Source organism: Leptosomus discolor, chromosome Z (assembly GCF_034619465.1).
Source record: "Leptosomus discolor isolate bLepDis1 chromosome Z, bLepDis1.hap2, whole genome shotgun sequence".
Taxonomy (NCBI): Eukaryota; Metazoa; Chordata; class Aves; order Leptosomiformes; family Leptosomidae; genus Leptosomus; species Leptosomus discolor.
This window is the reverse complement of record NC_141419.1, coordinates 9101987-9174075: the sequence shown is the minus strand read 5'-3', so window position 1 is coordinate 9174075 and position 72089 is coordinate 9101987. Positions and strand designations below refer to the sequence as shown.

Here is a 72089-nt window from a genome sequence, read left to right as displayed (position 1 = left end):
CTTCTGCACGTCATTTGCATCGTGCTGCCACACCAGTTCATTTTGGAGCTTACATATTGGCGCGGGTTTTGTACCAGCGGAGTTGATGGTCTCTGCTAAAACAGCTGCCAGGTGCAGATATTTTCACTCCCAGGTTGGCTCGATGGAGTTGAAGCACGTATTGCATCCAGCCCATGAAAACCTGACAGGTAGCAGCGAGGAAGCCTGGCTTGTCAGCTTCCTGCAAGGTCACTCAACTCGCCCACCACCTTTTGTGGCTGAGAAGGTGGCTGTTAAGAATTTCCCCCTCCGCAGAGGATTTTGTACATCAGTTCTGCTGCGTCAGTTGATCATTAAGAGCATCTTGGATAGGGTCCAGCTGGCTGTTCAGCAAGGGCTTTATTTAGCGCTTGGTCTGTAGCCGTACACATCTATACAACACGGCAAAATGAGAGCTTTGCTTTCAGAGAGCATGTGAGCTTTGGTGCATGAACTTTGCTCCAGCATCTTCTCCAGCCCCTGTGTCTCAGAGTCCCTTGTACCCAGGGAACTGCAGCCAGGCGCTGGTAGCTAGGTCTGTCCTATGCATTTGCCATGGATCCATTTTTTCATTTAAAACCTTTAGCTTCTGCATACTTGTCAGTGCTGTAGAAGGATGGATTATTTTCTTCTGTAAATAATTTAGTATGGTTCTGCTTAAAGGTTCCATAAAAGAGTTACAAGAATTTTAGCTTGACCGTGCTTTAACAATAGGTACTCACCTTGAGATATTCTCTGTCCAGAGGATTAAATTGCTTTTTTGTTTTTTTTTGTTTTTTTTTTTTTTTCCCAGCACAGAGTTTCTTCTCTGTGGCTGTAATGCCCGCAAGTCAGCATTATTAACCACTAGCTTTGTGTTTCTGTCTTAAACAGCAACTCAGGTATTTACACCTCATTGGAAGATTTCTTGTTTCATGGCACTTCTGTTGTCATGCTTACCACACTTCCTGGTGCAAACAGCACCTAAGTGAGCTCTCTGTGCAAGGGTCTTCCCCTCGTCTTGAGGAGCTCTGCCAACACAAACCTCCTTCTCCGACTCCCGAGACACTTGCAGCAGCGAGCATCCCCAGGAGTCAGTGCTACTTCCCAGCAGCTGCCTGTGTTGCCTGTTGGCAGGGATGTGGGCAGGCAGTGCCAGGGTCTTTCCTAGGATGCGCAGCAGAAGATGCACATTAAGCAGTTTACCTGCTCTGTTTGTCTGACTTTTTCCCCCATACTTACCGATGCATACATACCTGGAGGAGGCTGTTTCACACTCCTTGATGACTTTGTCCTAGTTGTCTCTGAAGCAAATGCTATAGACTACGTGTTACCACACTGTGATGTATATGGTGGGCTGTATTTCATAGTTGCCACATGGACCCTGCAGGTACTAGGCAGCTGAACATGTCTCTTGAAGGACAACATCTTAGCTTGAAGATGACAAATGCTTGCACATTTACTGTTTTAATTAGACAAAGCAATCCTATTTCATGACAGAGCAGAAAGAATTAACAGACAAACCTCCAGGACATGGAGGCAGGTCTATCGGTAACTGCAACGTTGGCATTTCAGGTCGATTCAATAGCACCTGCACCTGCACTGCATTAATCTGTGTTAAAAAGTAATAGTAAAAAGACGACTGAAAAGTGGATCCGTGTCTCTGACAGCCCGGTTTAGCTACAGGTAGAGGTTTAGCGGACCTCAGCATCCCTGGCCAGTGGCCGCTCTGGTGGTCAGCACCCACGAGGTGGAGCTCCGAACGTTGCGATGAGCCCTGGAATGACAATTCGTCGCACACGTTACACTGGTTTGTTAAAATCTTCCCACCTGCAGAACTGTAGAGCTGTGGGTCTGCAACCCGTTTTCTTATTAAACGAGTGCTTATTTCAAAAGTAAGCTTGAGGGTTTTCTTTTTCACCTGTTTCTCTGACTTCACCTCAGACTGATCTGCTCTCTAGTTCAATTGCAGGAACTCCTAGACACAAAATACAAAACCAAGTGTCATCTTAGAAAATGGGACACAGTTGTGAGCAAACAGTGCTGGGTGAGCTTCACTTTCCTCTCACGCTGAAAGCTCCAGAAGGCAGGGATTATCAGTAAATTCAGATGGTAGATAATGACAGTTAAAGGTAGTTGATATAGGCAGAACCATGTTCAAGAATTTCAAGTGTTTTTTCTGAAATTTTTAAAGTGGTTTCACCTAGCCAATTTCTGTAATTGTGGCAGGAATGTGAATGTCTTCCCTGCAGCCCTGGCAAAAACGGGTTATGGTAACTCAACAGGACAAGGGGTAACCGTTTCAAACTGAAAAAGGGCAGATTTAGGTTAGACACAAGGAAGACATTCTTCCCTGTGAGGGTGGTGAGGCACTGGCACAGGCTGCCCAGAGAAGCTGGGGCTGCCCCCTCCCTGGCAGTGCTCAAGGCCAGGCTGGACGGGGCTGGAAGCAACCTGGTCTGGTGGAAGATGTCCCTGCCCATGGCAGGGGAGTTGGGACTGGATGAGCTTTAAGGTCCCTTCCAACCCAAACCGTTCTGTGGTTCTATGAACTTTAGAGGTGGTAGATAGAGTAATCTTACTTACCTTTACAAGGGACGGTTTGTTCAGGAATTTTTTGCTTATTTTTGTCATAAGGTGGAGAATAGCAATGCTGGTGTCTGCTGAGGCAAGCCAGAAAGTTATCTTTCTTACTACAGGTTACAGAAAAGTTCCAGTGTTTCCATGAATGATAATACATGTGCTCTTTCTCCCTGCCTAACCCTTCAGACGCAGCCCTGCGAGCACGAGGCAGATGTGCTCAGTTGGTATTATCGGCGCCTGCAGCCCTTGCGGGTGGGCTCTGAGCACAGTGCCCCAGCCCTCCAGCATCTGTTCAGAGAGGGGATGTGGGTCTGCATCAACACACCGAGCCTGGATCCCGTGGGTTTTGGGTCAGAAGGTGCCAACTCTAGCAGGCTCTACCCTAGATGCCAGCATTTTAGTAGCATTATAGTGCCAGGTCAAATACCGCTGAGGCAAGATCCTCGACTCAGCATACTGCTTTTCCTGGTAACTATAATTAATATCAAGTAAAATAAAATAAGAACTAGTTTGAAATCTGGTGGGTAACCACCATCCTGCTCAGTTCCATCACCACACGCTAAAACCAGATGATTTGAAGGAAGCCCCTTGCAGGCTGCTGGTCTGCGGAGGCAGGGATGCTCAGTGCCAGCCCAGCATCCTGGGGTGCTGGCAGGGACCTGCTCACCCCAGGGACATGGCAGGAGCAAGACCTCTGCTTCTTGCAACAACCCCCTGCACTGGTGCACCAGTTCGCCGGACATGCCTAAATTCCTCTGCTGCTGTTCGGACAGAGTCGATGATTTTCCTATCGCTTTTTGATGAGTGAGTCCTTCAGCTGGAGCAGCCACTGTGTTTCACCTGGCTTTGACCTTCCATTATGGGAGCAGTGACTCACTGAAGGACGGCAATGCGGTAACTCGTGAGGCCACCGCGTAATGTCCCCATCAGGGCTCGTCAATTAAGGTGCTAATTCACTTCCATTTTCAACTACTGGAAAACACAAAAACATATCTCAGCCTGCGCAGGAGGTCAGGTTTTTCCCTCCGGACAAGACCTGCTGCCTCTCACATCCCGGCTTCTCATCCTGCCTAATGACCTCTGCTCCTCACCTGGTGTTTCTGTCTCACCCCAAGTCTTGCCGCATGGTCCAGACCACCTTGCTGGCCACTATTTTGCCCTGACTTCCCTCATCACTCAAGGTAGACTCTTGACATCTCTTGTGCCCAATCCCAGGTGCTTTGCTCTCAGGGTTGGTTTCTGGCCAGGGAATAACAGCTCGCAGCTCAATGGCTCCTGCTGAAGCTCTCTGGCTGAGCTGGTCCTCAGGGATGCAATTCACTCACTGCTGCACCATGGCTTTTGGGGCACCGAGGTCCTGCCGGACCCTGGCTGGATGCACTCGGCAGGAGGTGTTCACACATCTCTGCAGGAGGCATTCAGGCACCTCTACAGTGCAAACTCACCTACCTCAGTGCAGGGCGAGGTGGAGCATTTTGGGAAGCAAAGTGCTGGAGACTTGTGCTTCTGACCTCCCAGAGCTGCTCAGAGCATGACTACAAAACTAAGGAAGAGGTTGAAAAAGCCCACACCAAAACCCGAAATAAAATCAGCTAGATGGGACGTTGGAGACAGAAGGCAAAAAACTAAAAGGGTGGCCTTAAGAGATACTCATGTGTCTCACACCTGTATTTTTATCCTACATCTTGTAAGATACATATCTTGAGATAAAAAGATGCGAAGTATTTTCTAAATGAGGAGTTACACTGTATGTTTACACCTGAAAGAACATTTCTTGAATTTCAGTAGTGATCAGTGACATTTAAGCAATGACACTGAAAAGTTGCCTCTGGCTGCCGTGACCAAATCTGATGGCATCTTCCCCTCCCATACCTGCACCCGTGGCATCAATGAGGGCAGGCTGGCAGGCAGGGCATGTTTCCGCAGTGAAAACTGCTCCTTTCCCCACATGCACCAGGGAGAATGAAGTCGGGGTTAAATGCCCGTAAGACCCACGTCTCCAAAAGAGGGTTGCAGAGTACAATCACAGTGCACTTGGATGGGGGCACACTCCTTAAGGGGGGCAGGACAAAATAAGTGGGTTTTCCCGCATCCCAGGTGCACATCTCTGCTTTGTACCTCAGGCTGGACAGAGCAGATCCTTCCATGGGCCTTTTCAGCTGTAAAATGGCAATATTTGGAGCTGCCCCCTCTCCAGATGAGGTTCTCAGAGGGGACAGAGGGACAATAGTTTGGCAGGTTGAATGGGGACACCTTCCTTTCCCACAACCAAAGCCACACCGCTTCAGAGGAGTCACTTTTGCTGTTGTTGTTGTTGTTTTAATTCAAGTTTCAGTGTCTCAGCCCCAGGGCTGAGAGGAGGAAGGAAGTGCTGACTTGACCCTTCGCTGCCAGAGAGCTGAGCTGCCGAACACACACACCTCCTGCTCGGACCAACCCATGCCACTCACTGCAGCTCGCAGAAGCGGCTTGCTGAGCTACAGGTTTGGGCTGGGCTCGTCCCACTCACCGCATGCAACAGCATCATTTTATGTGCAGGAGCCAGTGCTGGTGCAGCTCTTCCTGCTCCTAAACTTTTCCTCAGGTGACACAAAAAAACATGTCGAGAACAGCAGCAATTCCTGGCTTTGAGCATAAATATGGAGTAGGGTGCTGTCAGGTCTTTGGGGAGTACTGGCTTACTGCCTTGGGTTCACTGGTGTTTTGCGAGGAGGATTCATGCTCTGGTCTGGGAACTTCTCAGTGCCAAGTCCCAGAGTGTCTGACCAGTATCAGGCACCTCCCTCTAGGCCAGGATTAAGTGACTTTCCTCAGAGAAAATCTGGCAGCAGGATTTAAGGCTAAACCCTCTCCAGGACTTTCTGCTTGGTATAACGACCCAAAGACATCTGAACTCTCTGCTCTGATTCTCCTCCCGTCTCTAATTTGACGCTGTGGTTTTTGCCTCAGGCGCCAGCTGACGGAGAGTAAGTTGCTGAGCATTTCAACATGCAAATTCCTAGGATCCAGCCATAATTTGTCCAATTTATAAATGATGTTTTGTTATTCGTTAGCTGGCAGGAGGAGAAATCCTCATGAAAACAAGCTAACTAACTAAGAACAAAGGAAATAATTATTTTTTCCTCCAGAATTCAGAGCAGCACTCTGGAAGACGACGGGTTTTTTCTGGCATGTTTTTTTTGAAGGATATATTCAGTGTAGTAGTCGGGGCATGTCACTGCTGAGATCCAGCATAAAGGTGAGCTGCCACAAACAGAACAATTAACTTTCAAACTCTCAATAACTGGGTCCTGATATGGAAACAAAACCTTGTGTACTTTGTATGCAAGAGCGGCTATCCATTTTCTGTGTGTTTTGTTCCTCGTTGTTTGCGATTATGCTTTATAGCAGCATTTTTTACATAACTCCACATGTAGAAATCTTCCACAAATTTCTCATTCTCCTTACTTACACACCTGGTTTTGATATACCAAGATGAAATTTTGAGAAGATAGATAATCTAACAATGGTTGAAGACATTGCCTGTTTAGAAAGAACAGGTTACAGGGCAGAGATAAAAAGTTATTAGTACTGTCTTCATACCTGCCATATTAGTCAGTAAAACAGAAGTTTTGATCCAATAAAAATATGTTAACACATGTAGGGACAGAGTTTTTTGCACTCAGAAAATCCTGCTCAGAGGATGAGCGCACTTTGTATGTACACACATACACACACAGTAGTTCCTTCGTTCCCCATTATCCAGCCAAAAGTCTCCTCTCTCTCATGCAAATAGGGTTTAATTTTGACTGTGGTCCGATCAGTTAAAGTATTTAAAAGTTTGGCACAAACACAATCAAATAGTTGCAAATAAATATGGACTTACAGTGTTGATTCAAATGTAATTCACTTTCACACTTTCTTACCCAGTAAGGCTAACAAAAAAGGAAAGCCTGCAAGTTTTATATATTTTACTATTATGCGGAGGGAGATCCCTTAGGAGTGGGGCACCAGAGCCCTAGGTAAAGGGGAAGATGCTTCAGCTGGCGGGAGACTTATTGGCTATGGAGAAATATGGAAGTCTTGAATAAATCATGGTATTTATGCACCTAAGGAGGAACACTGCATGCAGACAGTGACAAAGCGGCAGTCATCCTCATTGCAAGGTGACGCTTTAATTTGAAACAAAGCATGTGGTCTCAAAGAGCCAGAGGAAAACATGCAATGCTACAGAGCAATTTCTTCCAAAGGCCACAAGGCGATACAAAAATTTTAAAAAAAATTTTGCAGTTCTTCACAGTAATATTGTTTTTTCTTCCATGTAATTGGTGGCAAAGGTGAGACTACTATTGAACTTGTATGCTGTAATTATTACATCAATAGACAAGATGATTCGGTAAATAAAAAGAGCAAGAGGTTTTCATGCTATTAGTACTTTATCATTGACTATTTCAAGCTTTTATCAAGCAGTAGTAATCAACCTTTATTTGCTTAATAAATTCTTATCCCAAAGTGTTGATTTTATCAAAATTACCTTCTCAGTAAAGGGTGTAATTTTCTGGTGGTAAAATGAAAGATCTTCTCAATAGTGGTAATTGTCCAATTTTGTACGATTTTTGTGTTTTAACAAGCCTGGTGAGTTTCAAGGCAGCCTGAGCTCTCTGCATGGTTTGTAAGCATGCTAAATAGGAAGGCACCTGGCAGCGTTTTAATTATCCATGGTCTTCTTGCTAACTAGGAAAATAAGACCTGAGTGCCTTTTTTCTTGTTGAGTGTGAGAAAGACACAGCTTTTTCACACACCAGAACACAAACCAAACATTATTCAATTCACTTTCCACTCCAAAAACCATGTTATTTATTACTGCCTACCAGAGCTCAAAATGAAACACAGTGAAAAGAGCTCCGCAGAGGTCAGCAGGGACAGTCACTCTCGAAAACACAGCAATACCAGGTGCAAGGTTAAAAGCGGACACATGATGCCCCTTATATACTGTATACGTGTGTATCCACAATGGTATGCTCTGCTGATGGAGACGCCCACCCACCCCTGGGGAGGCTGGTGTTCCCCTGGAGTGGGAGGAAGACTCGTACCTTGCTCGCAGCATGGTCACTCCCACCAGATCAACCGCCGGCTGGTACAGCAGCAAAAGGAGGAGAAGGGAATGGGCTGGTTACGGCGAGCTGCGATGCACAAGGCCACACAGAACAGCAGCAGCACCAGAGAACACTTTACAAAACCTGAGCTGTGAGCACTGGGATGTCCACGTGCATGGACAAAACCTTCCTGCCTTTCTCTGCTCATCCACGGTCACATTTCTACTCTTTCTCCATTCCCGCCCTGGCTTTTTCTGCACCGTCACCTGGAATGGCAAGGAACATGTGTAAGGGTTTGCAGCTGAACATGCTGAAAAATGAACAGCCGCCCAAAACCCGTGTTGTGCTCTACTCCAGTGCTTCTGTGAAAACATTACATCTGCAGTAGGCTGTGCTTAAGAAACAATAACTGTACCACATCATCTTTGTCACTGGAAAGACTATCTGCATCTTAGCATAACTTACGCACAGTGATTCATACCGCCAGTAATTTAGACGGCCAAAACCCCCCCGAGCAGTGAGAAGTAAGTGTTGCCTGGCAATATTACTGATTTTCTTATTTTGAAAGAATCATCAAATAAGCGCTAGAGGACAAGTTTGAAGGAGAGCAAAAAACAACCAGATTTGGACTGCAGTGAAACACTCAACACACTAATGAAATTTTCTTCTGATAAATTAATGTAAATCAGGCTTGGAAGGAACACTCTCATTTTAAGTTGGCTAAAAGACCACAAACAAATGATAAGTGACAATATAGCAAACTGGGGAGGGTTTGTTTAATATGATGGCAAAGGGATAGGTGTCAGGGCTCATTCTATTTAACATCCTCATTAACGATCCAGAAGAAGAAACAAGCAGCATGTAATGAGATTTGATACTTGGGAGGATTAGTTAGCACTGGTGAGAGCTGCAAATTAATGCGAAGCAACAGACACCAAATCATGAGCAGAAAACAACAAAAGGCACAAAGCACATGGGTGAAAAACAAATTTAATCAAGAGCAACCTGAGGAAATTGCAGCCAGAGGAAACATCACTCCAGCAAGAAGAAGCCGAGGAAGCAACGACACGAGAAGCAATTTCAGCAGGAGAGAAGATGAGTTATCATGCACTGGGCTGTGCTGCAAAGGTGCTGTGGCAAAAGCCGGGGCTGTGTCTCCCGGCAGGGAGCTCAGCCGTCTCCATATCTTGATGCCATTTTGGAAAGCACCATTGCGCTCAGCTGCTCCGTCCTGCGCATCTGTGCCGCTGCCAGACTTCAGAAAAGAGCAATACAAGTGGTGGCAAAGAACTCGGGTGGCTCAGTCTCTGGGAAAAGCCTGGAAGTGCTGCAGCTTCACTGCTGCAGCTTCACTGCTGCAGCACAGCTTGGCAAAGCCACGGCTCAGAAAGGATGGGGGGCACGGCCATCCCCTACATCTCAAGAGGCATCAAAAGGCAAAATGCAGCTCAGAGAACTGAAAACAAGCAAGGAATTTGTGCCTCTTTCCAAATTATTTGGGCCGTATACAGAAATTCCCACATCTGAGAATGTAAGAGCAATCTGACTGAATTGTAATGAAGGTGAAAACCTATGAAATCTTATATAGCTAGCAAGGTGGCAATGACACAACATTAATACCTGCTCAAAAAAAAATCATCCTCACACAAGAAAGGCTTCTAATTCATTTGGGCTCAGAAAGGCAGAGTGACATCATGGAAAGAATATTTCTAAGCAGTTATAGGTGGTTTCAGACTCTGGGCATAGAGCTTGAGTAACGCAAGAGGCATAGTAAATGCCTTCAGATGCCTTGAGGGCAGCCTGTAGCCCCCCGCCACGCCAGATGAGCAGCTTTCCACCAGCCAGCACTTGCTGAATCCCCCCGAAAACTTGAATCCTCCAGAAAAACTACAAAGGGAGCAGCCCCCTCTTACACATGTGCCATTCTTCAGCTTGTCTGCCACCACCTTCTGCAGGGTCAGACCTCATTTGCAAATGATGGCACCCCTCAACGCAGTCTTGTGCATCGCATGCTGGTTTTCACAGGCACAAGGCTAGCACAGAGAGCAGCAAGGCTTTAGAGAGCAGTAAAAGGAATGGCATTTGGGATCCAAAACCTCACGGGCAATTTGCTCATTCAGGAACCAAAGCAAGATGTAGGTGTTGTTTTCCCATTTTATTAGCCCTACCCCCTTGTTAAAAACTTTTCCAAAATTTCTGGACAAATGCAGTAACTTCTTCCTGACAGTGCTGTCAAATCATCTAGGTGAATCACAGATTCATCTCCAGTACAGCCACTCTGCTCTGAATCTCAGCAGGGCCACAGCAGTACAGCAGCATGAAGGAACCGTCTCTTCAGGTACCCCATGCATCCATGCAGCTGTGACAAGAGTTTTAAAATTCTTCAAAACTCAGAAAATAAGGCAGAAAGCCCATAGGGTATTTTTTATCTCAACAGAGCCATGTAGAATGGAAATTGAAGCCCTAAGAAGTAATCCACTCAAGTTCACAGGAAAAATTATGTACTGCAAAGGTCTAGGACTCCATGCAAGCCAGGTCCTCATGGTCACCTGGCAAGATCGCTGCTCTGGTGGGCTCTGGGGAAGCAAACACTATGCTACCGTCTTCTCCCTCCCTTGTTTACTCCCTCTGCAGGATAATCACTTTGTCCACACTGGGTGGTGCACAGTGTTGGCAAGAAGTGTTTCCTACAGGTCGCCAGAAACCTTTAGGTGTTTCCATGTGTTCTTCTTCAGATGATCTCTGGACGTCAAGAAAGGACTTGGGCAGACCTGCCAGGGGAGGGAGCTGTCCATCCGAAACTGCAACCCTGCAAGGCAGACACTGCCCTCGCAGAGGAGCAGCAAAGGCAGCAAGGATCTCTGTGTCTGGATGTTGATGGGATATGGGTTTCTCTGCCTGTCCTGAGCAGAACAGAGAGTTGTGTCAAGGAAGGTGCTCTGGAAGCCAGTATCTCCCTGCGAAGCTTGCAGTCTTCCTGTTCACAGCAGAAGAATGCAAGTCATTCTTGCCGAGAAAATTCCTGAGCCTGACTGTGATTCTTCAGGGAAAAAAAACATTTTCTTTGCGTGTGAGGGATCATGAGAAGAGCATCGAACGTGAATGCCATAATCACAGTCATGGTCTTTGCCAACCCAAGCTGTAAAGAACAGCTGTTGAGTAGCGGGACACAGACAAGGAGTTGTGATTATTGTGATTACTGCCGAGCTGGTTGCATCTGTATGCACAAAGAAGTCTCTGCCACAGCATCCTACTGTTGTCTGACACCCATATCCTGCCTTCACCCTTCAGAGAATCCTGCTCCAACTCCAGCCTGCTCGGAGCAGGGACTGTCCTACACTGCCTATCTGCTAGCTGTCTTGTACAGCACGACTTCATCTTCGTCAGGTTGTGTTTATCTTGATGAAGCCAGAGTATTATTAAGCAAAGAAAAGCACTGCTGTGGATTCATACATTACCTAAACCTAAAAATATCAAAAATAAGATTTTAATCTGGCTGAGGCGCTGCCCAGCAACCTACTTGTCAGCAGCAGTAGTTAGGGCATGCCAAGAATAACCCCAAATCGGAAGGTTTTTAACAGCAGTTACACAGACGGCACAGCAAGCTACTAAACATGCGATGTGTCTGAAGATGACTCAGCCTCTCCCTCTTTCAGGGTAAACGAAAGGTGATCTTGCCTCTCCTGCTTCACTTTTCCAGTTAGCTGAAGTGCTAGTGCTCATCTTTCTCCTGCCCATCTGCAGGCTGGAAAAAATTAAAACCTAGGACAGCTGGTGGAACAAGGGAGCTGCGGCACTCCGCTCTCCAGTTGCTGTCTACGAATGAGCATGAAACATCATCACTGAAAAAAAGTTAATGCTACCCAAGAGACGAGTTAGTGATGCTTGTCTTCATAAGGTTTACTTAATTTTACACAGACATATGTGGGTGCTTGTATGTGTATGTTGCCAGTAATTCTAGAGGAGAATGACCATTCTCTTCAGGCAGGGTAGTTCTGTTTCACATCTCACAGCTCTTGGCTAATTCACAGCTCTCCAGTCCTGAGAATTCCCTTATTTTGGGTTGGCTGCAACCTGGAGTCTGCTTTGGTACCTATGAGGGAGCCAATACATTTGCATATATTACAGGACCTGCAAAGCTTGCACACAATGTGTAGATCCTATTGACGGTGATGAGAATTAAATGCATGATATACTGTGTTTTGCTATTAATTTCACCACGCCACAAATGTACTGGAATCCCAAACATAATGTTTCTCTTTAGATGTAAAAGAGACAAGGACTGTTTGGACTGCTAGAATGTCTTGGTGAAAACATATACCAGGAAAATATGTGCTTTTCTGGTATATTTGTCCTGTTTGGAGAATCAGTATGAACTACACTGGCAGCACCAGTGTTTCACTGATAATAAGGACAAGCCATACCAGAAAACACTGCCCAGCACAGACGAAACAGATGATTCTACAGTCAGGTAAGAGAGAAATCAGTGGAGATCAGCAGAGATAAATGATTTTTTATTTGGGCATTTTGGCAGGAGACTTTAGGCTGGGCAGGTGAAATAGCAGCCTGCTTCTGTCAACACTGCGAGAATTAGCCTGGGTTTCACAGGTCATTCAAGCTTTCCTAGGTTAGGGAAAAAGATGCACTTTCTCTAAGTTCTTGTGAGTCGTGTGATCAGATCCACGCAGGTAGCCTCTAATGGAAAATCGCCTTCAACCATTCACTGAGTGTTGAGGGCAATGAGGATGCGTCCCTGAAGTGAAAAGATCATTCTTTTTAAAACGTATAAAGCCTGTGAGGTTGTTAACTCTTCTCGTGATTTGGTTCTTTGAACAGGCTGAATGACAGCAGCACGGCCTGATGAAAACAAAGAGCATGAGCAGATCAGCTCCCTTCGTGACTCAGGAAAGGACGAGCTGTAAGGAGACAGGGTGAGCTAAACATCAGCCTTTTTCATGTGCAAGGTGCAATGCAGTAAATTAAATCTCTTCCTCTTCCACTGTTACTTCCACCCACACAAATAAACTAATTGTATGACTCTGTACACTGCAGATGCAGGCAAATGGAAGACATTTGCAGGCTAAGCCTTGTCTGTGTGCTAGGAGATCATTACACTCAGTTCTGTGCATAATCCCCTAGCCACACTTTGCAATCCATGTGGTGATATTTTGTTCCAGAGAGATGCAGCATGGACAAGGGTTAAAAAAAATCCTAAGGGATTTAGGTACTGAGATGCCATTGAAAAGTGAAGGAAGTCGCGCCTCTACTTCCTTCTGTTTACTTGGAAAGTCTCAGCAGCGACACACTCTGTCAGCCTGTCTTCACAAGAATAAAGTGTGTGGTCATGCTTTAGATGGGGGTGTGGAGGGCTTTTGGGTAGTGTAAGAGGCTGAGCGGACACAGTCGGCATTAGCTTGGCTGAGACAAGTAAACACTGAGCATCTCTAAAGGTAAGCACGCGTTGACGGGTGTTCCTAAAAATGGGTACTGGCTTAGACTGTCAGTATAAAATTACAGGGGTGAAGTCAAGGAACTGAGCTGTTTAACACAAACTGCAGAGTTGATGAACCCTGAATATTCGGAAATGCTGGGTTTTGGATTTCATAATTAGAATTCTGGTAGGAAAGGGAGACATGAGAGATCAAGAAAGCAATGAATTTTGTTACAAAACAAACCATATCTGACTCATCATCATGAGCAGCAGAAAGATCTTTAAAATTTGTCCTTTGAAGCCAGGCTAATGCAAGTGAAAGCTGCTTGAATTAAGAAGAGAATGGAAAAGCACAAAATCCACTCTTTCTTGTCTGGGTCTGTTTTCAATCTGTCATCTTTTCCTTTCTCCTTCCTTTCCACTGCTATGGAATAACACCTGACTCGAGTTATTTTCAGCTAGTTTCATTTCTCAGGTACATGAGAACATTTGGAGTGAGGACAGCAGAGTGAGTCAAAATTTATGCCAAAGTAAGTAACAGCTCATCTGTCTTCAGACTGTTCCTCAATCCCAATGCATTTGTACAGCGCTGTAATGTGAAACTAGATTAATTATTATAATGTGCTTTCGTCTGGCTTCTTATTAAATGGGTAGCGCTCTCTGGAATTTGTAAGAAGACTCGGGTCATGCTGGTTCGAACATCTGAAATGCTGAGCAGGAACGTGAAGGGAACCTGTACAGAAGTAAAGTCTCCAAATGGACAGGGCTTGCCTGGGGCTCTGTACGTGTTGTTCCCCTGATGAAGAAGGGCTGGTACGCACTTCCTCGAGGGAAAGTAATTCATCATACCAGGTTGAGACCCATGACACTGCAGTCTAAGCAACTCGTGAAACTCCATTGCACACTGTATGGAGATCCAGGAGTGACTCATGACACGTAACATAGAATTGCAGGCAGACACGTGCAATAACTAAGCAGAACTGTAGCATCACATCCCTGTGCAGAGGTACCCTGGAGGAGCAATCCTTTTGGGTTCGGCCAAGCACTCAGTCAGCTACTTGATCCCATACATATGCTTAGACAGGACAGGAGAGTGATTTAAACAAGCGGATGAGATTAAGCACATCGCTTAACGGTTTTATATCACCCGCAGCATGTGCTTAAATGACTTGCTGAACACAAGAACGCCCAGCGTTTTCTGAGCTGATTTTCGTCAAGCCTGTCGTGTCCCACATGGTCTTTATTGAGAGCAATCTTGGACTGAAATGGGAGATCCTTGCAAATTTTCTGTAGGACCACTGGCCTGCAGCGTCCCACAGTCTGAACTGATGCATAGCAGCTTCAGCCTGGCTTTCCAAACGCACCGAGCAGCTGCGCCCGGGTGTGCTCAGCACCAGAGCAGGAGCAAGAGGGGGAAGAGAGGAGGGCAACACTCACGCTGCTGAACGTTACACATGTAAATTCAGTGCCCGAATCAGGCATGTGATTCAGAAGTGAGCTGCAACGTGCCATGACATGTTTCCTCCAGCATGTGGTTCAGAACAACCTCTGAATACTACAGGAAATCTAAATAAATATTCAGAGGACTATGAGTACTCTTCCCTAAAGAATTTAAAATTCGACGCTCACAGCCTTGGAGACCCAAGATCATGCATTTACAGTGCCTGACACCATGCTTACCTGTTGTCTTACAAAGCCAGCGTTACTTAACTGTCTAAACTGCTCAGAGCTCCCTGCAGAGTTATGGCTATTTTTTGCACAATAAGAGTAGGGTTATTTTTGCGTTAGTGCAACTGCAGAAATACAAAATTCTTTGGCAAAATGTAGCCCAGGCGTTATAAGGATTATCAAATGAACCTCCCTCCCTTCCTCCTCTGCCACCTTCTGAAACAACCTGCATCATCAATACTACCTTGATGCAAAATCTGAGCTGAAATCAAGCATTGAACTCTGTTCTAGCAAATTCTCTGCATCTTCCTGCTGTTCCTGCTACAAGTTGCTACATTCTGCCATCAAGGAGAGCTTACATGGAGTCATGTAAACGTGTATGCTCACTTCTTCATGCAAAGGTATAAGCAATGCATTGCATAGACAGCCTGATGTAAGTCACTGGTTAAGAAGTTAATCACTGGTTAAGCAGTGTTTTCAATGCCTACAGGTATTTTCAGAAAAGTTAATTCAAGTATGGTGCAGAGAAGTTTAATTCAAGCATGGTGCAGGGAAATTTAATTCAAGTATGCTGCACCACTCTAAAGAAGGCAATTGAAAAAAGAGGAGAAACTAATAGTGGCAAGTTTTTTCTAAATCCTCAGTTTTCAGTGTGTCCCTCACAAACTGCAATTGAGTTACCTATCAAACTGCGGTACCCAGCGCTGCCTTGACCTCCTGGGTCTTTGCAATGCTCTGCATCGCACCATCGCTATTGTTAAGCGCAGGACTAATTCACCAGGTTTAACAGCGATGGCTTACGGCTCCCCTCTTTGTCTGACCTTCACAGATCTGTTTCACGTGAGCACTTCGTGCATATGCAAAGCTGCACAACCTCAGTTCCAAGTGCATTTCCTTATCAGAATATATGGCACTGCATTATGTGGCGTGTTTATGATTCGAAACACCGACTGATAAAGCAGGTACAGTCAAACAAAATGGTACAGGCAACAGCAACAAATTCGTTTGTTTTAGGGAAAGAATATAACATCAGAAAGAAAGATATATGCTTAGCTACCTTTGGTCGGAGGTAGTCAAATAGCTGAAATGATAGAACCATTAAGATATATCTTCCTGATAACTACCCATATTCACATATCACCTGTTTATTTTCCTCTGGTATCTTAGTGGAACTTAGAACACATTTGACGTATTTTTTTCCAGTGGGCACCTACTGGGTTGCTGAAAGCAAAATTCCTCGTTCTTTCTGGTTACATTGTCCTCATAAATTGCAATAAGAGAAGCGGTATTTTTAATGAGTACTTGTGTCATTAAATAGAAAAACGTTTACAGAAATGATCTCTGTTAGTGCCTAGTAGGGTTGGAGTTGGAGCCTTGTCAGTCTGCAGTCAGAAATGCTACCTAGCAGAGTAATTGATTCAGAGCAAAACACACATTTCCAGAGTCGTCCCTTCCTAGCATGGTCTTGTGAACGGCACGGTTCCTGGGAGCACTGGAAATGGACTTCCTGGAAGATTTGACCAAACAGAAAGCTTTTAGGCTGTGCAGATATTCTCATAAACACAAAGCGGTGTTGCACAATAAAGCGGTTCTGCATAAACACAAAGCGGTGTTGCATAATTACGACCAGGTTTTTTTTCCTGTAATTTTAAAACTATAATTGTTTTCAGAGCTGAACTACTTCGGGATCCAACTTTCCTTAGGTTTGTAGTAACGTTTGGAAAAAAAAGTGGTGGAGGTTGGTTTGCTGTGGAGGGACAGCATGGCTTCTCCTGTTGCTCTGCGGCACATGGAGTTAAGCCTGGCTGCCACCTCTGCGGTGTGATCTGCACCTAAAGACAGATGAAAGCTCCTAAATAACCTTCAGATGTTTCCCCCTCCCCTGAATGGGCTCTTTTTGTAAACAGACTATGTCCACTCCTAATTTCTAATATGGAGATAATTCTAGTATGGTGTTTGTAAAGTCCCCTTTTCTCTCTTAAAATAATTTTCTTTTTACTGAAAATGCTGATGATTGTTTTCAGATTGAACTGACTTTGAGAGAGGTAAGAAAGAGAACACTTCTTTTGAAAAGTGAATTTCCAAGTTTGCAGCTACAAGATGCAGCCGATCAGAAACTCTGCTTGGACAACCTAAAACAGCTAAAGCTAGAAAGTTTAAATGCAGCCCAACATTTAAAAAGCAAGCCTGCTTCAGAGAAAATCCATCATTTGGTGTGGAAGCTAGTTAATATTGCCTGAATGTAGACTTAGAATTTTTTTTATGCTACTTCAGAAATCTATTTTCTAAAAGTATTTCTGCTATGGAAATGTAGCTTCCTGAAAGCACAGAAAATGTTTTCATTATCCTTACAGCATTTGACAAAGCAGGTTTTGTTAACTGAGCAGCAGAGAAGCAAACTGAGTCTAAGTACGATCTGCAAGCCCTCAAGAAGTTAAAGCTTTGGAAAGCAGACTCGCTCATCTCTGCGCAGTGTTTGCTCAAACATGACATCCTTTCAGCCTAACAGCCCAAGAAGGGGGCTCCACAGAGACGGCTGCATCTTTCTGGGCACATCTGGGATCCAGCGTAGGTTAGAGCAGCCCAGGGAACACCCCAAATCCTGTGTGTGGCAGGTCCCCACTGAGCCCGCTCCCCAGCATGAACTAGCACATAGCTACTCCTAAAAAGCAGTTCTCCGCAAGTATTTCCAGTACAGAAAGGCTTGTTTCTTTGCTGGCTTGAAAAACGAGTAGTATGGGGTGCGGGGGGACAACAAGTATTTTAACTGCTGCTACTGTGATGCAAGGAAGTGAAGACCTGCATATTTAATTTGTCCCCCTGACTCATTCTGCTGTATTATTTCATCATAGTGCTTCTGACACATGCTTCTGCATGTGAAATAAGCAGAATTTCCTAATCCAGAGCCACCAGGTCTGAATCACAGACGGCGCTGCTGTTGCTGACATCCACAGCAAACCTTACTTCGGCTGCAGTTGTGAAAAGTAAGCACTCCAGTGTTCCTGATGAAGAAATCCTCTGCAAGTCTTCAATCTCAATAAATTACACATTTTCTCCACCCAATCCCTGGTTATTTCCTCAAGCCATCATTTTTAAATTCTAAACTGCATTTCCCGGTCCCTCTGAGGCAATAGCTTGACTTTATCTTACTTTTTTCTTTACAAATGTTAAGACCACACACTGAGCTCTGCTAACACACTGTATTATGCTACTAGTAGACAAATTTTAACATCACATCACATACATGTTGCGGTTGCTGTTGGAACATGCCTTTTAAAAAATACCTTTATTAGATGAAATCGTCTCTTTCCCAAGAAAAATCTGGTTCTTCAATATAATTTATTATGCCTTTTAAAATTCTGTCTGTTCAATAAAATCTTTGCTATATTATAAATACCTGTAACGAAAATATAATTTAAAATTCTGAGAGAAAACTTTTTTTTTTTTCCTTTTACATTTTTCACAAAACCCACACAGGCACCAAGGAAAGACTAACAATAAAAATAATTTACTCCTGTACAATCTACTCTGGGTTGGAAACATTCAAAAGAGAGATTTTAAACTTGTCCTCTGATGGCTACAACATGGGAACTGATCTTAAAACAAAGGAAGGTCCTATGTTTTCCACCCGTTCAGTCTGAAAACTCCTTTCAAGGGGTGATTGAGTGTTGCTAGTACTTTCCTTGCTGTAACATAGCTGAATGAGGACTGCTTAAAAACACTGTTATCTGAGGGAGTCAGCATCTGAAGTCCATCAGGCAGGTCTAAAAGTGGTCCTAACCTCACCAGACAGGAGTATTTATCGTGGAGATTAACTCCCAGTTCTGAAAATTAAACATTAAAGTTAGTGCTCTCACTCTGCAACAGCGGCAATTAGAAATTTTTACATTTTCCTCATTCAGAAGTTATGCATTGCCAAAAAGCTTGCCTGTTGAAGGGACAGTACAAGAAAACTTTCAGATTTGGACCACTTGCAGGGATTTTTTAAAATAACTTCTCATTCTCAGCAAATTTCTTAGTAGAGAGGGAGTGCTTTAGTAGAAGAGACATTCAATGGTGGCGTTGTTATCCTTGAAGTACGGACCAGAAATATGGAAGAATTCTTCAAATCTATTTAAAGCTGGCAAAAAAGCAGACTAAGCCCAAGATAGGCATGAATCTATCACAGAGAATGAATAAGCAGAGATTTTTAAATCTTAAGTTAGGCAAGACAATTTTCAAAGTTGTCTTTAGAGCAGTCCCTTCTTCCACGGAAGAAGACTTATGTACTGTTACAGTAAATAGATTTACCTTTAAACTACAGAATTTGGTGTGAAGTTTGAAAAAAATTTCTATCTGAACTGATGAATTATAAGCAAAATGCTAAATTCCTGTCTTAGAGACACTTGCATCACTTTAACAAATAGACAGTGAAGGAGAATCAAATATTTCTGGAGTGTCTGAAAAACACATTTCAGTTGCAGATGAGAGAGAAAGAAAAATAAAAACCAGTTGGCACTTGTTTGGATTATCTTTAGCACTGCAGTGAGATAACTATCCCCTGGGAATCTTGGTTTCCTTGTTCTAGATCCCCTTAAATTTCCAACACTGCATTATTTCTTTAAATTACAAAAAGCAAAATAATATGTCAACTTCGACTCTGACTTTAAAGAGGTATGTGTGGAGAACTGCCTAGTATACTGCCAATGTTAGGGAGCTGCCTGTCCTTGATGCTTTCTTGACAGCAACCTCTGTTTCCTCCTCTTCCACCTTCTCCTTCCTTCTGTTCCTCTCCCTCCTCCACATTTCCATGCACTCTTTCCCTCCATTTCTGGGTCCCTTCTCAGGGTATTTTTTTAATCTCACACCTCTTGACATCCACTTTGTCTTAACTTCCTAGATACCTGGGAAATGTTACAATCTACCACTGCAAGATCCAGTCTTTAACTGGACCTTGCTGTTAGTTACCCTTTCCATCCCACTTTGGTCACAGCTCTAGGAAAGGATAAAGTGATCCCAGCTTTGTTGTCCTGACTACTGCAGACGTAGGCATTCCAGAAGGCATTTATGTAACTTAACTTTAGAAATCTAACTGAGGCTCCATAGGTAGGAGGCTGGTCCCCAAAGCTCATATAGTGGATACCAATAGATCAGTTCTCCATCAGGTAATTCAGAACCAGCGTAAAGACCAGCCGAGTGCTCTGAAGTGCCATCCATAGGAGCCTCTGTCTTCATTAACTATACAGAGCCTAGAAAGACCAGGCTCGTAATTCAGGCACTTCACTTAGGGAGTTAAAGTTTGGTGATAAGACTGGCATCCCACGGTCTGGGAAGGCTCATCCAGGGCTCTTATGTCAGTGTACGTCTGTCTGTAGTCTAAATGGTGAAAAACTTCACCAGTGTTCACTGATGCTCCAGTCCAACTCCAGCCTCCCAGCTGCTCCTTTACGGGAGAACAGAAGGGTAAGGGTGTATCGTTGTTTGGAGAAGGAACAAAAAAAACCTATGACGGAAGCAGTACTGGCTGCAAGCGTTAAATCTGGAATCAATGCCAAATGTAAGAAAGACTGCAATATTCATTACAAATCCAGGGATGAGAGCATCTCCCCATAGCTTTGGCAGTTTGGTTCAAAACTGTTTGGTTTGAGTCCTACTGCGTGTTAAGTGAATAGGGTGGAAGAATAAGTAACATGAAAATTGTTTAAAATGGAGCATTACGGTTTTCAGGGGAATACTACTGCATTTCATGCCTGAGGGGGCAAATCTACTCTGATGGTAATGATGAAAGGCTTTGAAAAAAGCTATTACTAAAACCCATCCGTTTACTGCCTTATCCTCCCACACCTACTTTTTCCTTTCCTCAATATTTGTACTAAACATGAAGCAATCAAAGCAGCAATCACAGAACTAGAGCAGACAACAGACTTCTGAAAAAAAAAAACTACAGGTGGGGTGGGGAGAATGAATATTTCCAACTCAGTGCCACCCCCTACAGTTTAGTTTCCTTCATTTATAATATCAACCAAGGCTTGCAGCAGTCTATCATCTCTATGCTTGTATGGTTTGGCATTGTAAAAAAGATCAACGTAGTCACTGTACAGACTTTCTTCCGAGTCTCTCAACTGGGAGGGCTTGTTTAATTTTTCAAGGGCTTGATAGAAGTGTTCATATGGAATATTTAACTTCTCACTGGCAGTCTTCTTTGGCAGTCGCTTCGGAGCCATCTGTCTGCTAAAAGCACTTTGCAATAAATGTAGCATAGCCTCTGAGGGGATTTTATCTTCTGCTTTGTCACTGCTGCTACTGGTATCTTCGGTGACTTTGGGTTTTTCACTCAGGTTCTCCTGTGTGGTATGGTCCTAGAATAGAGATTAGCATAAAAAAGGTGTCAAAGTTAGGTGATAGGAATGCCATCCCATGGTCTGGGATGGCTCATTTTGGGCTTTTTTATGTCAGTGTATGTTTCAGTGAGGTGTCAATGAAAAAATTACTGGATTAAGAGGTGATCTGATTTCCATCTATGTGGGCAGATGCTATTTTATTTCATTCAGGAGCCACTTAGCAGCCAGAAAAGAACTAGACCATTATACACCAAAACAGACTATGAAAAGGACTATATTGTATAAAATATCGAATCTCCCCAACAATGTAGGAAGTTCTAAATTCAGATTCCACATTGGCAGGATACAACATGTCATTTTATAGCAAGATTTGTCCCAGTCTTAAGAGGTATCTCTGCTTGTACTATGGGAGGCAGCTCCTCAGCAGTCTAGCTGAAGGAAGTACAAGCAGTGGTGATGGCAGCTCTGATCGTGCCACATACCCTTGCGAACAGGACTGAAGCAGTGCTTTCATATAACCTTCTCTGTAGACGCTCTCACCTGAGAAAAGACAGTGAAGCATGGCTAACGGGTAGCCACGACACGTGTCTTGGAAACCTTGAAAGACTAATGCCAGACACAGATGTGCAGAGAAGTGGGTGAGAGGCATGATCTTCATTTCAGCATTGTCTGTTACGCCTTCCATACTGACACAGTAGTACGTGGCTGCATAGCTTCTCCATTTACACTAGGACTGTCTTTCTAACTGAATACTCATTTTACCTTTGTCTGGTTTTTACTGTGTCCAACAATCTTCTCCTACAGTATCTCCTGAATCCACTTCTGCTTTCTTCCATTTATTTTCCTCCACATGGCTGCCACACCTGCGGGCACTTATCTAATGTATTTAAAGACCATAATCATGTCTCCCTCATAACCTGGCTAAGGAAAGTTAATCTCTCTTTACGACACTTTATGGACATCCTAATTACTTAATGGGGAGACAAATTGATGTCATGTGACTAATAAAAGTATTCTGAAGATGTTGACATAATCAAGCATTGTGAAAATGTACAATACTGCCATCCTGTACAACCAGAAACCCACTGTCACTCACAGAAGCCTGGAGTATGCTTAGAGCACTCTACCTGAAAGGTAAAGAAGGGCTGACAAAGGAGCTAACAGCAACAGATTTTGAATCAGCGAGTCTCTGTCTTTTGCCATGTCTTTTGTTCCTAACCTCCTTGCAAACTCCCTGGAAGCACTCCAGCAGGCAAAGTTCCTTTTGGTTGCAACACTCGTTCTCATAGGAGTACGTGAATTCAGTCTATCTGTCAGAAGTGTATTCGTCCCTCCTTGTACCACTCAACTGCATTAGCTATTGAGTTCACTGGCTTAGTAGCCATACCCTCTTAGCAGCCTAAAATCCTTAGATGTTGGCATATGAAAACAGAGACTAATAAAAATATCAGTTGTTGATATGGACAGAACTACAACACACAACTCAGAAGTGTTCAGGGCCTAGATGAAATGAATACAGAATGAATATGTGTCTTCTTACCATGAAAAAATACCATTTTCTTATAAATGGAAAAATACTTAAGAAAAAAAAATAATGTAGCACTACCTCCAAAAAATCCGCCATCTTCTCCACTCCTCTTCTGTCATTTTGCACAGCATTGTAGGATGTGTATACACGTGGCTGCTTCATATGTTCAGGTTGGGTAGCAGTGCCATGCAAAATCAACTTCCAATTTACAATCCTTCCTTCATTTTGTATTCTTCTGGACTAAAGGACAAGCATGGCATTAGCATAGGTTCTCAGGACATAAGAAGAGGAAACAGGACACTTGATCATAAATTAACAGAAGTGACTAAAATAAATTATAAGGTTTTCAATATCTAAATTTAGACAATGATTTATAAGCACGAAAAGACTGATATATCAGTAATAGGGTATATCAGAAAGTGGGATTTAATACAACAGCTTAACTACTCCAAATATTCACATTTTTATGAATATTTATTAATTATTCATGTAAGCACCAATGGAATTTTGTCATAACACAGAATGCTAAAAATTACCTAAGTCATATTCTGTGTTACTAATATTTGTTCATTAAGCCATTCCTTGGCAACTTCCTCGCAAAAGTTACGATTGGAATAGTAATTTGGAATAGTATTCTGTAGTGGTGTACAACAGCAATCTGAAACATAGCATGTGGAAATGAGCAACAAATGCTTTGTCCATTAGTTTTGGCGGCAGTATTTATATAGCGCAAAGTGGAAGAGACAAGTACAGGGAATGCTGAAATTTTATTTTACCAAAGCTTCTTTGAGAATTTTTGCTCAGTCTTTTAGTGACTGAAGATTGCTGCTGAAGCTCTTCTTTTCTAGTAGAAGTCTATACCAAAGTTTACATACACAACTTACACAACAACTAAATTATGAGTAACTCTGCACGGGAATCTGTGATTTCAGTCAGAGTCATTAATATGAAAACTTCTTTCAGGCATTACAAACCCTACAAGCTGAGGAAAGAGTTCATTACCTCTTGAGGACAAAAAGCTTGGTTTATTGTAAGTTTCACAAATATCTCATTTGAAAATGGAAAACGAGAGGTAATTACAAACAAAATGCTGCTCTGAACTTTGTTCCAAAAAATGCATTAGATTAATTACAAAGAGCAGGATTATCTGTAACCATGGGGTTATCTGTAAGCCTGCAGTATTAACACTACACTGTTGATAATAATATTTACTTCTACTGCCTTGTCCATCTGCTTAGTACTTGGCATTATCCTCCTGTTTATAATTTGAGGCCAACAGGGGTTGGAGGCTCAGTGTCTGATAGGAAGCATTCAGTTTCTGGCAGGATCTGACCCCTAATGACAAGCTTATTAACAGACAACTTCAATGAAATTCTCCAGAGACAAGTGCGCTTGATCACTCGCTCTTTCAAGAGAACAATTTTTCAGTTGCCTATCAAGCAGCTTTATTCTGGTGTCTCGCTGTTGTAATCCATATCCCCAGGTGGTTTTAGCACACAATTATTTATTTCATATCTGCAGATTTCTTGGCTTTAATCCTTAAATGTTGTTCAGTAGTAATTACTCTAAGAAAGAAGTTAGGGAAAGGTACACATCAGAATAGCTCTCCGAGGTCACCAGAAATTCATTAATCAAAAGGTTTTGAGTTACTGAAAATTATGCACATGCACAGAGAGAAGACTACATCTATCCTGTGTTCTTTTCTGCAGAAAAACCTAATTTGCAGTTAATCATATGTTAATTCGATTACGTATTTCACTCCATGAATCACAGAAAACTCTATTAAGTGATTTCTTTCAGCGACATACAATGTGTGAAAAACACAGGCATGAAATTTTTTTGACAGATACATGTCAGTGAAATGAGGATGGTGCTATGCATTTATGTAAAGAATAAGAAAATCTGAACCTATCTTTTTTTTTTACTCTTTAATCCAGATGGATGTTTAGTCTAAATAAACTCTTGTTGTAGCATGCTTAACAAGAAGACTCACTATTCAACATGCTTGGCAGTGGTTTGTGATCATTTTACGTGTTAACTTCCAAACATAGCTAGTTAACACATCAACATACTTACCACATCAGTGATTCTTAAAACCCAGGTGCCCTTCGGATTCTCTCCCCATGTGTGAACAGACATGAAGTCCCAGTTCTTAAAGCCATTGGGAGATTTATCCCTCTCTCTCTCAGCCAGTAAGACAGCGCTGGTGCCTGTGTTAGTGCAAGAGCAACAGTGACTGTTCATACACACCCGCTTTTACTTCTCACATTGCTCAGCTTGCACACTATCTAGTGTGTAGCTCACCCAGCAAATACACTATTTAACAGTGGCTTGTGGAACGGGAAACATGCTTTTTCTGATCAGCGGTTTCTTTAATTATTTTCACAGCAGTACTTAAGAGCATAAAAACTATCGCATTACGCCACGCTAAAAAGGCACATCTTGCTTAGTGTTCTAATCTCTAACACAAAAACATAGTGGACGCACACAAAGAAGCGTAAGAAACAGAGGTCAGACACAACTCATCCTTTCCACTGATGAACAGCTCAGGAAACATCTGAGATGGAAGTTTTGAAGGCAAACCAGCTCACGCAGTACTGTGAAACTAAAGCCTTATTCTGAATTCATCACTGATTTTGGTTTGTTGGGGGTTTTTTTTGGTGACTGGAAAGCATTTGCATTGTTATTATTATTATTACAAAAATGCTGCAGTTCACAAGGTATTTCTGCAGCAGAGGAGATTCTGCTGTACAGAAGGAAATTTGTGGTGCTTGTTTGCATATAACAAGAGAGCAAGGGAGCTATATTTACATAATAAGGAGCAGAGAAGCCCCAGGGAGCCTGATCACAAGCTACTATTATATTTAAAGGTAACACCATAAATATAGAAAAGGAATTACATCCATTTGGTAGTACTGTTTTGCAGAAAAGTGGAAAACCAGCAAGAACCAAGGGAAAAACAGTTTAACCATGAAGGTAACATGATGCTATAGTGGAGGCAGGAGCACTTGACTATTGCTACCTCGGCTAAACCCACAGAAATACGTACAAAGATGAAGAACATATTACTGTCATCAGTCTTTCAAAAAGGGGTGTTTTTCTAAGATGAAGCCATGCTTCCTACATATTAGCAACAGAAGAGTGTCTTGGGGGGCAAAATACCTCTATAAAAGTGGAATGAGAGCTACTGTTGCTGTCATCTCCATGATGTACCTAGAGACAGCCCATATACTTACTTCGAAACTAAAACTTATCGAAGAGAAAATTACATTTGAAAATACCACCAAGGGCCAAGGGTAAAACACCTTACAGCAACATTGCTCCCATAAGATAAAAGGTAAACTCAGAAAAGGAAGAATTAAGGTTAGGCTTAAAAGGAATCCCAGACAAGGCAGGATTTGGAAACATATGTAATATAGTATTATATGCATGTACAGTATCTTAACCCTGCTCTCTAGTGTGGTCCTGCAATAATGGTATGAAGAAGGCTCTAGTGGTTTATTATCTGTGAATTACTAGATTAGCCTTTAATATCAGTAAATTAGATCAGCCTGATGTTTAAATTCATACCTGAAAGCTTGTCTTTTTTTCCTAATAACACAAGCTGATCTAACAGATCTTACTCTCCACAATTTTGTTTATAATTCTTCTTCTTTTTTTTTTTTTTTTTTTCTCCTTATGGTGCTATTTCAGGGCAATGTCAAGATAAGCTTGCCATATTCTACCACATTTAGTCTAGCTGTAATAAGGTGCCTAACAGAGACACTGTGTTCTGTGTTTTTAAACACACCAATGGGGAGACACAGTTACATGAAGTCCAGGGAGTCAGACCTCCTCAGGTTCCTATTAGTTTGTTAAATCACAGAAAGGCTGATAAGCACTATTGAACTATAATTTGTGATCTGCCAGGAACTCTCAGCTTTTATAGGTCCTGTTGTCAGAACAAAAACACACTAGAAACAGTGCCTTCGTTTTCTGAAGTATGATTTTCAAACCTCCTCTCACAAAAATAACCCAGGAAAGCTGAAAAATGGTTTCAGAGAACCAGTTCTCTAGTTCCCAGGATGCTTTATCCTCACACTCTCCTGTTGGAGGTCATCAGATTTGTCTAATGATATATTTAGCTCCTTTTAAACCACTGAAGACACAGAGGTGGTTTTTAATGAAATAAATGTTACACCGTACAGCAACACAGACAAAGCCAGTCTTTGCCTCCTGTACCTGATGGGGATACCAGAGTGACGTGAAGATCACCTCTACGGGAATACTCAATCGTTGCTTCAAGCTGCACATGCTCCAGAGACGCAATGGAGTCTTCTTGACCCTCACAGGCTTTTGTGGGAATTTCAATGATGACTTCCTCGTTTGCTCTTAATAATCTGGCAAAATTACAGGAGTTCTCTGATTACTCACAGAAACTTTTGATTCTGGATCATTATGTGAAGTGCAAATGACACACTTAATACCCATTTCAGAATGATGGGAAAGGAAGAAGTGAAGACAAATTCTATATATAACCTTTTTTTGAATGCTCCAGCAAAAACAACAGGAAGTTCTGGAAGCAGAGATAATACTGACCAAGTGATAGGGCCTGCATAAGACAGACGTGTGCAACACACCTTGGAAGCAGGCAAGCAAGTTTGATAATCAAGGGTTTCTGTCAACACTTCGGTGTCCCACAGAGACTACAAAAAAATCAGTCTTTGCAGGCAGCTACATCACAGACTGTACCAGACTTATGCTTAGTTGCCTCATTCAAATACCCAGAAGAGCTGTTATCATGGAGCTAAAGTACTGCAGCAGGCACAGCCATCTTAACCCTTTGTGGTCAATGCCGCATCAAGGAAAAAAAGCTCACATCTTCTGTACACTCTCTGTACAGAGAGCTGCTGCGCATCGCTTTCTCCTCACAAGTTCCATTACTTCTAATGAGAATGTGGTATCTAAATCTCCTCATAAATAATCCTAAACTCAGAATCGTGGGATCTTTGTTTTTATAATGTAACATAGAGAACTGCAATAAAAACACATAAACAGCAAGTATTACATACATTAGTACTGGATCAACACTCTGTGGAAAAAAGAGCTCATAAAAGCAAATTGATAGTGAAATAGCATAAATAATAAGGTTACCAAGCAGTGACACTCCAAAACACTGTAATATGTTTCTACAGACAGATCTTTGGAGCACTCATACAGGATAATTTCAATCTTTCAAATAGCTGTATTTTTCTAGACAACAAATCTGTAAGTGAACAAGTGAAGACATAAACAGCCTAGATATCCTTATTGATTAACCAGCTTAGTGACTACAACTTTACCTGTATGCTGAGCTCAGTTTAGGCTCACTATGCAGGGAGCACCTGTGAATGTGGCTGGTAAGTCTTTTCAGTAAGCCTCTGAGACACTTGTGATTTGTAAGAGACACGCTATGGATGGGACTAAAGCTCAATATACCACCTTGATTTCAACATATACTATGCCTGTCAGAGGAGAAGAGTGGCTAAGACTGATTACATATTTAAAAAAAAAAAAATCCCTGGAAGACTTCGGTATCTTATTATTCATCTTCTGATAGTGGTCTAAACATTCGTATCTTATCTGATAGGTTCAGTCTCACAGTATCATCCATCCATATGCTAGCTGCACAGAGAGGCATTAACAACAGTCTTATTCTTTGCTAAGGCTTCATGCTAGTACTTTCCATCAGTCCTACACTAAAAAGCAAGCAAACGCTCCCTGCCTGCCCCTGAGGAATACAGTAAAGCAAAACCAAATGAATCAGAACAAATCTTAGCCTGGTCTAGAGCAATCTGGGCACAATACTATCCTTCAGGCTTTACTAAGATAGACATAAGCTTAGTAACTGCTAATGCAAATTCTTACCTTGGTTCAAAGCTTTTGTCTTTGACAATACACTCTCTCTTTACTGGTACACCTTTCCATCTTCTGGGATCAGCTAAATCTACCAATGCATTGGCATTGAGCAGTCCAAACCCAAATCGGCTGTTGACCATCAGTCCTGCTCCATTCTTTTTCCATCCTGGATTTCCAGCCAGTGGATCGTATTCTGAGGTCCACACTACCAAGTGCTGCATATCCCTCCATGTTAGATTTGGGCTGTTGAGAAAATTAGTTGTTTCAGGGCTATCTATCATTTTCTCTTCGTTATTACTCTGCAACAGAACATGCTCTGAATGTGTAAGGCTCCCCATTATTTTAAAATATACAGCATGCTGCATGCTTATCCTCACAACACTTCCCCAGGCAGACAAGATTTCTGTGTCAATGAAGAATGGCTATCTAGTAAGATTAGAGTCCAATTCTTCAAAATTATTCAGGCATTTAAAGTTAACTAGCAAAACAAAACTCGTATTTCCCACCAGTCTTTATGGGACCTAGGCTTTGAAAAGTCACTGTGGGTATTTGACTCTACCTCTGGTTAACCCTACCCTTTAAAATACGGCCCTGAGTATCTTGGCTTATGTCATCAAAGGAGTATCCAATAGAAAATGGAGCTGAACCTACACCATTCGAGTACTAAGCCTATGCCCTAATGTCTTAAGTGTTTTCTGTGAAAAAGCCATTGTCCTGTCCTGTCCTCTTCTTTTCTTCCCATTCTCTCTTGAGTTACACACTCTGACTACCAGCCCTAGAGGATCTGAACCTGCGTGCTCCCTGCCTGCTCTAAAAGTCAGGCATGGGCACCTTCCATTTTATTCTCATCATTGGCAGAGAAGGTTCTGTACACTGACTAAAGACTTATAAACTCCTGCTACCTATTGTCTTCAAATTATGCTCTCCTGATGCATGTGCAGCCTCACTGCTTTTAAGCGGAATTGACCAGAACTCAGCAAACAATTGCTGTCAATGCACAAAATGGACTAAAATTCCTCAGTCATCACATTTTACCTACATTGGTTCTGCTTTGCTAGGAAGGTGTTGATGCAAGTAGCTGCTTATTTTTGTCATCAGGCTGAGCAAGTCTGACGGACAAAGAAGTGGAACTGCAGCATGAGATGGTGTCACTGCAAATAGACATTTCAGGGAAGATGGTGGGGTGGCTGAGAGAGAGAAAACTCAAAGGTAATTGTGTGACATCTTACTTTGCTTCCAGCGCTAGAGCAAAAATTCCTGCTGCCAGTGGTGCAGATGCAGAGGTCCCAGTGTGAGTCTCTGTACATTCATTGTGAAGATCCGCACTTGTCTGGCAGAAAAAAAAAACACACAAAAAAATACCAGGTTGCATGAATAAACAGTGGTAAATACACTCATACCCACCCTCACAAACATAACCATGTATCCGTTAATCACTGCGTATTAATACATTCCTCACCAGCAGAAAAAGTGATGGATGTTTAAATCCGTTCATATTTCAATCCACTCTTTTTTACTTCAACTGTAATTTTTGTATCAAAATGCTTTGTGTTGGAACAAAATACTCCCACACTGAATATCTTATTTTATTCTAAGGTCTCACGATAAGTGTTTCAGGCTTACTGGTGAATCATAAAGACAGATCATTGTGTTGGGCCTAGAACATTTAAAATTACTGCTTGATGGAAAACTACTCGTAGGATTAGTATTGGTGTTCTGCTCCCTCTTCAGCAGAAGAACTATAATTTGCAATGAAATACGTGCTTTATTTGGAAATTAAATACCAAACTAATCTGCCCATATACCTACATCTTGGCTATGAAAAGAAGCCACTTAGGAAGGACTGATCTCCTCGCTAACTTGGAATGACATTGTTTTAATCCCCATCACTGTAGTTTATTGTAAAATTAGCATCCACCAGAGCCGAACAGAAATTACAGGTACTTCAGCATTATTTTATCACAGCAGTTTTTTTCAGTACAAGTTATTTCTTACACAGTTAATGATGGCACACAGACTGACATGCCTACTCACCGAGTACCTTCTACAGGTTTGGAAGCACTGCTGTGGCTGTCGGCAGTGGGAACTTGGGGACTGACAATCTTTCTAATGCCAGAGGTACTGACTTATAAGGTACACTAACTTCACAGGTTCTTTTTTTTCTTTTACTTTAAATCTCTCTCCATCTGCCCTTTCTGAAGAATGGGACCATACCAAAGTTCATGCAGAGACCTCTGTCATACACAAACAGCAGACAAATCCAGCGTGCTGATTTAACTGCACTGACACAATGACTTTGTTTAGCCATTGCTTTACAGTAGAAGACGTTCCAGGAATACAATCACTTTTTGGATTACAAGCCCCTCAGTGTTTCAAGGCAAAAGCACTAAGCATGTAACACATAATGTAAAGCAGGTACTTGAAACCAAACATTCAAGAGCTCTCACTTTGTTATTTGCATATATAAAACATTTCTATGTTTGTTCTGAATCTGGTAAAAACAACCTACAATTCTTTGGTCAGTATAATCCCCACTGCTGTATGCTGTGGCCAGAGTTGAAGAGCACTTCTCTGCATACCAGGGAGAAAGGCCTTGCTGAGAAGCACTGCTAATGGAGATAGTGTAGATACTATCAGTGTAACCGTCACAGTCACAGTTGTCACCCTGACGGCCTCCGTTCCCAGAAGCCCACACAAAAATGGAGCCTTTCCCATTTCGGCCCTAGAGAAAACAGAAATGAGTGGTTATCAAAGAGATTTCAGTCTTCTTCACTATTCTAAATACCGCACTTCCCCCCCCCCCCCCCCCCCCCAGCATAATATATCAAACATTTTCAGGTAGAAAATTATGATTTTCCAAAAGCACTGTGGAAGACAGAGACAGAACAAACCAGCTACTTGAGGTATCCTACTTCACAGCCTATAGTACATCTTCGATTTGACCGGTCTAGGTTTAGTGTTCCAGGCACAGTAACTTCCCTCAGGGCAGATTTTCAAATTAAAAGCAGAATCTATGCTGAACAGGTAAGTTTTCCCACATGTTGATGTTTTGGTCCTGAACTTCTAGGAAAAATGCCCATTTTTTTTGGAGAAATGGCAAGTTTATCACGGGTTATTTCACTTGCCTTTCCTGTAATCACAGAGGTGTAGGTAAGCAGTATGAATGACATACCTGATATGACTTTTCCACCAATTTATTTTTTGTAAGAAAGCCTTTCATGGTTGGCGTTTACTTGCTGAAACACAGTGAAGCAACAAGCACATCTGACTGAAAACCCTCCCTTCTCTTACAGATCTGTGGGCCAGCACCACTGGTCTGCAAACACAACCCCATTCATTCCCTGCTCTGGTCTCCAGTACCTAATGAGGGAGCAGCAGCTAACAACTGACGCCGGCAGCTGACAGCATGTAAACCACCACAGCTATCATATGTAACAGCCCATCCAGCCTTAAGCTGTGCTAGTCCTTCAGAGGAAAAAATCATGTTTCGTGTGAAGAGCCAAAGTTTGTATGTTGTTCATTATTAATATACGTACATTGACTGGAAACAGCAGCTGAAATACAGATTTTTATCATCCCATTTAGATGAGATTTGAAGTTATTCATGGAAGTGCTAAGACATTTGCAGCACTTAAAATATTAAAAATAAAGAAAAGTAAGCTGTATTTGTGATACAACTGCTGAAATGGGAAGGACAAGCCATGTCAATTATAGAAAATGAGACAGTGCCTTCCTTTGAGACTAAAGGCTGCGGTCCAGAAAAGCACTGCTACATGTAAACACCTGCTTTGATTTCACTCGGAGAGCTACTACCTCTTCATAGATGCTTAAGGCGAAGCATATGCTTAAATGCTTTACCAGGCCAGCAATGAAGGCGCCAGGGATTAAAGTTGTTGGCAACCCCAGCTCTGGCTGACTTTAGCAGAACAGAGGCCACCCAGACCCTTGAAAAAGGAAGCCTGACAAACGAATGGGTAAATTTGCTCCCCTTGAGAAATAAAACAAGTTGTAAAAAAAAAAGACACATTCCTCCAAAGAACCTGTTTTTTTCAGAGTAAGACCACTAAACATTGGTTCCCTAATTATTGCCTTTAATTCTCCCTCTTCCCTTGCTGCCTACGTATGGACTTAGATCTCTGTTTATCACCAGCCCAATCCTCTCGGTCTCCATTCTTTCCTCAGAGTATGTTTGCAGCTGTCAGACCCTTCTTTCTTCTTCTCTCTTTCTATCTGCTGCTGTTAACTGCCCTTTCGTCAAAATCCTTTCTCTTTGCTTCTGTTCTCCATTTCTCTCCTCTCCCATCACTGATTCAGTCGTCCTCTCTCTATTAGTACCTGGCTGTCTTTAGATATCTTTTCACCTCACTGGCAAGAGCAAGACTAGTTTATTAATACATCCCTAATAGCTCTCGGTTTGCACCCTACTTATCATCCAAGCAGATCTAAAGAGGATAACACAAAAAAGAACTGTAAAAACACTGTTCCAAATACTCTCCATTACGCATTTTTACTATCTTCATTTTAATTGGATCATGATATGCACCAATTTGTAAACTAATGCAATTAACACAATACAAGCCCAACCACAGGGTGCTAAAATGCATCGCTATTTCACACAGCAAAATATTCACAAGGCAGAAATTTTGTATTAAATTTTATAGGCTTTCAGTGCAGAAATCCAATTACTGCTCAGTGCAAAACAAGCAGCAGCGAAGGGTGGGGGTAGGGCGAGACAAAGGCAGCAAAAGTAAGGATGGAAAAAGAAAGCTTATCTGTAAGACAGCAGCTTAAAACCAGCTTAGAAAACTCTAATGGTGCTTTTTTAAAAGTCCTGTTCTGGCTAGTAATTTCTCTGACCTGGACTATTAAAATCTTATCTCCTTTTCAAATGTGTTTGAGCAAAGAGAGCACAAACCACTTTCATTTCCTCCCTAGTAACAACCATTTTGAAATTCCGTTCTCTGCCACATTTTATTGTATCTTTCTCTTAAGCATCGTACCTCTTTTATCCCATATTCAAAAGCCTTCTGTGCCAGTCTCCCAGGTCCCTCCACAGTTTTACCGTCATCATTAGGGCCCCAGCTTGCACTGTAAATATCCACGTGTTCTGGATTGAAACCGATTGAACTGGCTTCAATAGCATCGGTGACTATTCCATCCAACATTCGTATACCTCAACAGAAAAAAAGAAGCAGACTGGATTTACTTTCTGTTCCCTCCTCGTCTTTTATTGTTTGTAAAGTTTCCAGCAAAATTAATCCGTTAACTATTGCAACCACAGCCTACTGCTGTTCATGTAAGTAATACTGAGGACAGTTCACGTCAGTGTGAAACAGTACACTTCATTTGCAGAGCTCAGTGCTCTCTAAAAACATTTAAAAAAAAAACCAAAACCCTCTTAGAATCTTGGTTGCCTCTTATTTACTTCTTTCTCTCTTTCTGCAAAGAGCCAAGAAGATGATGTTTTGCTTATCGTTCCTGCTTGTTCTTACTGCTTGGAGCTCTGTCTTGACTCTTCCTTTTTGTTAAGTCTGTAACAAAGACTTCTCAAACTGCTAGCATGTCACTAAAATTAAACAGGCTTTATCAACATTACTTTTATCTTTAAGAGCACCTACAGTTCAAAGATGTAGTTCTGAATGTTCTGACTAAAACACTTTGTCTTCACAGTCATTCAGGATTTGCCGCATTTGTCACACTGCTATTTCACTAGCTTTTCAATATTCACCACAAAAAATTCTCACCGTTGTTTCACTGCCATGTTTTTTCTACTGTGAGCAATCCAGAGATGCTAGAGATATCTAGCCATAAACATTTTATTAGGAACCGCATGATCTAATCTTCTTCAGAGCAAGCCTGATCTCAGTGGTACTTAAAATTCAGTGGCAGGCAGCACTTCATCTGCACTGGATCTCTGGCTTTGCAAATCCCCAGCTCTGCTACCACTGCCCAGTGCTGGAGGAGGACAGGAATAGCAGAAGTCTGGCAAAATTCCCATTATGGCATGGCTCTCCCAGCAACAGCAGCAATATAAGAGCCACAGCAGTCAGGATGCAGCCTGTGTTTTCAAGCAATAAAAATGTCTGGGTTCTCTTGAACTTGGCAAGTTAGTACTACAGCAGCTGCACCATTACAGGCAGTTGGTGAATTATGAGTACTCATTTTCTAGTATTTTCCACAAAACAGGGATTCTTCCAAGGCACAGCAGGTTCTCCTATTAAAAAAAAAAAAAAAAAAAAAAAGAAAGGAGAAAAAGGAAAAAGAGAAAAAAAAGGAAGGAAAAAATCCCCAATCCCAACCTCACCTTTGCAGCTCAGTGTCTTGTTCTTTTTTATGCTATCAAGCAGGAGAAAAAAAAAAGACGGTAAGCATAATTCTTTTCCCAAATGGCTGGCCTCTAAGACTTGTAATACCTCCAAGATAAAGCTGGGCTTTATTATTTCATAATAATTACTGGCAAAAGCAGACAAAGGAGTTAATCCACTCAACCACTGCTACTCCACTATCACTCACAAAGCTGGGAAAACAATGAAGGTATATCCTGTGCCTCAGGTACTAAAAACATCACTTACCCTGGATAGGCTTAAACTCATAACGTTTTGAATACCCATTTTTCAGCTGGCTCAGAATCATGAGACTCTCTCAGACCAGTGTGCTGTGAGCAAAGATTTGCCTGTGTGGAAATGACTGCAAGCTCTGGTTGCAACACATAATGAGATACTGGGAATGCAGAGAGTAGTGTACAGATATTTTCCACAGAAGAAGCCAAAGCCAACTCTGAAGATAAATAATGTAATAAGGAAGAAAACAAGTAAACTGACAACACACGGTTCAAGAAAGAACCTGCTGCCTTGTCTTTGTGATTGTCAAAAATCCTGATTGTTTATGTCATCTCAGGGATTTGATGACTTAAACAAGCAGTGGTATTTTCCTAAGCAGACTCCAGTTAGGTCCTCTTGCATAAACTCTCTCCTATTCTTGGACACGCTTGCTCCCATCATCAGTCCCACAAAACCAAAAGCAGGCAAAGCGCAAGGTAATTTCAGACACATACATGTATCTGCCGGGCAGAAGGCTATTTTTAGCAATACGTCACTGTGTGGGAACTCTCAGCCCAGTCCTTTGTAAAATGGAGCTTCTTAATCATGTGATTTCCATGGCAGCACCGGAGAAATATCATAGCACAGTGATATGGTTAGGTACGTATGAAAATGTATAAACCCTGCTTTACTCCAAAGGTGATCGATACGTTTCTTGGCTCTATGCAGAACAAGAGGTGTGTGTTAAAGGACACTGAAAGGTATCACTTTGAAAACTGGCATTAAGAAGTTTTTTTTTTTTCTCACACAGTGCACAGAAAACCCTGTGGGATTCACAGCCACAAGGCACTGAAGAGACTAATCAAGGTTTCAGAACAGGGCCAAGCATTGATGTGACTAGTGAGAGCACTCAGGATTATTACAGTCAGTATTTCCACAGAAAACAAAAAATTTTCAATGGAATGTTTTGTTTCACCCCTCAAGGCAAAGTTAAACCAACCTCTGATGCTGACGGTTAGAGAACAAGGTGTTCCAAATGTCTTTCCCCAAAGCAGCTACTGCTGACTATCAGAGAGAAGGCATTGGCTATGGACCGTGGGATTTATCCAGTACAGCAATTGCTACAAGCAAACCGCCACTTAAAGAAGTTATCCTGAACTAATGTCAAATAGAAGTATGTAATGTGTCATTTCACGGATTTAAAAAAAAAAAAAAGAAAAACAGCCTGTGAAGACATGAATCCTGGATAGACTGGAACATCAAAAAAGCTTCCAATGTTTAGCCACTCCAAACTTAGCTGAACCTTTTGAAGACTTCTCCTATCTTCCATTGCTCCTTGAACACATTTTTGTTACATCTTTATCTTAATCAGGCCGGTCATAAATAACAGCTTAACAATTTCTTTTACTTTTTCCATTCTTTCCCCGCCCCTGCCATGCAGGTATCAGCAGCTTTCTGGGTTGTTTTGGATTGCTGGACTGCTTTTTCTGCTGTTATTTCCCTTTTCTAGACAAATCACCCTGCACAGATCTGTAGTTTGCATTTGCAAATGAACACAGAGCATATGCAAATAACTGTGGCAGAATCTTCACTGTAGATGCCAACGCTTTAAAATATGGGCACAGCGGGAGTTCAGACAACTCTGCAGCTTCATCCATTTTGCCCTGCTCTGAAAATTTGGCGTCTTCGTCTTTTGAGTGAGGTATTTTATTTAAACAGACCATGACAGCATAATGCATTATGGCACAGGCAGACTGCAAAGCTGACATCTATGACAGCTCAGCAGAGTAAATGGGAACCTACAAACATAAGACTGAAATGGTGGGAAAGGCAGTTATGGGTGTCAATTGCCACTCATCATCCCTTTGTTTGAAAGGAAAAAAGGGAGTAATGGACAAACTAGGACTGTACAAGTATCTTCCTCTGAGCTAAATAACCATCTGCAACTGATACTTTGATCATGACTATTTCATAAACCTCTAATGGATTAAACTTTTAGTCAACACTTCAAAAAAATGGCAGTATTGATTGATGGGCAAGAAAGGCTCTACTATTTTCAAAATTAACTTATGATGATAATAGAGAAGTAAGCTGTTGAAACAAAAAACACAGCAGTTTGAGTATCTTGACTGACATGACCTTTCAAATGTAATTGTGTGCTGCAAGCAAGGGTGGGTATAAATTTGTATACTCTTACTTTCACTCTACTCAATCCCTCTCCTCCCCCATGACACCTCCTTCCAGGATAACCAATTGTAAGTGGTGAGTCCATCATTCCGTAAAAGTTAGAGCCTTATCTCTGCGTACAATGTAGGTTGTTGCTATCATCATCATCATCACCATCACCATCATCAACATTATCACCACCTATATTGTTGTTGCTGTTTTTATACAGTCTACCTATGCTTAACTGATAACCAAATTCCATGGAGTATGTTGACGATAACAAATGCTGCCATATACACGTAACACTCTGCACCATGGCCAGACAGGATTTTGTAGCCTAATACTGCAAGATTGGTGTTTTCTGAGAAGAATCAATCATTCCTATTTAGATTAACGGTAGCTGAAAACACTCAGCACTTCACAGGATCTGTCTTGTTTCCATTCATATTAGACAACTAACTATTTTCGTTTTCTTACCTCCAACTTTGGAATTGTAGGCTACTCCAACCCCACATTTTCTGTTATTGGCTTGCATGGCAATTTCTCCTGCACACCGTGTTCCATGCCTGAGTAAATATAGCAAGAATAAACAACACCTCATAAAATCTTTGTGTAATGTACATAAAGACTCACCATTGACCTTCTTTGTTTGGTGGAAGTCTTCCTTCAAACGAATGCAATGCAGTTATTGAATAGCTTATCAGCTGTATCTATGTGATACAAAAATACTTGTTTCTCTCAGACCTCAAACAACATAATTCTACCTACTTAATGATCAAAGGATCACCATGATGAGATGATCAATACCTAACCTAAGTCACAGTGACCTCTGTAGACCTACTACGTACCAGTATTTTAGTAGAGTGCAAAAGCAGTGTAAAATTATGGGGCCGAGAAGCTGCTAAACTTCTTCAAACAGAAATACGATAAAAGTCTCTTTTAACCACACATTTAGATATCCCTTTTTTTAATGACTGCATTCATTTAGGATTTCCGAAAGTGAGCCTTTAAAGGATCTTCACCATTGCTAAATTCTTGCAAGCAACTATTTTCTACACCAGTCTTTTTTGCCATAGGTGATTCTTATTCCACAACACAGAAAACCTTCACAGAAGTGTAGTTGAAAAAGAGTTGCATTATTCAATACTACAGATTGTTATTCAATGAAGTGTTTGAATGCTTCTGGGCTGAATTCCATTTACTTATTAATAAAGATTAGAGGTAATACAGGTAGAATTAAGAGATAATGTCATCAGAACAAGAGGATAATGCCTTCCTGCTCTTAAATAACCTGTAACAAAGTAGAAATGTCATTTTTCAAATATCTTATTCATGGGATGTTTATCCTTCGATTGCTCGTTCTTTCTCCCCATACACTGATATATGTTGTGAATGCAATTATATTGTCTCATAGACAATAGGGAACCAGCACATCAGTTTCTTACTCTATCTTCATTCAGTACCAGAACCTTAATTGGTTTAAAACGGACTTCTTCTATGTACCAGCTTTTAAAGAGGTCCATTGTCTTCTCTTTCTGATAGGCAAAATCCCACCCTGAACTAGCGTGGATACGCCTAGGTGTGACAGGCCCATGAAGATGTTCCACAGAGTATCACAGGGGTAGCTCTAGAGAAGGCATCAGAGAAAATTCCTCTTTCCAAGACACAGAAATCCACTAAGTGAACTGGCTAGTTGTCTTGTGTTAAGCCTTTCGAAACTTCCTAGGTTATTACCTTGAGGACTTCTAGGCCAAATCTGGTCTAAATAAAGCTTCCACGTGCCTCAGAAGAGACTGAAGGATTGTTGTGGGAGTGAATGCAACCTCCTCCAGTGTCTGACCACGTGTCACACCCACATGACAGGGGAGGTCAGAAGTATGACTTTGCCTGTGATTGCGCACACTGAGCTAGAAGCTATTCTATGGGTCCAGAAGGTACTGCCAGAATTGGTAAAGAGTGTCCTTAGCATCAAAAGCTGACCTGCAGGGACGGGTTTCTTGGTAGGTCCCTCTAAGACACAGTCCAGAGCCCTTCACAGGAGACATATTCTTTTAAAATTCCCAGTGCAAAGCAGAGAACTGAAGTCAAAATTGGCTTAGGGAGGTATCACTCTAGAAACACACACAGTGACATGAATAGACTGTTCCCTCCAGCTTACAGAAACGTATCAGTACCTTACACATACAAAGATATGAAGAAATTCAGGACATTATAGGGAGACTGCATTTATGAAGCTCTTCATCTGGGAATTTAATTTCCTTAGTTTTCAGTGTTTGCACCAACATTAGTGCAAAAGTTTGTGCAAACTGAGAGGTTTCTTCTGAACATCAGGAAATAATTTTTCACTGTGAGGGTGACGGAGCGCTGACACAGCTTGCCCAGGGAGGTTGTGGAATCTCCCTCCTTGGAAATACTCAAAAGCCGTCCGGAAGTGGTCCTAGGCAACTGGCTCTAAGTCTCCCTACTTGAGCAGGGCTCGGACCAGATAACCACTAGAGGTCCCTTCCAACCTCAACCATCCTGTGATCCTGTTACAAAATTCTCCCTTTTATTACATAATTGTCATAGGGGATATACGTAGATATTTCTGCATTTGCATGTTCTAATACACAAATTAGTAACGTACTGCTTTGCTCTCTTCACACAAGTGGGAGGCTACTCACTTGTTTTCATTTGTTGGGTCATATCTAGGAAAGGGATCATGATCATTGTCATTGAAATCGTAACTTGCTTTTGGATCCTACATTTAAAAAAAAAAAAAACAAACCAGAATTAATTCAGACAACTAGAAAATTCATCTTAAAACGTGCAACAAAATGGCTCGAGTCTGTGTTTGTTTACCTGGTGTGCCTCACGCTGACAGCAATCAAATTGGTAGAATTTGATGGGCATTAACAATTCCATAAATTTTTCACAGAGCTTTAATAATTCAGCATTAAACCACTGTACACAAACATGCCTGGGAACTAAATCCACTGAGGGGAAAAAACACAACAAAAAAACCCATCCCACTATCATTGCTAAGTAACACTCAGCTTCCTGCGACACAGACCAGGTTCCAAATTATGCCTAAGGCAAATACTTCATTCTCTGTACTGCAGGAGCTGACTTACAGAACAGACAGCAAGCAGGAGAAGAGGATCTATACATGAAATCTACAATCCATTTATCCACAGCATTCTAATGCCCAAACTTACATAGTTAGTGTAGATGTCGGTGTGATTCCACTCCAAGCCATCATCTAATACTGTGATGACAACACCCTTGCCTGTAATCCCTTTTTGCCATACAGGAATAACGTGCAGATCCAGTTTGGGCAGGGACGGAGTTATTCTTGTATCTTGCTGGGGGACAGAAAGGATTAAAATAAGTCAACACTTCTACCCATCTGTACTACAGAGGTCCCAAGCCGTATTTTACAAGTGCTCTAAACCATCCCAGCCTGAGCATCTGTATTTCGCTCACATTTTGCAAAGATAAAACAAAACTTAAGTTTCTCCAACTACTTGTAGCACTGAAAGATTTACGTCACTACTTGAAGACCCCTGAAGACCACCTCCGAACAAAAAGCACCTTGCACTTATCGGAGGCAGGCAGCAGAAACACAGGAATGGTGGGGATGTACCGATGAACCTTGGAACGACGAGTTAATAATCAGACCTGCTAATGTTTGTTCTTTTCACTCTATGAGAAGCCCAGACAGTACCACACAGCACACTGAGCTGTGTTTCCTCCAAACATGTTTTCTCCTTTGACGTTCAAGTTAGCCAGAGCAAAATAATTAATGGATAAAACAATTAAGGTAGTCGTTTGGTTAGGAACAACTGTGCTGAATCACAACTTTCTGTTTACTACCCTCATTACTGTTCCTGCAGTAAATCAACTGGAAGCATGAATCATCTATAGCCTTCCCTTCCACAGCAAGTTCTTTGAAGAGTAGCTCCTAAATGGGTCATTTTTCCTCTCTAATATTAAATGTGCAGTACATATATCTAATTCAGAAAAGCTGCTTATATAAAAACACAGATGTAAAAAAAAAAGGCATTTTCTTTCTGCTTTTCTGTGTATAATTACGTCAGTTGACTGCAGGCTTTTCATTCTCTGTTTCCAAAGGAATGCTGCATAAAATATGAGACCTAGAAAGAGAAATTTGTTACGGGAATGACCCTTCTTTCATTTTACGCTTTCTTTTCTGACTGCTGCCGTTCAGGGAATTATTTGAGGTTTCATGTTTTGTTCTCTAGAATCCATTAAATAATGACTTTTTCTGGTGATGTGTGAAAGCACACTGAATAGAGCTAAAAACTGTTGCCATCAAATCATAATAATAAGGTAATAACAAGTTAATTACTACAAGGCAAGGAACATATTTTGGAAGAAAATATTTAACCTATGTAATCAGAAAAAATTCAATGTGCAGTGCAAACAAGGATAAGTATCATGTTTCTGTTTCTCATGCAAGAAAACTAGAGGGAAAGGAAGTGAAAGCCATAGAAAGGTGGAAGAAGGAACTATGTCTCCTGGACAGCAGGACATTGCCTTTTTCACAAAACTGCTTTTTTGAACTCTGTGTTTGTGTATTTGCCCAATACAGACACCCAGAAATTTCCTGCTTCCTACTGGAAACAGGCAAAGAAGCAAACAGACACTCAGCTTCAAAGAAAAGTTAAATTCTTAAAGATAACCACTTTTTATGTTGAAAAGAATGGGAATCTTCATGGAAATATTTTATGCTGCGTGGCTTATAGTTTGTTTTTCCTAGCTGAAACAAAGGAAAGAGAGTGCAAACAGCCCAGAGTCTGGTCTGTTTTCTCTAAGCTGAACTGAAGAAGAGAAAGGTATTTCCAGCCACCTGGGGCACATTTGTGCTTGACCTTTCTTCTTGATTTGTTATACCCACCTTTAATCCCATCCCTGTTCTGAGTGAAAGCAACAAAGCCGAGACTGAAGGTACAGCTGGATGCATAGTGGAAATACAGACACAACCAAAAGAAACCAGGCAAAACATAAATGATCAACTGTGTTTCTGAGTTGTCACACGCAGACAGAAACTACAGTGCTCAGGAAATTTCTTTTCCTCTAATTTTTGAACATGTGAGCTGCAGAGACTCTCTTCTATTTAAATCCTAGCCCAAGAGGCTGAAGGTGCTTGTCACATGTACATATATGCTTTTTTTTTTTGTCTGCAGCATGCACTCTGCACTACCGATTTTAATAAAGAAACACACAGCCAGCTTCAGACACGACGAGGGGACGTATAAGGGACTTCTTATATGCCAACAGCACATATTTTAATATTACCATAAACGTAGCTTTTAACTGTCACACTTTTTAATACCAACCCCACCCTGAGCAGCAGCCTGAATTGGCTTTGCACAAAGGACACTTCAAAGAAAATAGAAGGTTGCCTGGAAATACTATGCACAAAGATCTCCCATTTTTATGGCACATGCTAATGAGAGGGACTCTTCATTCACTCCCTTCAGCGCAATCGCTCTGGTACTAGTAACATAATGCAGCACAACTAAAATTCCCCATCCCCAGTTCCACAATGAAACAAATTCTTACCAGATACCACTGCTGATTCCACATAGGATCATTGAAAAGATTTTCTGCTGAGTCTCTCACGGTGGCACGCTTAGTTCGTTTTTTTTCATATTGCTGCTCTGCCCATGACACCTACAATTATTTGTATAAATATGACAAGTAAGCCTCTACAGGTTAAGACTTTCTTAGCCTAGAGGATAAAGGTTTTCCTCACACAGCAAAATTTTGATGCCTAAAGAAAAACGAGCAGTGTTTGATGCAGAGAGGAGGATTATTTATACTGTAGTATAGTGTACTTCGGGGAAGAGGGCTTGGTGGAACCATGATGCCATAGAATCAATTCACAGAAAATCATTAAGTACAAGTTAACAGTAGAACTCCCCTGAGTGCCGCACAACGCAGGCTTTTATATCAAATATGCAATGTGGTTAGAAGTTTAAGCAGCGCTGGTCACCGAAACAAGCAAAACCATAGCCTGCTTCTTCCTCCTACCTACATTTTAATCCCCGTGTATTTCTACTGGGAGTTAAAAGGAAAGAAGAAAGATTATCTCTGGCTTTAGTCTAGCAATCGTAACGATACTGTTACTCATAGCCCAGCTGGACCTTCAAGTCTCCTTCCCAGCAGTGTTCTGAAATGTGATCAATTAGCGAGCTATGAATATTGGACTAACTTCATCACTGGCATGATTCCACTTACAGCAACAGAAAGCCAAAACGCTTCAGTGTGTTTTGCTAAAGCATCAACACAATGAGTTGCACAGCAGCCTCCAAGTCACTAGGCTGCCTTTTGAAAGCATACCCCACCTAGCCCTCCTGAGTGCATTACCAAACCCAGCTCAAATCAAATCCTGATTCTGACATCTCTCTCATTGTGCTGCATGCTCCTTCTGGAAATGGGAACAAATCATTTGTTGCTAGTACCTAGACGGTCACTCTGACACAGATAAAGTTGGTGCTTTTCATCCCAATTTCCAAACGAGCAAAGCAAGCCCAGGTTCAGAACATTGCCACGATATATGAGCCTCAAGTGGAGGACACGTTGAATCTCACCTTTGCCTCTAAACATCTGAACAGATTTTATTATTTTTCTCTACTGTGAGCCAGAGGCTTTATGGTCCTTACATCTATCACCATACATGAAACAACGAGTGACTCAGAAACTATAATGATAAAAAAAAGTACTGGCTTGAGTAAAATATAATTTCCTAGTGAAAGCCTAACGAAAACTCACTACAAGAACATAAACCCTTAAAGGTGGTAGCTACACCAGGCACATTTACCAAAAGCTCTCTAGTACTACTCCCTTTGCTATATACTTAGCGCTAAAATCCCTACAAACCGTAGTTAGTCACAGAAGATGAATAGCCCCATGCAAGGGTAAGTAAACTGCCCTGTTGATATCCAGGGCCATAGATGTGCACAGGTTAGAGTAATCATCTTTATCTCTCTTCTCTGCCCACAGCAAAGCTGGGCCTCTTCATCATCCAACAGTAATTAACAATCCACAACTTCCATGTTTGTTATTTTTTTCAATGCGGACAACAGCATTGAGGGAAATGAGCTGAAACTACCAAGCACATATGTCAGACAAACAAGCCAAATGTTTGTCGCTCAAGCAGCTGGGTGAGGTTCCAGCCATCTATCCACAGCAAAAGCTGAAGGCCCTGTGCCAAATCTCCAGTCACTGATACATAAAGCAACAAAAATAATCTTGGTTCAGGTCTCTTGCAAGAAAGTAGGGTTGGAAAATAGCGCAAATACTGGAAGGCATTAGGGAACCAGGTAGTTATATCCCTTCAATGTATTCACAGCCTTTCTCTGGTTTACAACAAACACTGAGATATCTATAGGAAGCAGATAAATATTCAGATTAGAGCCAAGTTTTACCCCAGCTTTCACACTTAACATACCGTAAAATTCACGAAGGCGTTACACAAACAAAAGCAGGATTCCCTCCTCTCTCCCTCTTTAAAGAGCGAATTTAAATCTTTTCAAATAGGCTGTTGCTGAACAAGAGAAGCTCTTCGGGAGCAAAGGTCCATGTATAACTACACAGCGTTACATGACTGCTTTGTGTTTATCTACTTATGTAATGACATAATTACATCTCATTCATTCACACAGTTAATTTGCATACTAGATGGTAAATAAAAGGGAAATTGGAGTAAATTTAGCAAATCACCTGCAGCAGTTTGAAGCTCTAGTTTTGGATCTAAGTACGCTAGTCTGCAATCACGTTTGGCACTAATGAGTGTAACAGTCGCTTCTGTTCTCTTGCGACATTAGAATTCAGTATGTCGGACACGGGGTCATGCTTCCCTGCATAAGAGGTGCATCCGATGCAGCAAGTCCGAAAAAAGGGAGGGCTTGCAACAAAAACTGTTCCTGAACATCGTACTGTGATGGCACTGCACATCCGATCAGAGGTACAGCTCTAAATCAAAGAACTAGTTTATACTAAAGCTGTGGTTTCGAACATCCCCTGTTTATAACGATTTCACGCACAAGACATTACCTGTTAGCGCAATGTTTGCAAGCAGACAGGTGGGATTGTACATCTTTGAAAGAGAATGGGCAAAACAAACTCCCTGTCTCACCCCCTCCTTTAATTCATCTAGCTACACATGGAGTATTTCCTCCCAGATGACATTTGCATCTAAACCTTCCAGATAACCAACAGTGATTTGCCCTTATATGACAAATTGCAGGTTTTCACAATTAGGATACTTCATGTTTTGGACTGCTCCTATTTTTACAATGATTGCAGCAATAATGCTGATTTGAAATTCAAATTCTGTTGTTCTGAAATTTTCCAGAGATTGGTTTTAAGAACGGCTGACAGCTTTCTAGTCTGCTCCTTAAATTCAGCACCCACCCCAGTTTTTCAGCATGTTTACAAACAGACAAGCAACTCTCTCAAATGAAGTTGAATCAGTGGGACTCTGCTTCAGCAGCAGATCGCACCTCAGAGTCCCAGCTCTCCAGTGCGCCTCTTCTCTGATTGCAGTGGGGTCCCAGTGCTTCAAAACACTAGAGCGTGTGATGGATCCTTTGAGAAGGGGTTTCAGCTTGTCATGGAAGCAGCAAATCCAGGAAAACCTCAGCCCTTCTCCCCTACTTTTTTTTTTAATTATTATTTTAATATTCATTCACTTTAAATCAAACCTAAGTCCTGTGGTAATTGCACAGACGTGGCCTGATTAAACTTACTGCTTCTACGGATTTTTACTTCACATCAAGACCTGTGGTTCCTCATTCATATTTTCATCAGCAACACATCAACATCTGAAATTCCAAGCCTCTGCAATGCTGCATATCTTAAATGTTAATTTGGAAAGCACTTGCAAAAAACTACAGTAAGAGAGGGTCAGATTCTGCCTGTTAATGACAGAATAATAAAGTATTAATTCAGCACAAGTGTGGATGGCTGCATATATTAGACTTGCAAAATGCGGAAAGCCTGCCTGTGACCTCATTACAAAGCTTGCAATAAGGAGACAGAATAAACAGAGAGCATGAAAAAGAATAAATGTAACACTCACCCGCTCATCATCAGAAAGTCTTTTAGTGATGTGGATGGCACTTCTTCGAGACCGTCTTGGATGGCTTTTATGTCTGAATAGGTAGTGATTTTTGAGTGATCCAATCTGTAAGACAGAGGCATACTTTTAACTATCGAGAGATGCTTCCCCACTGCAAACAAATATCAACAATCACCAAATGACCAAATTCATTCCGCTTAAAAGACAAAAGAGCAAGAAACCAGCCCGTAGATGTTTCAACCTAAACTAAAAAACACTCTCCAAGTAACAAGTGCTTATCCCAGCCTGTGCGCTGCCAGAAGAAACTGGGGGAATAATTTCATTTCAGCTAGTGAAGGCAGCAGTCGCTAGTACTACAGTGCTCAGTAACGTCGTACTTGCACCAGTGACCAATACACTCATCAATGTACCTTGACACAGACACATTTTGAAGGACAGGTTTTACATATGGTCACACGCCAGTTTCACCTGCTCTTCCCAAGGTTCAGCCAAACGGGTGTAAAAAGCTCTGTGTGGCTTCAGAAGCCTCACCAGGGGGCCGGTTTGCACCGACACCTACTGAACTCGCATTTTCATGTGTGCAGCACCTGGTCACCCGGAGAGCTGGGTGCACCCCGTCAGCTTTAAACCCCCCTCTTCCCCAAGGAGCAGCTGTCTGAAATGGTGGGTGCGAATCCACCAACTTCAAAGGCAGAAAGACCAAACACAGAGGCGGGATCGCACCGAAGTTGGAGAGTCCCAAGAACACGACCGTGCCCAGGACGTGGGGCCGCCCATCCCGCAGGCCCACCTGGGCGGGAAGGGGCTGCCCACAGCACCGGGCCCACCAGAGGAGCAGTGACTGCCGCCTCCTCCGGAGGGCTGCAGGCCAGGGTGCGGGTGGGAAGCGGTTCTGAAGGTTCCTGGGGTCCCCGGTACTGCCAGAGGCGCTGCCTGGCACAGGACCCTGGAGGTGGGACGAGGATGTTTCCGAAAGGCGGTTACTCATCCCTGACAACGCTGACGTCACGGCATCCCAAAAAAAGCGCCAGGAGGGCCTGATGGAGAGAAGCCCCACGATGCCGATGGAGCCTCCGAGGCGGGGGGGGGGGGGGGGGGGGGCGGGAAGTAGGATTGCGGGGGGACAGGTCCGGGACGGCGCAGGGCGCCGCCGGAGCCAAGGCTGCCCGCGTCCTCCTCCTGCCCGGACTCCTCGAGGAGAGCCGAGGCGCCCTGCCCGGTCCCCTCAGGGAGAGCGGGGGTGCCCTGACCGACCCTGCCCGGTCCCCTCAGGGAGAGAGGGGGTGCTGCGCCTGGTCCCCGCCCCCATCCCCTCAGGGAGAGCAGGGTCGCCCTTCCTGACTGTACCCGGACCCCTCAGGTACAGCCGGGTGCCCTGCCTGGACTCTCCCCTCAGGGAAGAGCCGGGCCCCTGCCCGATCCCTTCAGTGACAGCGGGAGCGCCCTGCCCTGTCCCTGCCCGCCGGTCCCCTCAGAAGAGCCATCCCCGGCCGGCGCGCCGCGGTGGCGGGTCTCCCCGCCAGGTGCAGAGCCGGGGCCGGGGGGCGGAGGGGCGATAAGGCGCTTCAAAGTCCCCGGAGCGCGGCGAGCGGCAGCCGGCCACAAGTTTCAGGGCAGCCCTGAGAAGGGAGGGAGGGAAAGGAGCTCCGGCGAGGGTCCGCTGCCCGCCCGTCCGTACCTGCCCCACGAAGTCGTAGTCCAGCTCCTCCGCGATGGCTCTGGCGGCGTCGGGGCCCGCCGGGATCTCCGCCGCCCACTCGTTGAGGAACTGCCGCTCGGCGCCGCCGCCGCGGGCCAGGCAGCAAGCGGTCAGCAGCGCCAGGGCCGCGCACCGGCTGGCCCAGCGGCTCCCGTCCATGGCCAGGGAACGGGGGACGGGTGGTGGTGGTGGGGAGCGGGGGAAGAAGCGGCGCCGAAGCGGGCGGGCTGCGGCGGGGCGCCGCGTTGCTAGGCGAGCGAGCGGCGGAGCGGGCGGCGGCCCGGCGCGGGTCCCCTTGCCTGCCGGCGCGGCTCGGCGTGGCGCGGCGCGGCTGCCCGGGGCTTGCGCGGCTCCCAGACCCTCCGGAGCCGGAATGGAAATGAGTGTTTACGCGTCAAAACGACGACAGCCAGCCTGACGTCAAGTGTACCTGGCCCCCGAGGAGGGGGGGGTGGGGGGGTGGTAATTCCCGGGGGGGCGGCGTGCGCGGAAACGAGCGGGAGGGACGCGGGCGATGGCGGGGGCGAAGCCCAGCGGGCCCCGGGCGGGCCCCGGGGGGACGGGGGTGGCCGCCGCTTTCCCCGGGACGGAGTGTCGAGGGGGGCAGAGAGGGGACGGCTGCGCGGGGCTTGGCTCAGCGCTGCGGTACGATCGCTCAGCCTTGCTGCGGAGCGTGGGGGAGAGTCACCCCGAGGTGAGGCGGAGGAGCCCGCTTCCCGCTCCCCGTCCCGTCCGGATGCGGTTTGTGTGGGTTCACCCCAGCTCCGCGGTGCCGTGGGGAGGAGCGCCGCTTGCCCCCATCTTCCCCCCCCCCCCCCAGGTGCAAGGGGGAAGCTGGGCGAGTGGCACGGTGTTTTGGTTTTTTAATTAAGCCGGTAGCGCGGAACCTGCGGCGCGGTGCTGCTCGATTAATGCGCGCCGTCCCGCCGCACTGCCGACAGCCCATGGGGACGCTGCGTTACCGGGCACCGCTGCCCGGCCTGAACAAGTATCTTCATCCTGAAGTAAAATTACTCATTTTAGAATGTTTTTAAATTATCGTGTTGTTGTTGTTTTAATCGCAGCCGGTGGTCTGCACGTTAACGCTTTGTCAGCAATGTGTTAAATACTTATTTCCGTGTTTTTCTTTTGCATCTGCCTTTCCCCAACTCCTTCTGTTTTATTTAGCTTTCCTGCTACCATTTCATTGTCTTCCCTCACACGTCAGAAAATGCCTCTAAAAATTTCCTAGTATTCCCTAAATGCCCTCACCTCTACCCCAGAAACCGAACCTTTTAGCAGCTTCAGTTTACAGTTAACTGTATTTCACTGCTGGATTGTTCCAACTTTTAAATTTTAATAATTGCTTTTAGGTGTCAGAGCTGTGCTTCAATACGCCTTTCCTTCTTTCTGTTTATTGTGAAGTGACACTTACGCTTGCCCTACTCTTCCTTGGCTTCTAAAATAGGAAGAAAATGGAGAACACTAATACAAAACAGTAAGGAGCAGAAAATAGTGTAAAAGGCCAGCGTTTTGATGTCTGAAAACTCAGCCTCCGACATCGTTGTGCCAGGATGAGTGCGGTTCTGAGAGCCTCCTGCGACCCCTGTGTTCCCATAGGGACCAGGGGGTTGTCACCAAGGAGCTGAAGTACTGGCCGTGACGGGCACAGGAGCCCAAAGTAACAGGAATCTGAATGGATCACGGGAGATGAAAACGCACAAAAATGTAACAAGGGTACCAGAAGCCTCAATGAAATGTCAAGAAATATCAATAGAGAACAGAATATCAGTAAAATGACACTACAGCACCGTCCTGGTATTCACCTGTACCTGCTTTCTGCAACACGGTGTAACGACAGGACACTGTCTGTCAAAGTCAAGCCGGCGACTAGGACGTGTTTTCTGTTCATTTTAATTTATTGTCTTTGATGTGTGATTTTCTCAGTGTTCACTGGCAAAAATGTATTTTCTTCACTTTCCTGGACAGATGCCTTAAAGATACCTCTGTTCCATTTTTAGGAATGTGGTTCTGAGGCTTTCTTTAAGTGTGGCTGTCTCGCCAAGCAATTTGCGGGTCCCACGCGGGTGTTTCCCATGTCAGTTTCACCACTACTGCTCTACTCAAAACACAAAGGGCTTTTTACCCCTCATTTCTCATCAGTGAGGCTGCAACTTGGCTTGAATTTTGCATTTGGTGTCAAGCAACTGTGCAGAAACATTATCTGCATACAGAAATGGAACAAGAGCCGTCTGTGTGTGTAATGACAATTTATGTCCCCAAGTCTTCAGCAGTAGTTAGAACATCTACATCCCTAAGACCATTTTGAACATCTCAGTGCTCTTTTCTAAGTGCTTAATTCATTCACTTGTGTTTATTTATTGGGATATATCTCCTTCTGTGCAGTAGATGGGCTGTGTACAGAGCCCTGAGCTGTGCTAGAGAATGATCTGCACAAACTTGGTTATCCCATCCATTAATGAAGGATGCTGTCCTATCCCCTACATTCCCATCTAATAATAGCGTGATAAAAAGGAACAGCTTGCTCAGCAGCGTCAGGTGGAGTCAAAGATAATTGTTTCATGCTCCATAAACAATTTAGGTTTGTTGTTTACGAGTGAAGGATTTGTTTAGCCCCTACTGCACCCAATGGTATTCTGCCTGAGTGTAAAATCAGAAACAAACACAATACCAATTATAAAAGTATTATTTCTAGTGTATAGCTTTGGTTTAAGACAAGACAAGATGTGCTTCCAGGAGATCTACGTTCTGATAAGGACCTCTTTGCATCTGGTGGAGAATCATTAGTAAAGCAGCTCTCAAGGCTTTTTTTTTAGTGTATGGTAGCTGAGCGGGAGCCATGACATTTCCCAGGCTGAAGTGTCTTCTGGTAGACCAAGTGCAAAATGTTTCCTTGCACATAGTCAGGATGTCCATCACTATGGTGTGTAACACTGAGTGTGAAACCCTAACCCTCAAAGGACTGCAGGGGAGCCGTGAATGAAACCACTTGGTCCTGATTTTGACCTAACAAGGGTCAGCAGTAATTCCACTAAGATATTTTTTATTGAGAGGAGCGTTATTACAGCAGTATAAATGAACTCAAAACCAGAACCCATGGGGCAGGAGTCTTTTCTCACATCTCGTGTTGCTTCAGCGGGTGTAAATACGTATCTTCACCGGTTTATGTTCTGGGTGCCTCCCCTTTAGCACACGCAGCTTGCGGGCATACTTTGAAGTACTTTGTGTTAATGTTTGATAACTTGCTGCAGGCCATCTGGGTGAAAATTACATGGGAGATGTCCTTGCACACCCCATGTGAAAACTTACCCCTGTTATAGCTGAAAGCAATGTTCCAGCTCTCTCACGCCTAGGAGTTCAGCTGATGGGGTTTTCCTTCCTTGCATGTGAATTTTTCAGGCCACAGCTCTTTTTTTTGTACCTGCATTTCTGATCCTTCAAAGAGACATCCATGAAAAAGGGAGACCAACTGGTTTTGAAAAGCCGAGCCTTACACACAACACCCTATTTCTTTGCTCGTTAGTAAGGCTAACACATTTAAACCCAGCAATTCTTATTCAAGGCTCAAGTCTGTCTTTTTGAGCCCAACTCTCTGCTTAGCTGCTGTGGCATCACTCCGGACACCCTCTCCTGACTGCTGGGGAATGTGGCGGCGGGGAGGAGGCTGTGTGGGAGAGGAGGAAACGGGGGTCCGGGGGAAGCAGCGGAAGCTGGTGTGGGAATTGCTCTCTGCAGCTGGTACCACATGGCTTCGCCATGTCCACACTGGTCACAGACCCGTCCCTTCAGTCAGAACCATGCACTCAGGCAAAATCTGCCATGCGGGGGAAGGCTGGGGAGTTCAAAAGCTTCACCCATCTGAATGGCAGCCAGTGTTCTGGGAAATGCATAGGGTACAAGGTGGGAATCACAGGCATGAAGCCCAGCGACTCCCAACGTGAGAAAGCTGTCGCTGACATGAAAGCACCCTGGGAAGATACGGAGAGAGAAAGTCACATTCCTTCGTCTTTGTGCACCTTGTCGAAGAGATGCAGTTGTCTTTCTTGCTGAGGCATATAATAAAAGAGCAGGGATAAAGAGGAAGAGACCATAAGGCAAGTAAAATAATTAAGTTTTTCTGCAGAAAAAATCAAAGATTTCTGGGGAATGTCATCATTTTTTTGGTCTTATTATTTTGAAAGAATCTTTTTGACAAAGAAGGGTATTATGTAATGACATGTCGTTTGGAATCAGTCACAAGACAAAAGCCAGAGCGCCAGTTCATCTCTGATGTCACTTCACAAAGTCAACCCTTTTGATTTTGCAAGATGAAACTAAGCATTTTTTCTTTACCCACAGAGCTTTCTTTCAATGTGCAAACTGAAGTAGGTTAAAGTTTGGTCGTTCTCCGTGCATAAATGATAAGCCCTGGATGTGGGAAGCCAGGAGAGGCATGTTTATGAAGCAGGAGGAACACGCACTGAACGTGTTACTGCGTCCCTGCACTCTCTCGCTAAATTGACAGAAAAAGATGAGACCAGGTCTCGGTGTTGGGGATCCTCCACCTCCACAGATGGCCGAAGCAGACATCCATCCACTGCAAGCCTTGCTCTGAAGGAAATACTGATGCAGAGATGGAGACAGGTGTTTGGGGAAAGAGATCGATGCATGGGGATCAAAGATCAACCCAATCCAAGACAAAGTGTTTCAGCTATGACGTACCACCAGCATTCACAATTTGAGTGTGGCTCTGGGACTGTTCTGCCAGCTGAGCATGCACAGAGCAGCCCCCACGCCAGGCTTGCTGTTTGTAGAATACCTCCGACTTTCACCCTGACTGCTGAGGAGCTGCTCTGCGCTATCATCTGTGAGGAATGACACCTTCTTCCTTCTTTTACTTCTCCTCCAAGTGCATTCACCTAGAAGAATGATGCATCTCAGAAAACCTGTTATATAAAGTGACCGCTGATATTTCTGCCTGCATCTCATTATAAAGCCTACCCATTATTAACACTGCAAGATCAGCAGAACTCACACAGCTGTCGGGAGCTAAATGCTTTTGCAAGATAAAAAACTTGAGGTTGTAAAGTATAAAACCCAGCGGTAATGCAGGTGTCGGTGTTATTTTACCAGTTCTATTTGGAAAGCCCAATTTGAGAATGTTAATGCGATTCAAATGGGAATTCGTGTTATGTGTAGCTTTAATTTGCTAAGTCAGGGCACCACATTTTAAAATGAGAGTAGCTGGAAATGAAATTTGGTGGCTAAAGTGGATGTGGTAGCTGCTGCAGCTTAATTATTTAAATACTAAAAAAGGCTGTGCTGCTCATATTTAGTTTGGCTGTGGACCAAAGAACACTCTTGAAACCTGCTCTTTTTCGGTAACACTACTTCTTTTTCTGCAGGAGCCAACACTACGAAGTAATTGAAGGATGGTCTAAAAGAAGCCATATGTGTAGGCAATCACACAAAATATGGGAAACACCTGTTTTTCCATCAATTACTGCCTGCAGACTAGTAGGGCATGTTTATTTTGGGGGCATTACATTTGCTTGGGTAATAGCGCATGACACATCCTCAGTTTTACAGCGGTTGAACACTGAGAACAGCTAATCATATCTGTGTAAATGAAACACAAACATGCCCTCCCAGCCATACGTGCGGTTAAAGAGGGCCCTAATGACACTGGGCATTGCCCGCCGCACGCTCTCGGGCGAGCAAGAAGCGGTCGGTGAACAACCGCCCATTTGTAGCAACCTGGCTAATTCTGTTTGCTCTTCGGCTCAAACTAGTTCAAGCAAGAAAGCCTGGAAAATGCACGGGCAGGACTGTAGGAGAGGCAGAAACCCCCAGAAAAACAGCAATAATGTCGTTATTTGGAAGAGACAAAGTACCACCCCCCGCCCCCCCGTTTGTGTTTTACTGCTGGCAATAGAAAGAGGCACAGTTGCAAGTTTATATTTTGTTTGTTTGTAATCCAGGTAATAGAGGCGAACAAAGAAAGGAAATATTTTTAGGGGGATGTTTTATCAACCTCAGCTACATAGATATAAAACTCAGTCTTTTAAAATTATACATCTTTGGGTTATGCATTTAATAATACTTACAGTAAAGGACTTTATTGTCCTCACATGCAAGCTCTTCCGTAAATCCCTGAGCAAGGACTAGTAAATTCATAAATTAATAAATTGTTGACGTATTTTAATAACAGCATAAATAATATTTAGCATTGATGAAAACACTGCTGAGAACTCAAAATTACTATTTTTGTTACACATTTAATTTAAAAGGGGTGGTTTTGTGGAACTCTTTTTAGAAGATTAAGTACATTGATTAATTATTCTTAAATGGCTGTTATACAGTGTTCTTCCTCTTCATGTTCCATTTCAAGTGTGATGAAACAGAGAAAAGACCGGAAAGAACAGAGAGCCTGAATACATGAGAGGAGAGTAAAAATACATGGGTAAACAGATCAAACCCCACTCAGAGCTATAAAAAAAGGTATATAAAAAATTGTCTGTTCCTTCTCCCTTTCTTACTTATTGGAACTTATAAGTAAGTAACGAAAAGTGACAATAAATGATTTTAGGTTAAAATTTCAGGCAAGTTTTCTTGTGTGAGGAAAGAGTAGGCTCACTGAAGAAAACTGTGAGAAATTAAATTACAGGTGCTTCCTGCCAAAGTCAGTGCTGGGCCTGTCACGCGCATCAGGGAAAAAAATCACGGAACAGAATAGGGTTGTAGGATCACTGAGGTTGGAAAAGACCTTCAAGATCATTGAGTCCAACCGTCAACCCAGCGCTGCCAAATCCACCACTGAGCCATGTCTCTGGGCACCACATCTACATGTCTTTTAGATACCTCCAGGGTGGGGACTCCACCCCTGACCTGGGCAGCCTGCTCCAGTGCTTGACAACACTTTCTGTGGCAAGTAATGGCTGACGTTAAATGGTCAGCCTGTTGCAGAGAGGAGTGCATCGCCTGTCACCTACCGAGCTCTTTTTGGTGGTTACCCCAAGTGCAGGAGAGCACGGGGTGAGGGAAAGCCTGTGGCTTTCACCTCCATCTTTCCAGGGCATTTCCTTGTGTTCCACCTGAGCAGGTGGGAGGGTACCCAGCTGCCCTTCTGGGACCACATCAGTGTCCGAGGTCACCTCGCCAGGAGATTCAACTACTTTCTGTAAAACTTGCCTGAAATTAGGCTGATTTGTTGAAAGAGGTGAAAGCTTCTCCTTGAGGCAGCATCTCAGGTGTCTGCACTATGCATCCCACACGTTGTGCTTTTGGGTGCTTTCGAGGGCTACCTGTATACTTTCATCTGCTAACTCAAGTGCTGATTTATATCAAATGATTAAAATCCAGCTTGAAAGGTGTAAGTGGTTGAGCTACTGGAGCACCACTGATTGTTGGAAAAGAGTTTTTAAATATTCTTTGAGCTCTTTCTTTTCTTTTAAATATTTTTTGAGGTTCAGCTATGCTAGAGCAATGGCATTTCAAAGGAAACCACTCACCCTTGATCAAAGCTGCTGTTTAAATAGAGAGCCAGCCCTTCTGTGCATGTCAGTGCGTGTTACTGGAAGCATTTTTACCAGTGCTGAACAGTGCGGTAGCCAGAGCAAATACGATTTTTACGGGTAGGGTGTGCATTTTACAGAATGCTTTAAGGATGCGGTAGTAAAATCAGAGGGTTTCCACAGCAGATTCACATAGGCGTACACCCCCTCCATCGAACACTGTCCGATAATGGGTCCCTCTGCTGACCTCTGTCCTGCGAGGAATGGCAGTCTGCTGCACTTTTCCGTATCCCAGAAGGGAATGCTGAGTAACATGTTTCTTTTAACTCATATGAACGCTCGGCCTGCTAAAGATGCCTGGATCTTGGTGTGCTAGGCTCTGCGCCTGTTGTACTGGTGGAATCGTTCTCCAGAGGATTTTTAGTGAGGTTTTCAGAAACCTTCTGCACTTCAGGAAATATAATTCCAAAGTAACAAAACCAAGATGTCATGTTAAAGAGAGTATTAAGCATTTAGGGTACGAAGTTATTAAATTTCTTCGTATATGTGGTGAGTTGACCTTGGCTGGCTGCCGGGCACCCACCCAGCTGCTCTCTTGTTCATCCTCCTCAACAGGGTCGGAGTGGGGGAGAAAAAAGCTGCAATAGCTGGTGGATGGAGATGAGGACAGACAGGTCACATGCCAAATACTGTTGCAGGCAAACCAGATGTGACTTGGGGAAAATCCAGCATGGGTTTGTCCTGAAGGACTGCAGCCCAGGGAAGGGACCCAAGCTGGAGCAGGAGAAAAGCACGAGGAGGAAGGAGTGTCAGAGGGCATGGTATGAACTGACCATGCTCCCCATTCCTCATCCCACCGCACCGCTCAGTACAAAGTCATGTCCGTTTTGCCAATGATGGTAAACGGTAAGTGATAGCCCTGTCTTTATATCGACCCACAAGCTTTTCCATCTCATTTCTCCCCTGCCCTGTTGAGGAAGGGTGATGGGAGAGCGGCTGGGCTGGCATCTGGCAGTCAACTGAGGTCAACCCCCCACAGTCCTTTTCGGTGCCAGCACTGCGTCTGGCTGGGGTGGCGGTCACTTTCCTCGTAGCAGCCTGTGTGGTGCTGTGCTTTGCGTTTGTGGCTGAACCAGTGTTGGTGACACACCAGTGTTTTGGCTATTGCTGATCAGCGCTCACACGGTGTCGAGGCTTTCTCTCTCTCTTCCACCCTGCCCCAAAGCAGGAAGGCGGGGAATGGGGTGGAGGTGTTCCAGCTGACCAAAGGGATATCCCATGCCATATGGTGTCATGCTCAGCTATAAAAGCTCAGGGACAGACGGCAGAAGGGGGGACATTAGTGATCATGCCATTTGTCTTTGCAAGTAGCCATTATCCGAGTGGAGGCTCCGCTTCCCAGGAAGCAGCTGGACATCTGCCTGCTGATGGGACGTAGTGAATGAATTCTTCATTTTGCTTTGCTTACATGTGCAGCTTTGACTTTCCTTATTAAACTCTCATTATCTCAACCGATAAGTCTTTTTGCCTTCCCTTGATTTTTTCCTCCCTCCAGGAAAAGGGAGCAAGTGAAAGGTTGGGTGAATGTGTGGCTGCTGGCTGGTGTCAGCCCTCTACTATATGCCCTTAACATATGTAAATGATCACAAAGGCATTGTATGTGTTGAGATTTAGGACTTTTAAAGAGCTAAAGACAGGTGAGCCAAGATGAGATAGGAGACCCCTTCCCCACCTTTACTGCCTCAGCATTGCATGCTGGTGTACTGAGGAGCTGATCCCTGCACGCAATGCAGAACAAGTAGTCACCCAAGGAGCAATGAGTTGGGCTGGTGGGCCACCAAGGGAGATGCTGCATTCTTTAAACAGGCAGGAAGACTACCCCTGGGCACACAACGTGGGGATTGCTGAACAGAGCATGTAACCCGAGCCCAGCTCTGTGACTTTTTTTTGATATGAAATGCCATAAGGTGACTGCCAATTCTCTGAAGAACTATTTCTTTTGTGATTTATAAAAATACCAGCTTCAAATGTCACTGGATGATTTATTCTCACCCTGTATTTGGGTGAAGCCACAAAAGAAGGAAAAGAGTGTACGTCTTAAAAGCAATCTTCCCTAAATCACCTTTCTCCTGCAAAACAATCACAGAAATGTCTTGCTCCTGCGTACAAAAGGCATGTTGTGATTTCCCTAGCTACCACTGCCGGGGTCCAGGGAAGAGCAATCTTCCACCCTCTCCACTAAGAAAAGAGAAGGAGCAGCATGCTATGGGATGGGGGAGAGGACCGTGCGGGGCAAATGAGGGCAATTGTGTAAGCAAAGGAAATTCAGCTCCCAACAAGTTAACTTAATTCCAGTGACAGCTGAAAACATTAAGCATCTTCCAGGATGATGGTGTCTAGCCACAGGCAAAGATGTGCTTTCTGGGGAATACACTCAATCGAGTATCATTAGAAAGGAGACATAAAAGGTCAGTGAAATCAAAGCAAATGCATTTGAAACTTCAGGCCAATCATCTCAAATAAGTGTTTCGGTAGTCCTGCAACAGCCATCAGATTGCGTGTTATTTATAATCAGAATAACCTAGGCTGAAAGGTATGCTACCATAACATTGCTGGGGAGTTACATGAAACTGCCTAAATAGAAATACTTGTTTTATCTTGAAATTTTATATAATGTTTAATAAGCCCTCTTCTCTGAAATAAGCCGTTCATTACAGACAGCCCGCTTTTCTAAGCTGCTTTCCATCAAGCTATCTTCTTTGTCTTCTGTCTTCTATTGCCTGTAATATGTTTGAACAGAACACCGTATAAAGATTTATTTTATCAAATTAAAGACAAAGCGTTTTTCACCTACAAGCAAATGCTTCCAGTTAGTTCCCCATAGATCAAATACCTTGGCTTTGTATTTTATGGTTTGAGTCTTCTAAGTTAACAACAACTCCATCTACGATTAATATCAGCAACATTTCTACTTCAGATTATCCCAAATAATTTTGTTAGGTGTTTCTGCAGCAAGAGAATATTTGCAGGTTTCTCTGTATTTTTATATAACCAGCATGAAATCCTGTTGCTAAGCAGAAAGCAGAATCAATATAGAAGGCATGCCATACCAGCTCATCTTTGAATTGCTGCAGACATTTCACTTTCTTGTTACCTCTTCTCTTTTAAAGGTTTTCTTCTGTAAAAATCTGACATGGCCTTGTGACTAGTATTTTGTGTTTCACTATTTTCTAGACTGTATCACGTGAAAAGTTGTGCTGTTTGACTAAAAGGTACCATTTTGATGAATCTGCTAAGACAGCCTCCACTATTAAATGACAGCCTCTGGATAATGAGTGAAATGGGCTGAATTTTTGGTAGAGATTCCTTCCACTAATCTACCAATATTTGTATGGCTCTTCCGCCTCCCATCAAATCATAGCACCTGAAACTTCTGCTGAAATGCTATATTGTAAAAAATTCCTTATGTTCACTGTTGCAAGAACTGCTTAGAAGCTTAATCTCCATGTAAGGAAAAAAAAGAAGTAAAATCTCCTTTTACTTGTATTTAATTTAGTTTTGTTTGGTAGGAAAGACTCAGTGAATGACCAATCTCCTGCATCATAGCTGCAAGACACCGGGAGAGCTCGCGATGCCTCACACACCTAGGGACGGTCATGCAGAGGAGTGGGGCTCTTTCTCGGTGGCTCACCCTTTCTCCTCGCAGTGGGTCTGGCAGAGATGCCCTGTTCAGCTCAGCTCAGCACGCACGTCAGGCGTATTTGCTGATACCTCCAGTAGCTTTAGGTGTACCTCCTTTAGTGGAAAAAGCTGTATTTCATACCAGCCACTGCACTTCTGGAATTGGATATTGTTGATGTGCCTTTTCCCTCTCGTCCCAGGCAGAGCAGTCAGTGCACATGAACCTGTGTCCTCAGTGGGCTGAGATATACACCCCCGGTTCCCACGCTGGGCTTGGAGGTCCTCTGACACTTGTGCATCAGTCAGATGGCATCGCTGGCTTCGCTCTGGCAATTTGCCTGCTGCCCGGGCACGGTTTGGGACCAGGAACCAAACACGCACACTCAGCCAGCACCCAGAAAGCCCGCTGAGAAGGTGTGCAACAGCTGCTTATGGCTGCGGGCAGGGACGTTCGGACAGCACCAGCTGTGCCACATGCTCCTGTCCGGGCCATCGCTACCCACGGCTCTCTGTGCTGCTCTCTGCGCTGTAGACCTGCCTTAAGCGACCTGCCTTAAGCGACCTGCCAAAATTCATACCAGCACAGCCCAGCATGGCCAACCGCGTGACCAGAACGGTCAATGGCATCCCGGAGCCTGGGCTGGTGCCTGCGTGGCCGTGCTATTTGCTCTCAAGCCACACCAAGGAGGAGACACGATCCTGACTGTCTGGCGTGTGTGTCCAAACTCTGAGCTGCAGGACCCTCGTGCTATTGTACTGGTGTGCTTCGGTCTTGTGCGAAGCTCTGGGCTAACCCAACGGAACAGAAACAGCCCCGGTCTACCCTCTCCCTAGGATGACCATTCTGCTAAACCTTCTCTGCGCTGCTGGCTGCCAATCTGTGCAAAAATCAACCGTGTTACTTCTTTAAGCTGGAAATTCCTCTTGGCACTTGTGAAAAAAAAGAAAATACAAAAATATTCCATCCTGAATACTGAGGACAAAAATAAATATCTCGTGATTGAGCAGATATAGCACAGCTTTTGCTGGATTAAAAGGATGATTAATTCATACACTTTATGCTTATAGAAGTTATTTTGGAAAGAGTGTGAGCAATACATGCCTGGAAATTCCCAATTAGATTCAAGAGCGTGTCGGAGTGAGTAAGCGCACACCCACTGGAGCAGATGTTTGTTTGCACTATCGCAGTGCATGTATCACCTACCCAACCGACTTCAGAGATGAGAGGGGGTGGTTAAAAGATGCTGCTAAATTCAAAGTGGCCGTGTCATTCATTTTATTATTGCACTTCTCAGAATAAACAGTTCTTGGAGAAAATTTCAAAACAAAAGGCAGACGAGAGAGAAAAGACAGCTCTAAAACCATTTCCCTGAGCAGGGTATGGCACCCTTCTCTGAGCTAAACAAAAAGGGAAAAAAAAAAAACAGAGAGAGAAGGAAACAGACCTGGATTTCTCCAACAGCAGGGTAAAGTGTCAGAGACATTCAGGCAATTGAGCAGGTGTCAGCCACCTGGTATTCTTCTAATGAGCTCTGTAGGATTCTCCATGCTGCAGCTTTAGCAGGTCAGAGATGGTCTCTGCTGCAATTCCCCAGCCTTGCTGCCCTCCTGGCACTCAGTTCCCCTTCTGGATTTTGGGGCACTCATCTGCCTGCTCCTCAGTCTGTGCACTGCTTCTTGCCTTCCCTTCCCTTCCCTTCCCTTCCCTTCCCTTCCCTTCCCTTCCCTTCCCTTCCCTTCCCTTCCCTTCCCTTCCCTTCCCTTCCCTTCCCTTCCCTTCCCTTCCCTTCCCTTCCCTTCCCTTCCCTTCCCTTCCCTTCCCTTCCCTTCCCTTCCCTTCCCTTCCCTTCCCTTCCCTTCCCTTCCCTTCCCTTCCCTTCCCTTCCCTTCCCTTCCCTTCCCTTCCCTTCCCCTCCCCTCTCCTCTCCTCCCTTCCCCTCCTTTTACTGATGAAATTTAAGAGATTTTGAATCAGAATCTTGGTATTTTATCGAGTTGCTTCCTTCAACAAAAATCCATCCTGCTCCCAGATTAATAACTCTTCCCAGACGGGCAGCTCAGGATCTCGCTTATCTGTGCCACGCTCATCAGGCGCTCGCATGCCCACCCCATGGTTGCAGAGATTGGTACTGTGTCTGGGCAATGTCCGTCTGTCCGGGTGCCTCATCAGATGCAGATCCAGAGCAGGTGACGGTCTTCAGAAAGGCAGGGGTGGGAGAGGTTTTCAGTCTCCATTTCTGCCTTTGCATTTGGCTTGTGCAGACAATGAGAGGGCACTAGGCACAGTGAAACACAAGGCTGCCATGCAGAAGTCTCACACTGGTGTGCAAGTTAAAAGAAAAACAAAAAGCCCTAAATCTATTCAGACCTGAGGTTCCCCCACCATTTCTAACACCAGTTTGTCAGCTCTTAGTTTGGAAAGAAAGACCAAAATCATGGATCATAGTTTCAACTGAATAAAATAATGACAAGTGTTCTGATTTTACAGATGCAAAGAAAATCATGAGAAGAAATCCCAGGTTTTTTTTTAGTATGTACTCTGACGCTCTCACATAATTTCCTTTGGGAGAATGGTAAGCTAACAGATCTAGCACTTACACAGCATGATTCATCAGCTTACGCTTTACAATGAGGAACAGAATTGTTATTTCTTTTTTTATGCAGAGGGAAACTGGAGGGAGGTGCAGTGACTTACCAAGCACCATGCAGCAAGTCAGACAAAATCTGGGCATCCCAAGTGCCAGACCAGTGCTCTATCAAGACAGTGAGTTAATATAAAAAAGATCCAGAATCCTTTTCATTCCCCATATCCATTTGAAGTGAGTTTTCAAACACTGAAATAGCTTACTTAGAATATTCTTATTTTTTCCTCTTGGTGAAAGTTATCTTTGCCCTCTAAAAGGAGGGGAAGGTGGGTAAGATATCTATAGATAAACAGCTATCACCATTGTTCAAAGCTTTTAAATCCTGTTCTCTGCAGTGTAATTTGCTGATACCAAACAGAAGTGAACATATGTCCACAGAACAGCAGCCATTAATTCTACTTGGGGCAAAAAAATCAGCATTAGTAACTGCTGAAATCGTTAAGAGATTGTTTAATTCGCAGAAAGACACAAAATCTGCTAAGATATACAGAAAGCTTATGTTTAACCTCAATTTGTTCTTGTTACACCACGGCTTCAGCATAAATTGCGCCACCACCATTGCATTTACCCCGAGATTTACTTGTGACTGAGGTGAATAACAGACGGCAACCTTGCAAACCTTGCCGCCATGGTGGTAGGCACTGTGGCTCGGCTAGCCGCCCGCCCCAGCACTGTGGTGGAGGTTATCTCTCCTGGCCCTGTGGTGGAGGTTATCTCTCCTGGCTCTGGGGAATATGCATTGCTGCCTCATTTCAGGGCTAAGCTGTGCCCGAAGGAAATGCCAGACTTTATGTTTATGTGGGCGAGAGCATTTGTAAGTTCCCCCTCCACTGTTTATGGAGGCAAAGTGGGAAGAGGACGGGGATTGGTAACCCCTCCGCTGTTAATGTAGCTTACTGCTGCAGCTCCTTGCCAAGGGAGAGAAAGTCAGAGATCTGAGCCAGCTTGAGACGACCACGATCATCCCGGTCACTAAAACACCCCCTTCCCTGTGCTGCAGTGGACAGACGTACACAGGAACCACAGACACTGCCTGGTCGGTGACATATGCAGGGTATGAACATGGGGATTCATTCGCTGAACATAAATCCAGTTTTCATTATTACTTAAGTGCATCTGCATCCTAATTTCTATGATTCCTTAAAAATCATCTTTAAGCTTTATTGAAGGCAAGAGATAAAATATTGTAGATAGGTCAGGTCCCATCTCTGTCTATGATCATGTCAGCATCATTTCGGGGAAAAAGTGACACTGACTTTGATGTACACCTCCAAATGTGCATGTCTCTTAAACAAAGGAAAGCAGTCATCTAAAACTGGCAAAATTCATGGCTGTCTCACTTCGACAGCAATCCTGCCCACTTTTTCCTTGTGTGGCTCCACGTGAGTGGGTCTGCACCCCAAAGAGAGGACAGAAGCCGCCTTCCCCATCCACTGGGGACACAGCAGCAAGGGTGCCAGCAGGTTTTCGGGACCTCACCTGTCCGCGGTGCCCCAACATCCCCTCCCTGGGGTCTGCCGCAGGGGCTGCCATCGGGTTGTTCCCCACATGCGACAAGGGCCAGGACAGCCCTGGGTTAGGGAGTCTCTGCTTGAGGCAGCTGCATGAGGGTGAGCCCACTTTCTATCTGCTGCACTCCTCTACATAACATGGAGCTTGATCCTGGCTTTGTGATTAAAGGACCCATTGTGCTCTGTCCGTCTGGGCGGTGCTGTTATGTCTCCTTTTTCTCTTCCCTTTGATCTGAAATAGAAGAGAATCAAGACTGCATTCTGTCTTCTTGTCTGTGAGAGGACCCAACGCTGCTGTATTAATAAGGGCTGGAGAAGAAGGCAAAAATAGGAAGGAAGAAAAAAAAAAAAAATTGCATGTGAAAAAGCAGAAGCCCTGAAGGCAAGTTTTTCTTGTCAAGACACTTGTTGGCTGCTTGTTTTAAAGGTTTCAATTTAAACAATATACAAAAGGCAGTGGCTTGAATCCTTCCATCTGGAGCTTTGGGGAGAGGAAGGAAAGTGCCACAGCTGCTGCTATACTGTGCTGCTAAGATGCTCTCACGATGCTCTTGTTTGAACTTATTTTTGGAGATGGAAACCTCTGCTTTTCTACGACACTCAGCATCACTGCACCAGGAAGGCTGTCAGAACGAATTCAGCTTCTGTGCTGCCTTTTCCTGTGACCTGAACATCTACAGCTCTGAGCCCTGCTCGACATTTCCAGCAAAACCTTCTTCTCCAGATTATCTTGATTTTTTCCAAGCATTGACACCACTCATAAAATTTCAGAAAAATAAGATAATTAGTGCTGCTTGAAAGTAACTTTTAGGAAAATGTCAGCTGCTCTGCATTCAGCATATGCTGAAGCAGTATTCTGCAAATGCTTGAAATTTCAGCTCCAGCTTCCTGTGGATGAACAGGTCACAACTAAGCTGGGTTACAACTGAAGTGGCATCAGGAAATTACAGATATCAGCAACCTGCGGTCTGTGTTAAATGCGGAAGACTATAATTGCCACTGAAGGAAATAAGAAAGATGAAGTGAGATTTCTAAGAGCTTTGTGCTAGTGGGGGTTGCTTTCTATCCCTGATTTTGGGAAGACTTGCTAGATATTTTGGTAACAGCCCTGATGTCAGCCGTCACCTGCCATGACTAAATAGTTAACACTTGTCCTCCTCCCCTGTTCCTAGGTGTGAGCACCAGGTGAGCAGCACCTCTGAATCCTTTACATTTCCAAGCCGGTCAGACACTCTTGGAGAGAAAGGCATGGGTGGAGGAAGCAAGCCAGGGATGGCAACCAGCCCCATGATGTGGGGACACCCCAGCATCTCCTCCACCCCGCGAGCAGCTCCATTGGGACCGCTGGCCTGGGAGACCAGCTGCCTGATGGACCATTATCTTCCACTGCTGGATTCGTAAATACTTGTCTCGTCCTTCTCAAATGTTGCAGTGGCCACGTGCTCCTCCATGAAAACTACAGAAATAGTTAAAAATTATGTTCCCAGCATGAAGGTAAGAGAAAAATAACAATTGTTTATTGCTAAGCAAGGTGGCAGATGAATAATATTAATTTATTTTTTCAGTGAGCCCTGATTCCGTTGAAATCAGTTGCGAGCTTGAAGGAGGAGAAGGTTTCTGTCTGTATATTGAGGTTTCTGTCTAGTTGATGCAGCCATTCCATTTCAAGCAGCCTACCTTTTCCCCCCTGCACGCTCCCCTTGAGAGAAGCACCAGCTTGTTCTTATGAAGAAGCATTTCTCTTGATCTGTGTAGTGCCTCTCATCCTAATTGCAGCTATCTTGTTTCAAATGTCTCATTGTCTTCCCAATTAGAAATCAGCCCCAGGGTTTGATTTCCATCCTCCTTGCTCCCTGGCAGGAGCTGGAGGCTTGCAATCATGGCTTGAGCCTTGTTCCCCTGTCTGGCTGGTTCAGAGGGTCTGATGAAGGCAGGAGATATTCTTTGTGCAAGGTTCCTATCAGCAAACCCAAGACACAACCCACAGACACCCGCCTGCCAGCGCTACAGCTGACAGGCTGTGGCATAATAGCTGCTCAGTGTTACAGAGCTCTCCCGCTCTCTAATTAAAAAAAAAAAAAAAAAAAAAAAAAAAAGGAAAGAAAAGAAAAGAAGAGAAGCTTTCTGCATACTAAACACCATCTCTCGGCGTGGATGCAAACACGTTTCTGGCTGTTCCCCAGGGAGGGGGAGCAGAAGTGTCGACAGACACAGCCGTGGGAGCGGAGCCTTTCTGAAGTCGCCAGGAGATCATGCCTCGGACATCTGCAGGGCGCAGGGTTCGCTCATGGGCTTCACCCAGCAGAGCTGCTGGTACCCACAGCGAGAGGCTTCCCTGAGTAGGAGTGTCAGCCTGCATCCTCGGAGGGGGCTGAGCCACCACATAAATCCAAGGGGAATGATCCCAGAATGATCCCACAGAGATGGTGAGCTAGCATGAAGACGAAGGTTCTCCTAAAGAGCGTGTTGGCTTGGTTCTTGTACTCTTTCCTAACTCTCCCTTCATCCTGTGGGTTTACTTCTGATTTACAGTGGTGCAAATGAAAAGAGCCCTGGGCACTCTTATGGTAATGGCAATGCCACTGATAACCATTAACAGAATTGGATGTGAGTGATAGAGATTCAGTGCAGTCTTCCAGGAGCTGAAAAAAGCATGAATGGCTCCAAGGGCTGGTGGGACAGAGCACACTTCTTTGAGCCTTTAGGCAAGAGATTACACACCAGTTTCAGTCCAGAGCTGCCTTTTCTCTCCCTCCCATATCTCCCCTTGGAGTCTGACTTGCCAGGCCAGTTGTCTCACTGCAAGTCTGGCTAGATTATGTCTTTTAAAAAAAAACCCAAAACCAGAGCAATTTCTTTGAAAAATACACGGAAGTGGAAGATTTAGGTATAACCCCAACTGCCAAGAAAAAGAAAAAAAAAGGCATTTGAAATCAGCCCTTTTCATTGATGAGAGCACCGTGCTTAGTATTCAGGACACCACGTCTGAATACATTGAGTAAATTATATGTGCCAAACTATTCACGCATCGCCTGACTACAAGATTTACTCATACAAACAGCCATAGAAACGACATAATAAGAAACCTTCAGCATATTTCCAGAATACAGATATCCTCGCTGGGGAGCCAGCCTGAGAAGAGGTTTGTGCTCCAGGAGAGGAGGGATCCGCTTCTTTAGGTGCTCGATGGGACTCCAAAATCTGGAGTCCGAGGCAGTTCTGGTGAGTCCTGCCTATATGACCCAAGCAACCCAGCTCTCTCCGCGTTCAGAAATACCAATTTTTCCTTTCTCCCACCTTTTTTTTCTGTGCAAACAGGCTCCAGATGATTCACTTGGATCTATTGGGGAGGTCAGAGTGCGTGTGCCATTTCCCACAGGGCTGGTATAAGTAAGCTGGGCTGGTCGGATGCCTGTGCAAATGCCCCATTGGTGCACTTCAGGTCCATGGTCATGCAAATGAAATACACCATGCAGTGGCTACTAAAACAAAATAAGAAAAAGCAGTGTTTTCAAGTAGCTTTCACAGAAAATAGCCAGCAAAACCCTTCCCAAAAAGTTAGTTGCATTTATGGTTGGAGTTAGTACACTGCCTTGAAGTATTTTTCAAGCTTGTGGGCTTGCAGGAGCACCTGCAGACTGGCTGTCTCTGGTAAGTGTCCAACACAACTGATCCCAAACAGAGGCAGAGGCTTGCTTTGGAGTGGCGAGTCTCTTTAAACTGAAATCAAACTGGGTAAAGGACTGAATCTCCTTCTGCTCTGGTTCATGGTGACAATGACCTGAACCAGCACATTGCAATGTGGGAGAGGTGGGTTTATCAGAAAAACCTCCACAGGGATGGCAGCTCTGTTTTCATACTAACCTGTGTCTCATATACTCTGATAAACCACACATCATCATCATCATCATCATCATCATAAATAATAATAAAAAATAATAAACCATTGCACCTGCATGTAGCTTTGGAGAAGGCTCAAAACCTCATGAAGACAAACCGAGCTGGATTGAAGCAGACTGGCCAGCCAAGTCCCTGCCTGCGCCTGCCGTTTGAGCTTGTTGCCTTCTGCCACCCATCCAACCAGCACAAGGGAGCTCCAGAGGAGCCCACCATCAGTGGGGCAGGCAGGAGACGGTTGCCAATGGGATCAAAAGAGCAAGCAGCCGGGGTTTCCCAGGGTGTTATGGTTCAGAGGGAAGGTCCAGGCAGAGACAGCCAGTCAGGACCAAGGGTGGTGTGTGAAGCAGCACGTTTTTGCTGTAAAAAGTGGCAGGACGGAGAGGACTCAAATGGAAAGTGCTGGTTGCGAGTCCTTTGTGTGACTGTGTCCCGCGGCGTCCAGGGAGCATCATCTCACCCATATGAAAAGCCTACAAAGGATGGTGGGAAAGAGCTGGTGAAGGCGGCGTGGAAATGGGGGTGAACACCCTGGGGAGAGCTGGGCAGAGTTTGTATCATAGGTGATGGCAAGTCTGCATCTTTGTTTTGCCTCAGGCAAGCAAATCTACAGAACATTCAGTCCGGTCTTAGATAGCAGGGAAGAAGAATAAGAACCTTCTTTCTATACATACACTCTGCATAGGCTGTGTGTCACACTTTTTGCGTTTATTGAAGCATGATTTTGGTGAAATTTGCTGCCCTGCAGGGAAGCAAAGACTGAAGCTCAGATCATTAATCCTTAATACTTAGTAGATGCAGCTTGTTAGTTTGCATTTCACCATGTAATTATCGCTGCTGTGAAACGTTGTCAGAAATACTGGGCTGCAATTCTCCTGCACATCCAAACCAGAAAGTCTGTGAGAGGATGTCTAAAGGGGACAGAGGCCACCAGTGCGACGTTGGGAGCAACGGTCCCCAGTTTGGGGGGCAAAAGCTCCTGCATAGACATTTCCTTCAGAAACCTCCCTCATGTCTGTATCCAGGAGGGTGAAGACATGCTGTCAATAGCTCTGAAAACCAACATTGAATTTGAATTTAAATATAATGTGTTCAAGGATTTCATGAGTAATTTACGATCCTAAATCTAATCTTCCCAAATGACATCCCCAACAATCCCCTTTGGGATCCCCAGCCATAACCTCCCTTTGCTGGGTCCATGGCTGTAGCACCTGGGTTTGACTCTGTTGATCTTTTTTGACAGACCCATTTGCTGGTGGATTCATCACATTCATCCCAGGAACTCTCGTGAAGCATATGACACTTAATGTGATACATGGGCTACCCTCCCCCCCTCCCCGCCCCGTCATCTTCTTAATTGCTGTATTTAAAGCGGTAATTCAGTTTAGAGTTAAAATGCTTTGTGCAGATATTTATTAAAATCCGTGCCTTAAGAGGCGGTAACAGTTCCACCCGGGAGGATGGATCCCCACACTGAACAGACACATCTCAGGCAACTTGAGCCGTCTGCTTATGGAAGCGTGAAGACGTGCTCACACTTGTTGGAAAGTGATGGTCACCTACCCGGGCAGGCGAACAGCCCTTCTGCCATTAACTGGTCACCACCCAAAACTGCCTTTGCTAACTACCACAGGGCTCTGCAGGAGATCAGTGAACATGTTTGAAAAAATCGGTCTCTGCTCAGTCCCCGGCCAGAAGCCATCATGAGAGCCATGTGTGGGCAGCCACAGCAGGATGACAGAATGAGTGGTGGAGTAGCCACTGGTGGGCACAGGGGTGGGAAGGCAGCTGGAGGGAGTTCCAGAGAGTTTTGGAAAGAGATAGCACATCTGGTGGGAGCGCAGAGGGCTGCAGAGATGAATGCAAAGCCTGGCATGACCATCAGTTCAGGCCGGTCAGACCATGGGTGACTGAATCCCAACACCAGGGGCTGCGGAGCTGCTTGCTTTGCTCTCCAGCTGCTGGCACTTCCTGAGGAGCAGCTGGCCATGGGGCAGAGCCCCCGCGTTAGGAAGGTGATAATACCAAATCGGAGCCTGTTCCCAGCCATTGCGGCAGCGTCAGGTGCTGGAGGCCGCGACATGGGCAGCAGAGGGAAGATAACAAGTGAAGACACGAGCAGCTTGAAAGCTGGGTGTGCTGCCACCGAGTGAAGTTGAGAACACTGTGGTATGACAAGCATGGATTCAGTCAGCTCTTGCGAACCGCACACCGGTGGTGTGGCTCCACCACACTGGAGGGGGAAATCACCGTTTCATCGTTTACTCAGAGCATTCTCAGTGTTTTTCACAAGCTGTGCTAGCAGCACACTGCCTGTAAGCGCAGGCTCGCTGGTGTCTGTGATGGACAGACATCACCCTACACGCACCCATTTATCAGCACATTCTGCTGCTACAGGGCATCTATGCAAAGCTGCGCTTAGTTAACAGCAAATGTAATAAAAAGAGGATTAAAGTGACCTTGTTTTTATTAAGAGATCCACCTGCTTGCCCTGCTTTGTGAAGTGAAAACATCAAAGTCAGAAATCTTCTGCTGAATGACTTGCAGGCGACCTGTCAGCATGTTTGTCCATCTCTGCCAGCTGCACTCACGCCAGCCTCTCTCAAAGGCTACCTGCTGAAGGCTGCCGTGTGATGTTCCGGCCAGCTTGCTGGTCACCATCGTGATATAATCTCCTTCCACAGCAATTTAATTAGCACAGCGAGAGAACTGACCTTTCTCAAGATTTTATTTTTTTCCACTATGCTAAAAATATCCCACTGAATATGTCAATACTATCCTTGATGCACACAGCACTCTAATACCCTGTTGTAATGAAAGAAACATTTTACAAGGACAATTTTACAGAGAATAAGAAAAAGAAGCTTTTAAAATGTCCTTTAAAATACACAGCATTATTTGGAATGTAAAATTATTGTGACTGTCCTAGGTAAAAAAAGGACCACAGATAACGATACACCACGCTTCTCACAGAGCATTTTATAGTAATAGGTATTGCTACTAATGGGTATTACAAGGCATTTTACAGAAGAACTATATTTTATTAATCCATCATGGACAAAGAGGCAGAGAAAATGGAACCAATTTGCCAAAGCCCACCCCCCAAGCAGTCCATCTTGCAGATTCTGGCCACCAGGACACACCTGAAATCTGCTTCTTCATCATTTATTAATGCCACCTTTGCCTGGACTGCAACAGCATCAGCTGATGCTGTGCAGCGTGCTCGGTTTCTTTGCAGAGCGGCTGTAACACACGGCACAGCACTCGCCAGCACCACCTCCCATTTTTCCTGCTCACCCCCTCCCACAGAAAAACAAGACCCAGGGATCTTTGGAGACTCCTGCTTGCTGCCTCATGACCAGTGATACTTTCTTGTTGGAAAGCTGAGTCTTCAAGGCTGACTGACTTCAAGGCCTGTGAAATATTCTGTATTTCCCCGTGCAGTAAAAAACTGCCATCCTCTTCAGTTGCCTCTTTCTACTATTCTCTTGTGAAAGAAAGCAGCAGCTGGGTGCTCTGGCAGGGCCAGGACCCTCTCCTGCCCCCAAAGCAGGTAGCAGGAGCTCAGAAAGCTCAAATCTTCCTGTCTCTGACACTAAGCAAACACTTCTCTGGTAAAGTAAATACACTTACAAATGGAGCAAATGCATTTTTATAGGAATGTAAGGGACCTCAAAGGACATGAGAACCCAGCTCACAGTCCCAAGCCCATAAGACCCTCCCCAGGCTGGTTTATACAGTGGCAGGGTGCTCCACCAAAACCAAGGCATTACATGTCCAAAGGTTTTTGTTCCCATGTCTTCGTGTCACTGGAACCCCGATTTTACGGTCTCTTGTTTCTGTGCCACTGGCGGTAGCAGCCCATGGGCACTCGGGGCCGTCCAGCCACAATGGAGCTGGGAGCAGGCAGTGTCATGCACTTCCCATGAGGGGGATGTCAGAAGGGGGAAAAAGCTGGAAAACTTGGGCTGTGCCTGTGCCAGGTGGGAGAGGACAAAGCCCCGGTGCACGTTCAGATGAGGTCCTGCATCCTGCCTGCTCCCATTCTCCTCCTCAGAACACCTCTGCCTCCATGCGGTACATGGAGCCCAAGCTTTAGCTCCCTACACAGCCTACTAGTCTTTGTGTGCTGCCGAGACTCACCTGCCGAGTGTTGTCCACCATCTGCAAGGGATAATGCTAGGTACTGCTATGCACATGTTATCTATATGTTTATATATGTATGTTTATACATATATTAAAAAAAATACATGTTTGTATGTGCGCGTGCATGCATGCATGGGTGTACATATGCAGCCACAGAAAGATGGGAAATGTACCCTAGCAAGTATCTTTTTTGTAAGGGTTTGTATAAAAAGAACGACAAGTTGTAAAAAAAGGAAGAAAAAAGACTATTTTTCCCTGCTTGCTCTTCGGTTTGTTTGAACTGGTAGTTGTAATAAAACTAGGCAGTGTGATTTTGAAGACACAACACCTTGCTTGGAAGAGTTAGCAAGCCATAGGGACAGGATGGGGTCTGCTTTATGGGTGAAATAAGCCCAGCTTTTCTGCTCCACCCTGTTTCTGAGATCTCTTAAATACCACAGTTCTTTCCAAGCAGTCTGGGTTAATAAGGAAGTTGAGCTTAAGCACAGACTTGATCCCACAGCCGAAATACAGCAAACACCTACTCTGATCCTGCGGCTGGTTTTGCCATATGGTGTCTCTGTGACTGCGACCTGGTGCATCAGCTCCCAAGGTCTCTGATTGCCAAGGAGAATATGAGATACGGACAGAAAAAATCTATAAATCCTGCAAGCAATCAGATACAAGAGCAATAAGGGCCAGAAAAGTGCCCAGATGGACAACGCACGTTGGAAAAATGGCAAAGTGCCCAACATAAAGAGTC

The 72089-nt window shown here is 44.1% G+C and overlaps 1 protein-coding gene across 1 annotated transcript; it reads right to left on the bottom strand.

Moving 5' to 3' along the window:
- Positions 1–20729: 20729 nt before the first annotated feature.
- Positions 20730–48133, bottom strand: PCSK1 (proprotein convertase subtilisin/kexin type 1). The gene is made up of 14 exons (XM_086480518.1): positions 47954–48133; positions 46276–46380; positions 42753–42863; positions 40382–40528; positions 39848–39924; positions 37662–37750; positions 33480–33652; positions 30989–31201; positions 29709–29809; positions 28489–28722; positions 26824–26981; positions 24679–24812; positions 22681–22842; positions 20730–21092 (listed from the first exon to the last, which is right to left on the bottom strand). The coding sequence occupies exons 1-14, from the start codon at positions 48131–48133 to the stop codon at positions 20730–20732; spliced, it is 2247 nt and encodes a 748-aa protein (XP_086336644.1).
- Between the last annotated feature and the right edge of the window lie 23956 nt (positions 48134–72089).

Excerpts from the sequence above, each read along its gene's own strand:
- PCSK1 (XM_086480518.1), bottom strand. The coding sequence starts at position 48,133 with ATGGACGGGAGCCGCTGGGCCAGCCGGTGCGCGGCCCTGGCGCTGCTG. Across the intron at positions 39,925-40,381 it reads CCGACATCTACACTAACTAT|GATCCAAAAGCAAGTTACGA; the intron begins GTAAGTTTGGGC and ends TTTTAAATGTAG. Across the intron at positions 21,093-22,680 it reads AGATGGCGGATTTTTTGGAG|GACCATACCACACAGGAGAA; the intron begins GTAGTGCTACAT and ends TCTCTATTCTAG.